Source organism: Triticum urartu, chromosome 4 (assembly GCF_003073215.2).
Source record: "Triticum urartu cultivar G1812 chromosome 4, Tu2.1, whole genome shotgun sequence".
In the NCBI taxonomy this organism is placed as follows: Eukaryota; Viridiplantae; Streptophyta; class Magnoliopsida; order Poales; family Poaceae; genus Triticum; species Triticum urartu.
This window is the reverse complement of record NC_053025.1, coordinates 419278421-419350509: the sequence shown is the minus strand read 5'-3', so window position 1 is coordinate 419350509 and position 72089 is coordinate 419278421.

Below are 72089 nucleotides of genomic sequence, written 5' to 3'. Positions count from 1 at the left end.
AACCTTTTCGATGTCCGAATATAGCCTTCCAATATATCGGTCTTTACGTCTCAACCATTTCGAGACTCCTCGTCATGTCCCCGATCTCATCCGGGACTCCAAACAAACTTCGGTCATCAAATCACATAACTCATAATACAAATCGTCACAGAACATTAAGCGTGCGGACCCTACGGGTTCGAGAACTATGTTGACATGACCGAGACTTGTCTCCGGTCAATCAGCAATAGTGGAACCTGGATGCTCATATTGGCACCTACATATTCTAAGAAGATCTTTATCGGTCAAACCGCATAACAACATACGTTGTTTCCTTTGTCATTGGTATGTTACTTGCCCGAGATTCGATCGTCGGTATCATCATACCTAGTTCAATCTCGTTACCGGCAAGTCTCTTTACTCGTTCCATAATGCATCATCCCGTAACTAACTCATTAGTTACATTTCTTGCAAGGCTTATAGAGATGTGTATTACCGAGTGGGCCCAGAGATACCTATCTGATACACGGAATGACAAATCCTAATCTCGATCTATGAGAACTCAACAAACACCATCGGAGACACCTGTAGAGAATCTCTATAATCACCCAGTTATGTTGTGATGTTTGATAGCACAGAAGGTGTCCCTCTGGTATTCGGGAGTTGCATAATCTCATGGTCTGAGGAACATGCATAAGTCATGAAGAAAGCAGTAGCAATGAAACTGTAATGATCATAATGCTAAGCTAACGAATGGGTCTTGTCCATCACATCATTCTCCTAATGATGTGATCCCGTTCATCAAATGACAACACATGTCTATGGTTAGGAAACATAACCATCTTTGATAAACGAACTAGTCAAATAGAGGAATACTAGGGACACTTTGTTTTGTCTATGTATTCACACATGTACTAAGTTTCCGGTTAATACAATTCTAGCATGAATAATAAACATTTATCATGAAATAAGGAAATAAATAATAACTTTATTATTGCCTCTAGGGCATATTTCCTTTAGTCTCCCACTTGCACTAGAATCAATAATCTAGTTCACATTGCATTGTGATTTAACACCAATAGTTCACATCACCATGTGATTAACCCCCATAGTTCACATCGTCATGTGACCAACACCAAAGGGTTTACTAGAGTCAATAATCTAGTTCACATCACTATGTGATTAACACCCAAAGAGTACTAAGGTGTGATCATGTTTTGCTTGTGAGAGAAGTTTAGTCAACGAGTCTGCCACATTCAGAGCCGCATGTATTTTGCAAATATTCTATGTCAATAATACTCTGCATGGAGCTACTCTAGCTAATTGCTCTCACTTTCAATATGTATCCGGATTGAGACTCAGAGTCATCCATATCGGTGTAAAAGCTTGCATCGACGTAACTCTTTACGACGAACTCTTTATCACCTCCATAACCGAGAAATATTTCCTTAGTCCTCTAAGGATAATTTTGACCGCCGTCCAGTGATCTACTCCTAGATCAAAATTGTACTCCCTTGCCAAACTTAGGGCAGGGTATACAGTAGGTCTGGTACATAACATGGCATACTTTATAGAACCTATGGCTGAGGCATAGGGAATGAATTTCATTTTCTCTCTATCTTATGTCGTGGTCGGGTTTTGAGTCTTACTCAACTTCACACCTTGCAACACAGGCAAGAACTCTTTCTTTGGCTGTTCCATTTCGAACTACATCAAAAACTTGTCAAGGTATGTACTCATTGAAAAAACTTATCAAGCGTCTTGATCTATCTCTATAGATCTTGATGCTCAATATGTAAGCAGCTTCACCAAGGTATTTCTTTGAAAAAAACTCCTTTCAAACACTCATTTATGCTTTCCAGAAAATTCTACATCATTTCCAATCGACAATATGTCATTCACATATACTTATCAGAAAGGCTGTAGTGGTCCCACTCACTTTGTTGTAAATACAGGCTTCATCGCAAGTCTATATAGAACTGTATGCTTTGATCACACTATCAAAGCGTATCTTCCAACTCCGAGATGCTTGCACCAGTCCATAAATGGATCACTGGTGCTCACACACTTTGTTAGCATCTTTTGGATTGACTAAACCTTCTGGTTGCATCATATACAACTCTTCTTTAAGAAATCCATTAAGGAATGCAGGTTTGACATCCATTTGCCAAATTTCATAAAATGCGGCAATTGCTAACATGATTCAAACAGACTTTTAAGCATCGATACAAGTGAGAAAATCTCATTGTAGTCAACACCTTGAACTTGTCGAAAACATTTTTGCGACAATTCGAGATTTGTAGATAGTAACACTACTATTAGTGTCCGCCTTCCTCTTGAAGATCCATTTATTATCTATGGCTTGCCGGTCATCGGGCAAGTCAACCAAAGTCCACACTTTGTTCTCATACATGGATCCTATCACAGATTTCATGGCCTCAAGCCATTTCACGGAATCTGGGCTCATCATCACTTCCTCATAGTTCGTAGGTTTGTCATGGTCAAGTAACATGACCTCCAGAACAGGATTACTGTACCACACTAGTGCGGAACGTGCTCCGGTTGACCTACGAGGTTTGGTAGTAACTTGATCTGAAGTTTCATGATCATCATCATTAACTTCCTCACTAATTGGTGTAGGAATCACTAGAACTGATTTCCGTGATGAACTACTTCCCAATTTGGGAGAAGGTACAATTACCTTATCAAGTTCTACTTTCCTCCCACTCACTTCTTTTGAGAGAAACTCCTTCTCTAGAAAGGATCCATTCTTAGCAACGAATATCTTGCCTTCGGATCTATGATAGAAGGTGTACCCAACAGTTACTTTTGGGTATCCTATGAAGACTCACTTCTCCTACTTGGGTTTGAGCTTATCAAGATGAAACCTTTTCACATAAGCATCGCAACCCCAAACTTTAAGAAACGACAGCTTAGGTTTCTTGCTAAACCACAGTTCATACGGTGTTGTCTCAACGGATTTAGATGGTGCCCTTTTTAACGTGAATGCAGCTGTCTCTAATGCATAGCCCCAAAACAATAGTGGTAAATCGGTAAGAGACATCATAGATTGCACTATATCCAATAAAGTATGGTTATGACGTTCGGACACACAATTATGCTGTGGTTTCCAGGTGGCGTGAGTTGCGAAGCTATTCCACATTGTTTCAAATGAAGACCAAACTCGTAACTCAAATATTCGACTCCACGATCAGATCGTAGAAACTTTATTTTCTTGTTACAATGATTTTCCACTTCACTCTAAAATTCTTTTTCAAATGTTTCAGATTTATGTTTCATCAAGTAGATCTACCAATATCTGCTCAAATCATCTGTGAAGGTCAGAAAATAAGGATACCCGCTGCGAGCCTTAACACTTATCGGGTCGCATACATCAGTATGTATTATTTCCAATAAGTCAGCTGCTCGCTCCATTGTTCTAGAGAACGGAGTCTTAGTCATCTTACCCATGAGGCATGGTTCGCAAGCATCAAGTGATTCCAAAAGGCCATCAACATGGAGTTTATTCATGCGCTTTACACCAATATGACTAAATGGCAGTGCCACAAATAAGTTGCACTATCATTATTAACTTTGCATTTTTTGGCTTCAATATTATGAATATGTATATCACTACAATCGAGATTCAATAAACCTTTCACATTGGGTGTATGACCATTGAAGGTTTTATTCATGTAAATAGATCAACAATTATTCTCTGACTTTAAACGAATAACCGTATTGCAATAAACATGATCAAATCATATTCATGCTTAACGCAAACACCAAATAACTTTTATTTAGGTTCAACACTAATCCCGAAAGTATAGGGAGTGTGCGATGATGATCATATCCATCTTGGAACCACTTCCAACACACATCGTCACTTCATCCATAACTAGTTTCTATTCATTCTGCAACTCCTGTTTCAAGTTACTACTCTTAGCAACTGAACGAGTATCAAATACCGAGAGGTTGCTATCAACACTAGTAAAGTACGCATCAATAAAATGTATATCAAATATACCTTTCTTCACTTTGCCATCCTTCTTATCCGCCAAGTATCTAGGGCAGTTCCACCTCCAGTGAACATTTCATTTGCAGTAGAAGCACTCAGTTTGAGGCTTAAGTCTAGCTTTGGGTTTCTTCACGGGAGTGGCAATTTGCTTGCCATTCTTCTTGAAGTTCCCTTTCTTTCCCTTGCCCTTTTTCTTGATACTATTTGTCTTGTCAACCATCAACACTTGACGCTTTTTCTTGATTTCTACCTTCGCCGATTTCAGCATCGCGAAGATCTTTGGGAATCATTTCCGTTATCCCTTGCATATTATAACTCATCACAAAGTTCTAGTAACTTGGTGATAGTGACTAGAGAACTCTGTCAATCACTATCTTATCGGGAAGATTAACTCCCACTTGATTCAAGTGATTGTAGTACTCACACATTCTGAGCACATGCTCACTTGTTGAGCTATTCTCCTCCATCTTGTAGGCAAAGTACTGTCAGAGGTCTCATACCTCTTGACACGGGCATGAGTATGAAATACCAATTTCAACTCTTGGAACATCTTATATGTTCCATGGAGTTCAAAACATTTTTGAAGTCCCGGTTCTAAGACGTAAAGCATGGTGCACTAAACTATCAAGTAGTCATCATACCGAGCTTGTCAAACGTTCATAACGTCTGCATCTGCTCCTGCAATAGGTCTGTCACCTAGCGGTGCATTAAGGACATAATTCTTCTATGCAGCAATGAGGATAATCCTCAGATCACGGACCTAGTTTGCATCATTGCTACTATCATTTTTCAACATAGTTTTTCTCTAGGAACATATCAAAAATAAACGGGGAGCTACATCGCGAGCTATTGATCTAAAACATAGTTATGCAAATACTATCAGGACTAAGTTTATGATAAATTAAAGTTCAATTGATCATATTACTTAAGAACTCCCACTTAGATAGGCATCCCTCTAATCATCTAAGTGATCACGTGATCCATATCAACTAAACCATGTCCGATCATCACGTGAGATGGAGTAGTTTTCAAGGGTGAACATCACTATGTTGATCATATCTACTAGATGATTCACGCTCGACCTTTTGGTCTCAAGTGTTCCGAGGCCATATCTGCATATGCTAGGCTCGTCAAGTTTAACTCGAGTATTCCGCGTGTGCAAAACTGGCTTGCACCCATTGTATGTGAACATAGATCTTATCACACCCGATCATCACGTGGTGTCTCAGCAGGAAGAACTTTCGCAACAGTGCATACTTAGGGAGAACACTTATACCTTGAAATTTTAGTAGGGGATCATCTTATAAAGCTATCGCCGAACTAAGCAAAATAAGATGTATAAAAGATAAACATCACATGCAATCAAAATATGTGACATGATATGGCCATGATCATCTTGCGCCTTTGATCTCCATCTCCAAAGTACCGTCATGATCTCTATCGTCACCGGCATGACACCATGATCTCCATCATCCTGATCTTTATCAATGTGTTGTCACATGGTCGTCTCGCCAACTATTGCTTTTGCAACTATTTCTATCGCATAGCGATAAAGTAAAGCAATTATTTGGCGCTTGCATCTTATACAATAAAGAGACAACCATAAGGCTTCTGCCAGTTGCCGATAACTTCAACAAAACATGATCATCCCATACAACAATTTATATCTCATAACGTCTTGACCATATCACATCACAACAAGCCTTGCAAAAACAAGTTACACGTCCTCTACTTTGTTGTTGCAAGTTTTACGTGGCTGCTACGGGCTGTGCAAGAACTGTTCTTACCTACGCATCAAAACCACAATGATTTTTCGTCAAGTATGTGTTGTTTTAACCTTCAACAAGGACCGGGCATAGCCACACTTGATTCAACTAAAGTTGGAGAAACTGAAACCCGCCAGCCACCTGCGTGCGAAGCACGTCGGTAGAACCAGTCTCGCGTAAGCGTACGCGTAATGTCGGTCCGGGCCACTTCATCCAACAATACCGGCGAATCAAAGTATAACATGCTGGTAAGAAGTATGACTATTATCGCCCACAACTCACTTGTGTTCTATTCATGCATATAACATCTATGCATAGACCTGGCTCGGATGACACTGTTGGGGAATGTAGTAATTTCAAAAAAAATCCTATGCACACGCAAGATCATGGTGATGCATAGCAATGAGAGGGGAGACTGTTTTCCACGTACCCTCGTAGACCGAAAGCGGAAGCATTATGACAACGCAGTTGATGTAGTCGTACGTCTTCACGATTGACCGATCCTAGTACCGAACGTACGACACCTCCGCGATCTGCACATGTTCAGCTCGGTGATGTCCCACGAACTCACAATCCAGCAGAGTGTCAAGGGAGAGCTTCATCAGCACGATGGTGTGATGACGATGATGATGAAGCTAACGGTGCAGGGCTGCGCCTAAGCACTACGACGATATGACCGAGGTGCATTATGGTGGAGGGGGCACCGCACCCGGCTAAGAGATCAACAATCAAATTGTGTGTTTATAGGGTGCCCCTGGCCACGTATATAAAGGATGGAGGGAGGAGGAGGCTGGCCCTCATAGGGCGCGCCCAAAGTGCGGAGTCCTACTAGGACTCCCTAGTCCTAGGAGGATTCCACCTCCCACATGGAATAGGAAAAAACGAATGGAGAAGGAGAAGGAAGGAAGGGGGTGCCCCCTTTCCCTAGTCCAATTCGGACCAATCAATGGGGAAGGGGCGCAGCCACCCTTGAGGCCTTTCTCTTCTTTCCCGTATGGCCCATTAAGGCCCAATACGAATTCCCGTAACTCTCCGGTACTCCGTATAATATCCGAATCACTCGGAACCTTTCCGATGTCCGAATATAGCCTTCCAATATATCGATCTTTACGTCTCAACCATTTTGAGACTCCTCGTCATGTCCCCGATCTCATCCGGGACACCGAACAAACTTCGGTCATCAAATCACATAACTCATAATACAAATCGTCATAGAACGTTAAGCGTGCGGACCCTACGGGTTTGAGAACTATGTTGACATGACCGAGACTCGTCTCCGGTCAATAACCAATAGCGGAACCTGGATGCTCATGTTGGCACCTACATATTCTACGAAGATCTTTATCGGTCAAACTGCATAACAACATACATTGTTCCCTTTGTCATCGGTATGTTACTTGGCCGAGATTCGATCGTCGGTATCGTCATACCTAGTTCAATATCGTTACCGGCAAGTCTCTTTACTCGTTCCGTAATGTATCATCCCGCAACTAACTCATTAGTCACATTGCTTGCAAGGCTTATAGTGATGTGCATTACCGATAGGGCCCAGAGATACCTATCCGATACACGGAGTGACAAATTCTAATCTCGATCCATGCCAACTCAACAAACACCATCGAAGACACTTGTAGAGCATCTTTATAATCACCCAGTTATGTTGTGATGTTTGATAGCACACAAGGTGTTCCTCCGGTATTCGGGAGTTGCATAATCTCATAGTCTGAGGAACATGTATAAGTCATGAAGAAAGCAGTAGCAATGAAACTGTAACGATCATAATGCTAAGCTAACGAATGGGTCTTGTCCATCACATCATTATCCTAATGATGTGACCCCATTCATGAAATGACAACACATGTCTATGGTTAGGAAACATAACCATCTTTGATAAACGAACTAGTCAAGTAGAGGCATACTAGGGACACTTTGTTTTGTCTATGTATTCACACATGTACTAAGTTTATGGTTAATACAATTCTAGCATGAATAATAAACATTTATCATGAAATAAGGAAATAAATAATAACTTTATTATTGCCTCTAGGGCATATTTCCTTCACAGTAGCCCGTGGAGGCTGGAGCGAGGCAGTAGAGGATGGATGAATCATAGCCCGTGGAGTCTCGTTTTCCGGTACGCCACACCCCTCCCGATGAACAGGACCAAATTTCGACTGTGGGCGGTTGGGAGGAGTCTGTTTCCTCCATTTTTGCAGTACGCCAGATGATACGTCTCCAACGTATCTATAATTATTGATTGCTCCATGCTATATTATCTACAGTTTTGCACATTATTGGGCTTTATTATCCACTTTTATATTATTTTTGGGACTAACCTATTAACCAGAGGTCCAGCCCAGAATTGTTGTTTTTTTTCCTATTTTAGGGTTCCGAAGAAAAGGAATATCAAATGGAGTCCAAACGGAATGAAACCTTTGGGAACATGATTTTGGAACAAACAAGATCTAGGAGACTTGGACCCTACGTCAAGCAACCAACAGGGAGGCCATGAGGTAGGGGGCGCGCCTCCCCCCCCAGGCATGCCCTCTACCCTCGTGGGCCTCCTGTTGCTCCACCGACGTACTTCTTCCTCCTGTATATACCTACGTACCCCCAAACGATCAGATACGGAGCCAAAACCCTAATTCCACCGCAGTAACTTTCTGTATCCACGAGATCCCATCTTGGGGCCTGTTCCAGAGCTCCGCCGGAGGGGGCATCGATCACGGAGGGCTTCTACATCAACACCATAGCCCTTCCGATGAATTGTGAGTAGTTTACCTCAGACCTTCTGGTCCATAGTTAGTAGCTAGATGGCTTCTTCTCTCCTTTTGGATCTCAATACAAAGTTCTCCCCCTCTCTTGTGGAGATCTATTCGATGTAATCTTATTTTGCGGTGTGTTTGTTGAGACTGATGAATTGTGGGTTTATGGTCAATGGTTATCATTGCAAGTCTCTTCGAATTATCGGTTTGGTTTGGCCTGCTATATTGATCTTTCTTGCAATGGGAGAATTGCTTAGCTTTGGGTTCAATCTTGCGGTGTCCTTTCCCAGTGACAGTAGGGGCAGCAAGGCACGTATTGTATTGTTGCCACCGAGGATAACAAGATGGGGTTTTTATCATATTGCATGAATTTATCCCTCTACATCATGTCATCTTGCTTAAGGCGTTACTCTGTTGTTATGAACTTAATACTCTAGATGCATGCTGGATAGCGGTTGATGTGTGGAGTAATAGTAGTAGATGCAGGCAGGAGTCGGTCTACTTGTCTCGGATGTGATGCCTATATACATGACCATACCTAGATATTCTCATAACTATGCTCAATTCTGTCAATTTTCTCAATAGTAATTTGTTCACCCACCGTAAAATACTTATGCTCCTGAGAGAAGCCACTAGTGAAACCTATGGCCCCCGGGTCTATCTTCCATCATATTAATCTTCCAACACTTAGTTATTTTCATTGCCTTTTATTTTAGTTTGCATCTTTATCATAAAAATGCCAAAAAATATTATCTTATCATATCTATCAGATCTCACTCTCGTAAGTGACCGTGTAGGGATTGACAACCCCTTATCGCGTTCGTTGTGAGGATTTATTTGTTTTGTGTAGGTTCAAGCGACTCGCGCGTAGCCTCCTACTGGATTGATACCTTGGTTCTCAAAAACCGAGGGAAATACTTTGTAACATCCCAAATTTTCAATTTCGAATGTTATACACTAGATCATCATTGCATATCATATTTATTGCATTTTGGTTGATCCTAGAAATTTCACGCAACTCACGGACCCTCAGAGAGAGTTGGGGATTTCGTTATTTTCATATTTGAGTTGTCTCGAATTTTGAAAATATGATCATTTGATTTTATTTATTTTATCTTCAATTATTTCTATTACGAAAATATGAGAGAGGGAATAAAATGACTTTCCCAAAATAAAGAAATATTGAGGATTTAATAAAAAATCAAATAAGAATTTATTTTGGTTTTATTTGCTATTTTATTTGAATTTAGGAAAAATGCGCGTTTTTCAAAATTGCATTTAGGCCCAAATAAATGTTCATCCTGTGCGGCTTGATTTTAGAAGCCGGGGAAAATTTATTTCGGGATTTTTGGAGTCCGCTTAGTATTTCTTTTGTTTTTTTCCGAGCGTAATTATATAAAAAAAAGTCCGAACCGACCTTGGGCCGTAAACGGCCAGGACTCCTCCTGGCCGGGCCTTTTTATACCGCCCCGAGGCCCCCGGCCGAAGCCCAGCCGCACCCCCGCCCTAACCCTAACCCTAGCCGCCGCCGCCGCCGCGCCCGCGCCGCTACCTACCCGCGCCGCCCCGCCGCCGCCTGCCCGCGCAGTCGTCGCCGCCCGCCGCGCCGTCGCCCGCCGGACCGCCGGAGGTAGTTTTTTTTCTGTCGCATCCGGTTTTTCTCGAAAAACTGTTCGGTTTTTCCGACAGTTTTGCTCGTTTTTTTAGTTTCGGTTTTTTTAAATAGATCGCTTTTTCTGATTTATTTAAATAGCGAGCGTTCGCCAGTTCGTTCGTTATAACGAACGTTCGTCGTTTTTCTTTTTCTCGGATTAAATCCGCGATTTTTCTGGTCGTGATTTCTGACCCGATTCTCGTTTTAGTCTAACTTTTCGCTCGTTTATTAGAATCAGGCGATTCAAGCGCCTGGAGTTTCGTCCTCAAACCCTCTTTCCATTTAACCAACTTAAACAAGTTTTTGCCACTGTAAAATTTTCCCTAGATCCAGAATAGTAAACGAAGCCTATTTCTTTTGTTGTTTGTCTTTCGTTGCTTCGTTCGTTTTGATTCTTTTGCCAACCGGAGTTCTTAAGTTGAACTTTATGGTTAGATCTCTTATTTGAGTTTTACCTATGCATTAGTTGAGTACTTATTGTATGCTTGTTTGTTTGCGATAGAGTACTCGGAGTGCGCCGCTTGCTACTTCGAATCGCTAGGTTTCCTAGATCATCAGCAAGGCAAGTAACACTTTGATCATGCTTTCCAACTACCCAGTTTTATTGCATTAGATCAATCCTCACACATTGCATGATTAGGATCTAATTAAATTGTGGGTTTGGGAAGTAGATGAGGTAGTACCTATTACCTGTTATTAACAAACCTTTGGGAGCTACTTCTATGTTTGCTTATTATGCCATGCTATGCTACTAGACGTGGATTGGGTGAGTGTATCCATGACAGATGTGAGATTGTTAATTAATGGTTTATCTTAAGGTGGCAACTTAAATACACATCTGGGTGGATTGAGGCACCTGGGTATTCCAGCGATTGCCTGTTTTTCTTTATGGACCACCACCCAGGCTCAAAGGGATCATGAGATTATTCATGCTAGAAACTTCCGTGTGCAGCCACAAGCTATTATGGGCTCTAGCATAGTTGACTAAGTTGTGTGAACTCTTACAGTGGTAGACTAGCAGATGTAGGGAATGTAGGTTGGTACGGTCTACCCGTTCGTAAGGTGCTAGCGCTTCTGAAAGACTATGTCTCGGTCATCCATTTCTCAAACACCATGTAGTGCGAGAAATCCAACGGAGGAGATCGAGTCTTGTGGGGAAAAGTGCGCAAACCTCTGCAGAGTGTATAAACTAATCATGGTTAGCCGTGTCCCCGGTTATGGACATCTTGAGTATCTAGTACCTGGATTATCATGTGAATCTCAACATGTTACTCTAAAATTAATTTTGTTGGGTTTTGTTTAATGACGATGCTTAATTGGGATTGAGAATGTTGTCAACCATTCTCAATGTTTAACAACCACCATGATAGTTAAATAAAATTTATTCCTTTGCAGTAGGGAAAATTTTGCTTTCCGCAAAACTGTAACCATAGAGCTTTCCACCAGCCAAATATGCATATAGAATAGCCTGATTATTCCATTACTCTCTATGTGTTACTTTGCCAGCATATTCCATGTGTTGACCCGTTTCAGGCTGCAACGTTAATGTTGCAGACTTTTCAGACGATGATTAAGGAGTTTTAGGTTGTGGTTCTATACTCAGTGATGTTGTTGGAGTTGATGGACTCACTTATATTCCAAAACTTCTGCTGTTATCATCATTAGATGGCCTTAAGCCATATTTATTGTAATAAGTTCTCTTTTGAGACACTCGATGTAATAAGTGTGTAATTGCTACTCTGTTACAAATCCTTCAAGTACTGTGTGGTGTCAGCATTACTGATCCAGGGATGACACCTGAGCACAGAGATTAGACCGTTTGAGGTCTGGTCGCTACAAGATGGTATTAGAGCACACGCTAAATGTAGGACACGACCACTAAGCTAAATACCTAGATCACTACTCACTCTCCTCTCTTTTTTGACTTCTCATCTTTTCTACTCTTTTAGGATGGCGGATGCAAGGAACAAGTTCACTCAACCGGATGAAGATACACCCTTTGGACGTCACTTGAAGGAAGTCACTAGATACCTGAACATAGGAGTACCAAGCTTCACCGGAACCTACAACGCCACTTTACCTGAAGAGGAGCGCTGGATGATTCAAGTTCAAGTTCTAGGAAGGACGTTCATGCCAGTCACTGAGCCCATAGAGTTTTCTTTTGATGCACCAACTTGGAGTCTAGGGAAGAGCATGGCAGCTCACATTGCCATGGGATGTATTGGAGAAGTTTACCGCAATGATCTCAAGGATACTATCTACCAGATTTGTGGGTGCCGGGATGAGCACTGGGAGATGATCAACACCAGAAAGGATAGATCAGTTGCAGCTTTTATCCAGGAGCTAAACCAGCACATTCGACGTCAGGAGAATCAGATGTGCGCAGACATGATAGATCTGAAGAAGGCGAGGACAAGAATCAAGGAACTGGAGGAAGAACTCAAGGCTACACGTGAAGATTATGAAGAGGAAATAGAAGTATTAGTGGAGAAGAATGACGATCTGATCAAGACGACCGGAATATTTATGGGAGGCCCTACATCAGTAGAAGAAGACGAAGAACCCAAGGAGATTCGCCCGGAAGACTACATCATCGACGACACCGACTTGGATCCAGATGGTAGCGATGATGACTATGTTGATGAAGCTAGAGCAGATATCATGGAGTCTGCCACCGAAGAATATTTCTAGGAGACCACCTCATCAGTAGTAGTAGTCCACCATGTAAATATAGTAGTCCGAGCACTTTTGTGATAGTTAGATCGATTGTATGCCCTTGTTTGATTGATTGAATGAAGTGAATTGTTTGCTTTTGCCTCATGAGCATATGGGTAGTGTTTTCTCTATAGACCCCTCTCTATTCTTAAATCTCATCTTTTCTAAACCCTCAGATGCCTCCGAGACATGACCCCGGATTCACCTTTCCACCGAAGCTCACTCAGTTGATCCAGCAGCAGAACACATTGATGCAGTTGCTAGTCCAGAATCAGAACCAGGGGAACAACAACAACAACAACCCACCACCACCACCACCCGTTTATCACTTAGCCCGTTTTCTTAGGCTGAATCCGCCGGTGTTTTCCAGTAGCACCGAGCCGATAGTGGCAGATGATTGGCTCCGCAAGACAGCTAGAGAGTTGACCACAACAGGATGCACGGATGCGGAGAAGGTGAAGTTTGCCGCACATCAGCTTGAAGGACCCGCAGCATCATGGTGGGAGAATTTCATAGCCACTTTCCCTGTCGACACTGTCACATGGGACCAATTTCAGCAGGCTTTTCGAACTGCCCATGTTTCAGCAGGAGCTATGCCCATGAAGAAGCGAGAGTTTCGCAACTTGCCCAAGGAGGATGGACGGTTGGCCAGTATGTGGAGGACTTTAGTAAATCAGCATGTTATGCCCCAGATGACGTTGCTACGGATGCCGCAAAGCAGGAGAAGTTTCTGGAAGGACTGAATGATGAGTTGAGCATGCAGTTGATGGTAGCAACCTTCAAAAACTACCAGGAGTTGGTAGATCGTGCTCTTATGATTGATGGGAAGCAACAGCAGATTGAGAATCGCAAGAGGAAGTATGGACATGGGAAGTACACTTCAGGAGCTCAGCAGAAGCCACGTTTTACCCCTAGACTGGTTGGACATTTTCAGCATACCCATGGAGGAGGTAGCTCGCACAATCACAATGGCACCAAGAATGGTAATGGGAATGGAGGAAGTAACGGCCAGAACCGCACCAACACATCGACCCCAGCCAAGTCACTTGCTTTAAGTGCCAGAAGACCGGACATTATGCCAATGAATGTCCTAAATCACAGAATGGTAATGGCAATTGAAGCTCTGGGAAGAAGCTGAACCCTTTCAACAGGGGACAGGTGAACCACGTTAACGTGGAGGAGGTTGAAGAGCATCCGGATGCAGTAATCGGTAAGTTTTTGGTTAAGTCATTTACTGCACTTGTTCTTTTCGATACTGGTGCATCACATTCATACATATCAAGGGGATTTGTGGATAAGTATAAACTGCCAACCCAAGCCCTTAGGTCACCCATGTTAGTAACCTCGCTTGGAGCAGAATATATGGCTAGCCTATGGTGTGATCGGTTGCCATTAAGGATTGGTAACTATGTATTTCCCTCAGACCTAATAGTGTTGGAATCTCAAGGATTGGATGTGATATTAGGCATGGATTGGTTGTCGATGTATGGTGGAAACATCGATTGCACCAGTAAGTCGATCTTGCTTACCACCCCAGAAGGGAGAAGGATCAAGTATGTATCCCGACATATGCCAAAGAGGACTCAAGCAAATTCTTTAATAGGAGTTGTGCAGGAGGAAGTACCAGTGGTGAAGGATTTCCCGGATGTATTTCCAGAAGAGTTGCCAGGCATGCCATCGGATAGAGATATTGAGTTTTTGATTGAGCTTTTGCCAGGCACAGGGCCAATATCAAAGAGACCATATAGGATGCCTGCAAAGGATTTGGTGGAAATTGAGAAGCAAATTAAGGACTTACTGGATAAAGGATATATTCGCCCAAGTTCTTCACCTTGGGGATCGCCAGTACTTCTAGTGGAAAAGAAGGATGGATCGTTAAGGATGGTTGTTGATTATCGAGGTTTGAATGAAGTAACCATCAAGAACGAGTACCCACTACCGATGATCAATGATCTGTTTGATCGATTGCAAGGAGCTAAGGTATTTTCCAAGATCGATCTGCAATCAGGATACCACCAGTTGAAGATTCGAGAACAGGATATACCCAAGAAGGCTTTTACCACCAGGTATGGGTTGTACGAGTATACCGTTATGTCATTTGGTCTGACTAACGCACCTGCATATTTTATGAACATGATGAACAAATTGTTTATGGAGTTCTTGGATAAGTTCGTCGTAGTGTTCATTGATGATATCCTGGTTTACTCGAAGAATGAAGAGGAGCATAAGGAGCATTTGCGTTTGGTGCTTGGTAAACTCAGAGAACATCAACTATATGCCAAGTTCAGCAAATGTGAGTTTTGGTTGAAGGAAGTTGGATTTCTCGGACACGTCATATCCGGAGAAGGTATACCAGTAGATCCCACTAAAGTTGATACCGTGACCAAGTGGGAAGCGCCAACCACAGTTGGAGAGATCCGGAGTTTTCTTGGACTCGCAGGATACTACCGGAGGTTTACTGAGAATTTCTCAAAGATTGCGAAGCCTATGATGGAATTGTTGAAGAAGGATACCAAGTTCATATGGACTGAGGAATGTGAGGCTAATTTTCAGGAGTTGAAGAAACATTTGGTTACCTCACCAGTGTTGATTTTACCGGATCAGACCAAGGATTATGAGGTGTATTGCGACGCTTCACGTCGAGGACTTGGACCAGTGCTTATGCAGGAAGGAAGAGTTGTTTCATATGCCTCATGACAGCTTAAGCCTCATGAGTTGAATGATGCTACGCATGATTTGGAGTTAGCAGCCGTAGTGCATGCATTGAAGACTTGGAGACATTTTCTGATTGGAAACCATTGCGAGGTGTACACGGATCACAAGAGTTTGAAGTATATTTTCACACAGAAGGAGTTGAACCTCAGACAAAGGAGATGGTTGGATCTCATCAAGGACTATGATATGAAATTGCATTATCACCCCGGAAAGGCTAACGTAGTAGCTGACACCCTAATGATGGGAGATTTACCAAGGGAGTTACCCGAAAATCTTCGAGAGCTATGTTTGGAAATAGTCCCGAAAGGCTATGTAGCAGCACTCGAGATTCAGTCTACCTTGATGGATAAGATCAGAGAAGCTCAAAGTACCGACAAGGAGATTGCTTCTATTAAGGAGAAAATGAGCAAAGGAAAAGCTAAGGGATTTCGTGAGGATGAGCACGATACCTTATGGTTTGAAGACCGTGTCTATGTACCAAATGATTCAGAGATCAGGAAGTTAATCTTACAAGAGGCCCATGATTCACCATATTCGATTCACCTAGGAAATACCAAGATGTATTTGGATTTGAAGGATATATTCTGGTGGACCGGAATGAAGAAGGATATTGCGAAATATGTAGCAATTTGTGATGTATGTCAGAGAGTAAAGGTAGAGCATCAGAAGCCAGCAGGATTGCTACAACCATTGTCGATACCCGAATGGAAGTGGGATAAGCTAGGCATGGATTTTATTATAGGATTGCCCAGAACACGTTTAGGCTATGACTCGATATGGGTTGTAGTCGATCGTTTGACAAAGGTAGCTCATTTCATTCCCGTGAAGACTACCTATACCAGTGCAAAGTTGGCAAAGATATATATGACCAGAATCGTTTGTCTGCATGGAGTTCCAAGGAGCATAGTATCAGATAGAGGAACCCAATTTACCTCAAAGTTCTGGAATCAGTTGCATGAAACTTTGGGAACCAGACTGGAGTTTAGCACAGCTTTCCACCCGCAGACAGATGGACAGACTGAGAGAGTCAATCAGATTTTGGAGGATATTCTAAGAGCTTGTGCGCTAGATTATGAATCTAGTTGGGACGAGAATTTGCCGTATGCAGAGTTCTCTTACAACAACAACTATCAATCCAGTTTGAAGATGGCCCCTTTCGAAGCCTTGTATGGAAGGAGGCGCAGGACCCCATTGTCTTGGGATGAAGTTGGAGACCGCCAGTTGTTTGGACCGGATCTGATAAAGGAGTCTGAACAGAAAGTGAAATTGATTCACGATAGGCTCAAGGTAGCTCAGTCCAGGCAGAAGAGTTATGCAGATTCTAAACGCAAGGAGACAGTTTATGAAGTCGGAGACCGAGTTTATCTTCGAGTATCACCACTTCGAGGACTTAAGTGCTTTGGAGTTAAGGGAAAGTTAGCACCACGTTTTGTTGGCCCATACAAAGTTTTGGAGCGTATGGGAGAGGTAGCCTATAAGCTGGAATTGCCCGAAGGATTGTCGGGATTTCATGACGTGTTCCACGTATCCCAATTGAAGAAGCGCCACGCAGAGATGGCTGATATACCGCTGAGAGATATAGTACCACTGGAAGCGATTCAGTTGGACAGTGATTTGACTTATGAGGAGAAACCGGTTAAGATTCTAGAGTATGGCAGTCGAGTCACCCGCAGTAAGGTTTTTTTATATATAATTATGCTCGAAAAAAAATAAATACTAAACGGACTCCAAAAATCCCGAAATAAATTTTCCCCGACTTCTAAAATCAAGCCGCACAGGATAAACATTTATTTGGGGGCCTAAGTGCAATTAAAAATGCGCATTTTTCCTAAATTCAAATAAAATAGCAAATAAAACCAAAATAAATTCTTATTTGATTTTTTATTAAATCCTCAATATTTCTTTATTTTGGGAAAGTCATTTTATTCCCTCTCTCATATTTTCGTAATAGAAATAACTGAAGATAAAATAAATAAAATCAAATGATACTATTTTCAAAATTCGAGACAACTCAAATATGAAAATAACGAAATCCCCAACTCTCTCCGAGGGTCCTTGAGTTGCGTGAAATTTCTAGGATCAACCAAAATGCAATAAATATGATAAGCAATGATGATCTAATGTATAACATTCCAAATTGAAAATTTCGGATGTCACATACTTACGCTACTTTGCTGCATCACCCTTTCCTCTTCAAGGGAAAACCAATGCAGTGCTCAAGAGGTAGCAAGAAGGATTTCTGGCGCCGTTGTCGGGGAGGTCTACGCAAAAGTCAACATACCAAGTACCCATCACAAACCCTTATCTCCCGCATTACTTTATTTGCCATTTACCTCTCGTTTTCCTCTCCCCCACTTCACCCTTGCCGTTTTATTCGCCCTCTCTCTCTATCCTCCCTCTCTTTCTCTATTTTGCCTCTTTTTTCCCGTTTCTTGTTTGCTTGTGTGTCGGATTGCTTGCTTGTCATGATGGCTCTTCCCCGATTTGGTGATCTTCACCTTAAAAGGTTAGAAGAAATTGAAAGCAACGTTAGAAGTTTTGTGGTCTTGCAGTTTGAGCATAATAGTTTCTTTAGAAACGAGCTTAAGGAACAAAAAAGCTTTTTGAGTTATATGAATAAAGATCTCGATGATATGTCTAAAGAATTTGATGATTTGAGATCCCAAATTGCCTGTCTTGACAAGTTAATAGCTGAAGTTTCGGATAAGCAGGCTACCTTAGTTAATAAGATGGCCGCTAAGCCGGAAGACCATGATAATAAAGATGAAGATCTAAAAGTTATTGATGTGTCCCCTATTAAATCTTTGTTTTTCAATATGAATCTTGATAATCATGGGACTGAATATGATCCACCTTTACCTAGAAGGCGTTCCAAAAATTCGGAGTTTTTAGATCTTGATGCTAAATTTGATAAAAGTAGGATTGAAGAGTTCGAAACTCTAGATGTTAATGAACCTACTACTTTGGATTTCAAGGAATTGAATTATAACAATTGCTCTTTGATAGATTGTATTTCGTTGTTGCAATCCGTGCTAAATTCTCCTCATGCTTATAGCCAAAATAAAGCTTTTACCGAACATATCATTGATGCTTTGATGCAATCTTATGAAGAAAACCTTGAGTTGGAAGTTTCTATCCCTAGAAAACTTTATGATGAGTGGGACCCAACTATTAAAATTAAAATTAAAGATCATGAATTCTATGCTTTGTGTGATTTGGGTGCTAGTGTTTCCACGATTCCAAAGACTTTGTGTGATTTGTTAGGTTTCCGTGATTTTGATGATTGCTCTTTAAACTTGCACCTTGCGGATTCCACTATTAAGAAACCTATGGGAAGAATTAATGATGTTCTTATTGTTGCAAATAGGAATTATGTGCCCATAGATTTTATCGTTCTTGACATAGATTGCAATCCTTCATGTCCTATTATTCTTGGTAGACCTTTCCTTAGAACGATTGGTGCAATTATTGATATGAAGGAAGGAAATATTAGATTCCAATTTCCGTTAAGGAAAGGCATGGAACACTTTGCTAGAAAGAAAATTAAATTACCTTATGAATCAATTATGAGAGCCATTTATGGATTGCCTACCAAAGATGGCAATACCTAGATCTATCCTTGCTTTGTATGCCTAGCTAGGGCCATTAAACGATAGCGCTTGTTGGGAGGCAACCCAATTTTATTTTTATTCCTTGCTTTTTTCTCCTGTTTAGTAATAAATAATTTATCTAGCCTCTGTTTTGGTTGTGTTTTTTGTGTTTAATTAGTGTTTGTGCCAAGTAGAACCATTGGGAAGACTTGGGGAAAGTCTTGTTAATCTTGCTATAAAAAACAGAAACTTTAGCGCTCACGAGAACTGCTGCCATTTTTATTTGGAAAGTGCTATTTAGTTAATTCTTTTTGCCAATGATTAATAGATAAATTCCTCACGTCCAGAAATTTATTTTAGAACTTTTTAGGTTCATATCTTGCGCTAGCTACATATTACTACAGACTGTTCTGTTTTTGACAGATTCTGTTTTTCATGTGTTGTTTGCTTATTTTGATGAATCTATGTCTAGTAAAATAGTTTATAAACCATAGAGAAGTTGGAATACAGTAGGTTTAACACCAATAAAAATAAAGAATGAGTTCATTACAGTAACTTGAAGTGGTCTTTTGTTTTCTTTCGCTAACGGAGCTCGCGAGATTTTCTACTTTAAGTTTTGTGTTGTGAAGTTTTCAAGTTTTGGGTAAAGATTTGATGGTTTATGGAAAAAGGAGTGGAAAGCGCCTAAGCTTGGGGATGCCCATGGTGCCCCCAAGATAATCTAATTACACCTAAAAGCCAAAGCTTGGGGATGCCCTGGAAGGCATCCCCTCTTTCGTCTACTTCTATCGGTAACTTTACTTGGAGCTATATTTTTATTCACCACATGATATGTGTTTTGCTTGGAGCGTCTTGTATGATTTGAGTCTTTTCTTTTTAGTTTACCACAATCATATTTGCTGTACACACCTTTTGAGAGAGACACACATGATTCGGAAATTATTAGAATACTCTATGTGCTTCACTTATATCTTTTGAGTTATATAGTTTTGCTCTAGTACTTCACTTATATGTTTTAGAGCACGGTTGTGGATTTGTTTTATAGAAACTATTGATATATCATGCTTCACTTAGATTATTTTTAGAGTCTTAAATAGCATGGTAATTCACTTAAATAATCCTAATATGCTAGGTATTCAAGATTAGTAAAAACTTTCTTATGAGTGTTTTGAATACTAAGAGAAGTTTGATGCTTGATGATTGTTTTGAGATATGGAGGTAGTGATATTAAAGTTGTGCTAGTTGAGTAGTTGTGAAATTAAGAAATACTTGTGTTGAAGTTTGCAAGTCCCGTGGCATGCACGTATGGTAAACGTTATGTAACAAATTTGAAACATGAGGTGTTCTTTGATTGTCTTCCTTATGAGTGCCGGTCGGGGACGAGCGATGGTCCTTTCCTACCAATCTACCCTCCTAGGAGCATGCATGTAGTGCTTGGTTTTTGATGACTTGTAGATTTTTGCAATAAGTATGTGAGTTCTTTATGACTAATGTTGAGTCCATGGATTATACGCACTCTCACATTTCCATCATTGCTAGCCTCTTCGGTACCGTGCATTGCCCTTTCTCACATTGAGAGTTGGTGCAAACTTCGCCGGTGCATCCATATCCCGTGATATGACATGCTCTTTCACACATAAACCTCCTTATATCTTCCTCAAAACAGCCACCATACCTACCTATCATGGCATTTCCATAGCCATTCCGAGATATATTGCCATGCAACTTCCCACCATCCTGTTTATCATGACACGCTCATCATTACCATATTGCTTTGCATGATCATGTAGTTGACATCGTATTTGTGGCAATGCCACCATTCATAATTCTTTCATACATGTCACACTTGATTCATTGCATATCCCGGTACACCGCCGGAGGCATTCAAATAAAGTCATACCTTGTTCTAGTATCGAGTTGTAATCATTGGGTTGTAAATAAATAGAAGTGTGATGATCATCATTTAATAAAGCATTGTCCCAATAAAAAAGGGCCAAATAAAAAAAGAAGGCCCAAAAAAGAGAAATGAAAAGGGACAATGCTACTTTTTTTCCACACTTGTGCTTCAAAGTAGCACCATGATCTTCATGATAGAGAGTCTCTTGTCTTGTCACTTTCATATACTAGTGGGAATTTTTCATTATAGAACTTGGCTTGTATATTCCAACAATGGGCCTCCTCAAGTGCCCTGGGTCTTCATGAGCAAGCAAGTTGGATGCACACCCACTAGTTTCTTTGTTGAGCTTTCATACATTTATAGCTCTAGTGCATCCGTTGCATGGCAATGCCTACTCCTTGTATTAACATGAATTGATGAGCATCTCCATAGCTTATCGATTAGCCTAGTTGATGTGAGACTTTCTCTTTTTTTGTCTTCTCCACATAACTCCCATCATTATACTCTATTCCACCCATAGTGCTATATCCATGGCTCACGCTCATGTATTGCGTGAAGGTTTATAAAGTTTGAGATTACTAAAGTATGAAACAATTGATTGGCTTGTCATCGGGGTTGTGCATGATGAGAGCATTCTTGTGTGACCGAAATGGATCATGACTAAACTATATGATTTTGTAGGGATGAACTTTCTTTGGCCATGTTATTTTGAGAAGACATAATTGCTTAGTTAGTATGCTTGAAGTGTTATTATTTCTATGTCAATATTAGACTTTTATCTTGAATCTTTCGGATCTGAATATTCATGCCGCAATTAAGAAGAATTACATTGAAATTATGCCTAGTAGCATTCCACATCAAAAATTATGCCTATGTTAGTCCCCTCCCTTTGTCCATTTTCTGCATATGCATCATCTGTCTTGTTTCCCTTTCTTTCTTTTATTTCTCTAGGCCTTCAAGGGTCACCTTGTGCCTCACTCGTAAATTACAAATGCGCTAGCCGCACTCTTCATACCTGGGGGCCTATTTCACAGAAGCTTAAATTATTTACCTGGGCCTCACGCCCAACACATGTGTTATACTTCCACATGTACCTTTTTTCACCATTATATGCATCGATATGACTTAAGTTTTGGCCAAGCTGGGTTGCCTGGCTCTTGTATTTATGCCCTACGTTCCCATTAATTCGGCTAGGGCATAAGGGGAGCACCTCTGCGATTGTTACCGCCGGGTCAGCCGGACGTGTACCTCAGACTGGGTGAAGCCGAAAGCTAGCGTTCTTAAGGGAATATTCGATCGGTGAACAAAAGATGACTTTTATTTATTATCCATATCTGCCCCCAGATGCTTTTTCTGCGCTTCTTATCGCAGTTCGGACATGCACTTTAGGGCATGCTTACCCAAGGAAAGGAACCCTTAACGGAACTATTCTCCCTGCAAGATGTTTCTTACTACCCATGTAATATAACATAACTAGTTGGGCACTTGTCTGATAAAGCACTAATGACCCCTACGCCTGGTCTCCACGCATGCCCCGGTTCTTACATAACCAAGAGGGTATTTGGATACACTCCGGACCGTCGGGTCCCGAGGTTGAAGCGAAAAGGTCCGCCACGACAAATGATCTACAATCCGGCTAGAAGGCATTATACATGTCACTTTAAAATTACACAGTCAATTTGACTGGTTGAATTCCTCTTCAATACCATCCAATAGGCTGTCTAGTCTACAGTCCTGTTGCGAATACTTTGCGGCCAATTCTACTTGGCCGTACACTAAGCTCACAGGGATCTCCTTCCCATCGGGCCCCACAGGTCCGACTTCGGCCATGTGGTTCGGGTCAGCCTTCGTGTACCATGTCTTCACCATTGCCCAGGCTTCCCTGGCGCCCTGACAGCAGGCCGATATCTTCCATAATCGGAAGCGCCGCCGCGCTCCCTTCAGCTTTTCTGCAAGCTCTCCAAGGCCTTCGGGTATGGAGACGGATGGCCACAAGGCCTGGGCGACGCCTTGCATCACCTGCCGAACTCGTTCGTGTAGCTGTGAGAGCTCGGGAAGAAGGTCACTCGTTGAACCGGGCATTTCCTCGGCAGGACGACCTGTTAGCATACCTACAGACATAACTCTGTCAGCCAGCTTCCTCGCCGAACTCTTTTTCAAAGTTCGTTCAAGCACTTACTAAATATGCCGCGTCGAAGCCGCCGATTCTCATTAACAGAGTTTGACAGTTGGGCACGAACATCTTTTAGTTCCACGCCCAGCTTGGTGTTGGCATCTAGGAGATCATTCTTCTCCTGCCTCACCCTCGTAAGCACGCTCTCACCGGCCTTCAGCTGGCGTAGGAGTTGTTGCTTATCCGGATTTATTCCAGCGTCATCTGCAATTTTATGGTCAGATCTGCATATACGCCGCATTCTATATGATACTTATCATTCGAAGGATATGTTACCAGAGGGGGTCTCTTTGGGCTCCCCTGCTGCGGCCAGTGCAGCCTGAAGTTGGGCTTTGCACTCTTCCAGCTCCTGGGACAGTTGAGTATTCTTTTCTATAGAACCTGCATAACAAATGATCCTTAAATCAGTTATCCTAACTGTTTCAAGTCTCAGGGGCTACTGATATATATAATCACCAAATTTTCTCACCCGTATGTCTTTTACACACTGCTCCGTGGCTCTGGCTAGACCATTTTGAGCGGCACGGAGGTACGCATCTCCTGAGTTGAAGGCATCCAATGCGTCTTGGGAGAAACAAGCGTCAGGAAGAACAGTCCGGCAATGCCTGTGGTTCATCGCACTTTCCACCTCGGAATTGGTGGCAGACATTTTATCCGCATCCTCTGTCGGAGGAGCACCTGGCGCACGCCTCATATTCATTCCCGCCTCCGAATCCGGCCTTGGAGCCTGGCTGGTGGAGGCGCGATTGGTAGCCTCTCCGGGTACAGTCCGGCGAGTGCTCTTTTTCCTGAAAAGAAGGCATGGGCGTTAATATGCCTCTGAGAATAATGTCTTGCAATAAAGACGGCGCGCCGTACCGCTGCGCCGGTGTCTCAATCCGGACTGCGGGTCTTTTCAGCCCGGATTTCCGGATAACACAATTATAGCATGAATAAAGACAATTATCATGAACAAGGAAATATAATAATAATGCTTTTATTATTGCCTCTAGGGCATATTTCCAACAGTCTCCCACTTGCACTAGAGTCAATAATCTAGTTACATTGTGATGAATCGAACACCCATGGAATTCTGGTGTTGATCATGTTTTGCTCTAGGGAGAGGTTTAGTCAACGGATCTGCTATATTCAGGTCCGTATGTACTTTACAAATATCTATGTCTCCATCTTGAACATTTTCACGAATGGAGTTGAAGCGACGCTTGATGTGCCTTGTCTTCTTGTGAAACCTGGGCTCCTTGGCAAGTGCAATAGCTCCAGTGTTGTCACAGAAGAGCTTGATCAGCCCCGACGCATTGGGTATGACTCCTAGGTCGGTGATGAACTCCTTCACCCAAATTGCTTCATGCGCTGCCTCCGAGGCTGCCATGTACTCCGCTTCATATGTAGATCCCGCCACGACGCTCTGCTTGCAACTGCACCAGCTTATTGCCCCACCATTCAAAATATACACGTATCCGGTTTGTAACTTTGAGTCATCCAGATCTGTGTCGAAGCTAGTGTCGACGTAACCCTTTACGACGAGCTCTTCGTCACCTCCATAAACGAGAAACATTTCCTTAGTCCTTTTCAGGTACTTCAGGATATTCTTGACCGCTGTCCAGTGTTCCTTGCCGGGATTACTTTGGTACCTACCTACCAAACTTACGGCAAGGTTTACATCAGGTCTGGTACACAGCATGGCATACATAATAGAACCTATGGCTGAGGCATAGGGGATGACACTCATCTCTTCTATATCTTCTGCCGTGGTCGGACATTGAGCTGAGCTCAATTTCACACCTTGCAACACAGGCAAGAACCCCTTCTTAGACTGATCCATATTGAACTTCTTCAATATCTTATCAAGGTATGTGCTTTGTGAAAGACCTATGAGGCGTCTTGATCTATCTCTATAGATCTTGATGCCTAATATATATGTAGCTTCTCCAAGGTCCTTCATTGAAAAACTCTTATTCAAGTAGGCCTCAATGCTGTCCAAGAGTTCTATATCATTTCCCATCAAAAGTATGTCATCTACATATAATATGAGAAATGCTACAGAGCTCCCACTCACTTTCTTGTAAACACAGGCTTCTCCATAAGTCTGCGTAAACCCAAACGCTTTGATCATCTCATCAAAGCGAATGTTCCAACTCCGAGATGCTTGCACCAGCCCATAAATCGAGCGTTGGAGCTTGCATACCCTGTCAGCATATTTAGGATCGACAAAACCTTCCGGCTGCATCATATACAATTCTTCCTTAAGGAAACCATTAAGGAATGCCGTTTTGACGTCCATTTGCCATATTTCATAATCATAGAATGCGGCAATTGCTAACATGATTCGGACGGACTTCAGCTTCACTACCGGTGAGAAAGTCTCATCGTAGTCAACCCCTTGAACTTGTCGATAACCCTTAGCGACAAGGCGAGCTTTATAGATGGTCACATTACCATCCGCGTTTGTCTTCTTCTTAAAGATCCATTTATTTTCTATGGCTCGCCGCTCAACGGGCAAGTCAGTCAAAGTCCATACTTCGTTTTCATACATGGATCCTATCTCGGATTTCATGGCTTCTAGCCATTTGTCGGAATCCGGGCCCGCCATCGCTTCTTCATAGTTCGAAGGTTCACCGTTGTCTAACAACATGATTTCCAAGACAGGGTTGCCGTACCACTCTGGTGCGGAACGTGTCCTTGTGGACCTACGAATTTCAGTAGGAGCTTGATCAGAAGTATCTTGATCATCATCATTAACTTCCTCTCTAGTCGGTGCAGGAACCTCAGGAACATTTTCTTGAGTTGCGCCCTTTTCCGGATCAAGAGGTAATACTTCATCAAGTTCTACTTTCCTCCCACTTACTTCTTTCGAGAGAAACTCTTTCTCTAGAAAGGATCCATTCTTGGCAACAAAGATCTTGCCTTCGGATCTGAGGTAGAAGGTATACTCAATAGTTTCTTTAGGGTATCCTATGAAGACGCATTTTTCCGATTTGGGTTCGAGCTTTTCAGGTTGAAGTTTCTTGACATAAGCATCGCATCCCCAAACTTTTAGAAACGATAGCTTAGGTTTCTTCCCAAACCATAATTCATATGGTGTCGTCTCAACGGATTTCGACGGAGCCCTGTTTAAAGTGAATGCGGCAGTCTCTAAAGCATACCCCCAAAAAGATAGCGGTAAATTGGTAAGAGACATCATAGATCGCACCATATCTAATAGAGTGCGATTACGACGTTCGGACACACCATTACGCTGAGGTGTTCCAGGCGGCGTCAGTTGTGAAACTATTCCACATTTTCTTAAGTGTGTGCCAAACTCATGACTCAAGTATTCTCCTCCACGATCTGATCGCAGGAACTTGATTTTCCTATCACGTTGATTCTCAACCTCACTCTGAAATTCCTTGAACTTTTCAAAGGTCTCAGACTTGTGTTTCATTAAGTAGACATACCCATATCTACTCAAGTCATCAGTGAGCGTGAGAACATAACGATAGCCACTGCGAGCCTCAACACTCATTGGACCGCACACATCAGTATGTATGATTTCCAATAAGTTGGTTGCTCGCTCCATTGTTCCTGAGAACGAAGTCTTGGTCATTTTACCCATGAGGCATGGTTCGCACGTGTCAAATGATTCGTAATCAAGAGGCTCTAAAAGTCCATCAGCATGGAGCTTCTTCATGCGTTTGACACCTATGTGACCAGGGCGGCAGTGCCACAAGTATGTGGGACTATCATTATCAATCTTACATCTTTTGGTACTCACACTATGAACATGTGTAGCATTACGCTCGAGATTCATTAAGAATAAACCATTCACCATCGGAGCATGACCATAAAACATATCTCTCATATAAATAGAACAACCATTATTCTCAGATTTAAATGGGTAGCCATCTCGAATTAAACGAGATCCTGATACAATGTTCATGCTCAAACTTGGCACTAAATAACAATTATTAAGGTTCAAAACTAATCCCGTAGGTAAATGTAGAGGTAGCATGCCGACGGCGATCACATCGACCTTGGAACCATTCCCGACGCGCATCGTCACCTCGTCCTTCGCCAGTCTCCGCTTATTCCACAGCTCCTGCTTTGAGTTACATATGTGAGCAACTGCACCGGTATCAAATACCTAGGAGCTACTACGAGTACTGGTAAGGTACACATCAATTACATGTATATCACATATACCTTTTGTTTTACCGGCCTTCTTGTCCGCTAAGTATTTGGGGCAGTTCCGCTTCCAGTGACCACTTTCCTTGCAATAAAAGCACTCAGTCTCGGGCTTGGGTCCATTCTTTGGTTTCTTCCCGGCAGCTTGCTTGCCGGGCGCGGCAACTCCCTTGCCATCCTTCTTGAAGGCTTTCTTACCCTTGCCCTTCTTGAACTTAGTGGTTTCATTCACCATCAACACTTGATGTTCCTTTTTGACTTCTACCTCTGCTGCTTTCAGCGTTGCAAATACTTCAGGAATGGTCCTTTCCATCCCCTGCATATTGAAGTTAAGCGGTTATGCAACCCAGACATAGTGAGTATGTGCTCACTGACAGAACTGTTTTCCTCCATCTTTCAGCTGAAGAATTTGTCGGAGACTTCATATCTCTCGACCCGGGCATGAGCTTGAAAAAACCATTTTCAGCTCTTCGAACATCTCATATGCTCCGTGTCTCTCAAAAAGTTTTTGGAGCCCCGGCTCTAAGCTGTAAAGCATGCTGCACTGAACGAGGGAGTAGTCATCGGTACGTGCCTGCCAAGCGTTCATAACGTCTTGTTCTGCAGGGAGAACAGGTGCGTCACCCAGCGGTGCTTGTAGGACATAATCTTTCTTGGCAGCTATGAGGATGATCCTTAGGTTCCGGACCCAGTCCGTGTAGTTGCTGCCATCGTCTTTCAGCTTGGTTTTCTCTAGGAACGCGTTGAAGTTGAGGACTACGTTGGCCATTTGATCTACAAGACATATTGTAAAAAATTTAGACTAAGTTCATGATAATTAAGTTCATCTAATCAAATTATTCAATGAACTCCCACTTAGATAGACATCCCTCCTGTAATCTAAGTATAACATGATCCGAGTTAACTAGGCCGTGTCCGATCATCACGTGAGACGGACTAGTCAACATCGGTGAACATATTCATGTTGATCGTATTTTCTATACGACTCATGCTCGACCTTTCGGTCTTCTGTGTTCCGAGGTCATGTCTGTACATGCTAGGCTCGTCAAGTCAACCTAAGTGTTTGCATGTGTAAATCTGTCTTACACCCGTTGTATGTGAACGTTGGAATCTAACACCCGATCATCACGTGGTGCTTCGAAACAACGAACTGTCGCAACGGTGCACAGTTAGGGGGAACACTTTCTTGAAATTATTATGAGGGATCATCTTATTTACTACCGTCGTTCTAAGTAAACAAGATGCAGAAACATGATAAACATCACATGTAATCAAATAATAATAGTGACATGATATGGCCAATATCACATAGCTCCTTTGATCTCCATCTTGGGGCTCCATGATCATCTTGTCACCGGCATGACACCATGATCTCCATCATCATGATCTCCATCATCGTGTCTCCATGAAGTTGCTCGCCAACTATTACTTCTACTACTACGGCTAACGCGTTTAGCAATAAAGTAAAGTAATTTACATGGCGTTTCTCAATTACACGCAGGTCATACAAAAAATAAAGACAACTCCTATGGCTCCTGCCGGTTGTCATACTCATCGACATGCAAGTCATGATTCCTATTACAATAGCATGAACATCTCATACATCACATATATATCATTCATCACAACTTTGGCCATATCATATCACAAAGCACTTGCTGCAAAAAACAAGTTAGACGTCCTCTAATTGTTGTTGCAAGTTTTACGTGGCTGAAATAGGGTTCTAGCAAGAACGTTTTCTTACCTACGTGAAAGCCACAACGTGATTTGTCAACTTCTATTTACCCTTCATAAGGACCCTTTTCATCGAATCCGCTCCAACTAAAGTGGGAGAGACAGACACCCGCCAGCCACCTTATGCAACTTGTGCATGTTAGTCGGTGGAACCGGTCTCACGTAAGCGTACGTGTAAGGTTGGTCCGGGCCGCTTCATCCCACAATACCGTTGAAGCTAGATAAGACTAGTAGCGGCAAGAAAGTTGACAACATCAACGCCCACAACAAATTGTGTTCTACTTGTGCAAGAGAACTACGCATAGACCTAGCTCATTGTGACGCCCCCGATTTGACCGTACACCAATCATACACGCAAACGTGTACGATCACGATCAGGGACTCACGGGAAGATATCACAACACAACTCTACAAATAAAAATAAGTCATACAAGCATCATATTACAAGCCAGGGGCCTCGAGGGCTCGAATACAAGAGCTCGATCATAGACGAGTCAGCGGAAGCAACAATATTCGAGTACAGACATAAGTTAAACAAGTTTGCCTTAAGAAGGCTAGCACAAACTGGGATACAGATCGGAAGAGGCGCAGGCCTCCTGCCTGGGATCCTCCTAAACTACTCCTGGTCGTCGTCAGCGGCCAGCACGTAGTACTAGGCACCTCCAGTGTAGTAGGAGTCGTCGTCGACGGTGGCGTCTGGATCCTGGGCTCCAACATCTGGTTGCGACAACCAGGTAGAAGGGATAGAAGGAAAAGAAGGAGAAGCAACCGTGAGTACTCATCCAAAGTACTCGCAAGCAAGGAGCTACACTACATATGCATGGGTATATGTGTAAAGGCCATATCGGTGGACTGAACTGCAGAATGCCAGAATAAGAGGGGGATAACTAATCCTGTCGAAGACTACGCTTCTGGCAGCCTCCATCTTGCAGCAAGAAGAAGAGAGTAGACTGAAGTCCTCCAAGTATCATCGTATAGCATAATCCTAACCGATGATCCTCCCCTCGTCGCCCTGTGAGAGAGCGACCACCGGTTGTATCTGGCACTTGGAAGGGTGTGTTTTATTAAGTATCTAGTTCTAGTTGTCATAAGGTCAAGGTACAACTCCAAGTCGTCCTGTTATCGAAGATCACGGCTATTCTAATAGATTAACTTCCCTGCAGGGGTGCGCCACATAACCCAACACGCTCGATCCCATTTGGCCGGACACACTTTTCTGGGTCATGCCCGGCCTCGGAAGATCAACACGTCGCAGCCCTACCTAGGCACAACAGAGAGGTCAGCACGCCGGTCTAAATCCTATGGCGCAGGGGTCTGGGCCCATCGCCCTTTGCACACCTGCACGTTGCGAACGCGGCCGGAAGCAGAACTAGCCCCCTTAATACAAGAGCAGGCTTACGGTCCAATCCGGCGGGCGCCACTCAGTCGCTGATGTCAGGAAGGCTTCGGGTGATACCACGACGTCGAGTGCCCATAACTGTCCCCGCGTAGATGGTTAGTGCGTATAGGCCAGTAGCCAGACTCAGATCAAATACCAAGATCTCGTTAAACGTGTTATGTATCCGTGAACACCGACCAAGGCCAGGCCCACCTCTCTCCTAGGTGGTCTCAACCCACCCTGTCGCTCTGCCACAAAGTAACAGTCGGGGGCCGTCGGGAACCCAGGCCCACCTCTACCGGGATGGAGCCACCTGCCCCTTCAGCCCCCAACTCCGAACAGTACCACAGGTAATGTAACTGTGTAAAGTATATAGTATATGCCCGTGATCACCTCCCGAAGTGATCACGGCCCAGTAGTATAGCATGGCAGACGGACAAGAGTGTAGAGCCACTGATGGAACACTAGCATCCTATACTAAGCAGTAGGATAGCAGGTAATGGTAACAACAGTAGTAGCAAGGACAGGCTATGCATCAGGATAGGAATAACGGAAAGCAGTAACATGCTACACTACTCTAATGCAAGCAGTATAGAGAATAGTAGGCGATATCTGGTGATCAAAGGGGGGGCTTGCCTGGTTGCTCTGGCAAGAGAGAGGGGTCGTCAACACCGTAGTCGTACTGGGTAGCAGCGGCGTCGGTCTCGATGTCTAGCGAGAGAAGAGGGGGAAGAAACAATAATTATAATGCAAACAAAAGCATGACGATGCATGACATGACAAAGCGTGATGCTAGGTGTGCCCTAACGCGGTACGAGGTCATACCGGTGAAGGGGAGGAACATCCAGGAAATTATCCCCGGTGTTTCACGTTTTCGGGCAGAGGAGTCGGAGGGGAAAAGTTGCGTGTTCGCTATGCTAGGGATGCGTGGCGGACGAACGGGTTGCGTATCCGGGTTCGTCTCGATGTTCTGAGCAACTTTCATGTACAAAATATTTCCATCCGAGATACGGTTTATTTTATATGATTTTTCAAAGTTTATAGTATTTTTTTTATTATTTTCTGGAATATTTTTATTTAATCTAATCCAAATTTGACCAAGTCAATTTGACTAGTCAAAAGGGAGGATGTGGCCCACATGTCATTGACACATAATTTAATTGATGGATAAACTAAAATGGAGGGGTTAAATTAACACAGAGGGCCACATGTCATAGGCTAGCAATTATCCAAAGTACTAATTAGTCTAACTACTCATTAGCTACTAACCTAAATAGGGCCGGTCACATCAGAGACGCAGCCGGCCACACACACGCTGCACACACACACACACACACACACACATCACACAAGCACACAGGGTCGGCCAGAGGCACACAGCCGGCCACACACGGCGCACACACATAATGCTAGGGAGTAACTCTATTCCTTTTAATACAAGATAGCATTTTGTGATTTTTGTAGGATTTAATCCACGCGTCAAAAGTAGTTGGTCCAGTGGGATAAAATGGAGTTTGTCATGTATACTTCCTACTTATATTATTTTCACTCATGTTTACAACTGTTTAACCACAGTTTAGGGGCTGCCCAGGGGGTTACTCGATGTAATATTCGCAAAGCTAGCTAGCAGCTACAGTAGCTATCATCAGTTAGCAGTAGACGAGTAGCAAGCGGCAGCAGCATTGGGCAACCAGAAGCAGTAGTCGCCGGTAGTATCAGGCACGCACGACGGCGCGTGCGCAAGCACAAGGCACGGCCAGCACGGGGAGCAGCGAGCAGCGCCGGGCGGCAAGCAAGGCAGCAACGCAGCGGCCTAAACAACAGCAACTAGCAGCCATACGCAGCGCCAGCAGCAGAACGCAACAGCCGCGGCGACAGAGCAAAATAGCAGCGGCAGAAGACGCGACGCGCGGCAAAGTAGGATGCAGCTCGGGCGTAGGCGCGGGCGTGGGCGCGAGCATGTGCGGGTGAGCGCGTGTAGGATGGCCAAGGTCGCGGCCGGACGCGGCCAGAGGCTAGGGAGCGCGAGGCTGAGCGGTGGCGCCGGCTCGAACTCGACAGGGTCGAAGCCACGGGCGCACACACGACGAGCATGAGGCTAGGGGAGCACCTATGCAATCCAGCAAAGATGATGGGCACACGCGTGTGACCAATAGGCCACTGGAGTGACGCCGACGACCAGCCGTGTGGCCTCAAGCTTCGGCCATGACGGTCCTATGGCCTAGAGGACGAGCTCGTGCAAGAGAGGTGAGGGGGAAGGAAGAGGAGCTCACAGTGAGCCTGTAGGTGTGCATAGCGGGTTCGGGGGAGGCTCGGAGGCGACGAATCCCGGCAACGGCGTTGGCGGTGCAGAGAAGGGGAACGACTCGATTCGGTCGAAGCAGAGGCACCCGGCTTGCGTTCTTCAGCGTAGAGGAAGAAGTGGAGGCGGGAGGAGCTCCTGGCGCAGTCCTAGGCGAAGGGAAGGGCAGTAGCCATGGGATCGAAGAGTGTCATGGCGATGATGGCGTCCGGGTGTGTGCGGGGGAGGAGGATCTGGGGCGAGAGGGGGAGAGTTGGGTTGCTAGGGTTTGCCACTGGGTCGGGAGCACCTTATAGGATGTCGAGGAGTCGCGGGATGGCCGCCACGCACGGATGGTGCTACCATGGCCGGTCGGATGCCCTCCACGATCCCCTGTCTCCTGTAGAGAGGTGGGAGGAGAGGTGGAGGTGGGCTGGGCTGGCCATTTGGCTAGATGGGCCAAGGTGCCTAGTAGATTAGGTCCTCTTACCTTTTATTTATGTTCTGCTTTCACAATTCTTCTCTGTTTTGCAATTTCTACATAAAAGATATGGAGTTTTGGTTCAACAAGGTACTTGACACATAAATACTATGCAATGCTACGAGCTAGCACATCAAGTCCCAACTTATTTTGAAACGTGCAAATATTTATTTAAATTGAAAAGGATCAATTAAAAGTTGTTGGTCCAATTCAAAATAGGTTAAGGGTATTTTAATAATTCCAATAATATTGGTTTATTCATGACAATTGGTTAGTGAACTTTTGCAACCCAACGAACATTTTTGTTTTACCGTTGGAAGAAATAATAATTTGACTTTATTTTAAATTTTGAATTAAATTCGGTTTGGATCAAAGTGAGGTTTAGAAAATTAATTGCGATGACATGGCACCATTAGTGTGTGGTTACTGTAGCTTAACTACCCGGGTGTTACACTCATGATGCCACTGTTGGGGAACGTTGCAGAAAACAAAAAATTTCCTACGGTTTCACCAAGATCCATCTAGGAGTTCATCTAGCAACGAGTGATCGGATTGCATCTACATACCTTTGTAGATCACGCGCGGAAGCGTTCAAAGAACGGGGATGAGGAAGGCGTACTCGACGTGATCCAAATCACCGGAGATCCTAGCGCCGAACGGACGGCACCTCCGCGTTCAACACACGTACGGTCAGCGTAACGTCTCCTCCTTCTTGATCCAGCAAGGGGAAAGGAGAGGTTGAGGAAGATGGCTCCAGCAGCAGCACGACGGCGTGGTGGTGATGGAGCTGCAGTACTCCGGCAGGGCTTCGCCAAGCACTATGGAGGAGGAGGATGTGTTGGAGAGGGAGAGGGAGGCACCAAAGGCGTGGATTGAGAGGCCCTCCTTCCCCACTATATATAGGGAGCCAAGGGGGGGCGGCCCTAGGAGATCCAATCTCCTAGGGGGCGGCGGCCAAGGGAGGAGTCCCTCCTCCCCAAGGCACCTCGGAGGTGCCTTCCCCCTTTGGGACTCTTCCCTTCCTTAACCCTAGGTGCATGGGCCTCTTGGGGCTGGTGCCCTTGGCCCATGCAGGCCAAGACGCACACCCCTACAGCCCATGTGCCCCCCCGGGATAGGTGACCCCACCCGGTGGACCCCCGGGACCCATCCGGTGGTCCCGGTACAATACCGGTGACCCCGAAACTTGTCCCGATGCCCGAAATAGCACTTCCTATATATAATTCTTTACCTCCGGACCATTCCGGAACTCCTCGTGACGTCCGGGATCTCATCCAAGACTCCGAACAACATTCGGGTTACTGCATATACATATCCCTACAACCCTAGCGTCACCGAACCTTTAGTGTGTAGACCCTACGGGTTCGGGAGACATGTAGACATGACCGAGATCGCTCTCCGGTCAATAACCAACAGCATGATCTGGATACCCATGTTGGCTCCCACATGCTCCTCGATGATCTCATCGGATGAACCACGATGTCAAGGATTCACGTAACCCCATATACAATTCCCTTTGTCAATCGGTATGTTACTTGCCCGAGATTCGATCGTCGGTATCCCAATACCTTGTTCAATCTCGTTACCGGCAAGTCACTTTACTCGTACCGTAATGCATGATCCCGTGACCAGACACTTGGTCACTTTGAGCTCATTATGATGATGCATTACCGAGTGGGCCGAGTGATACCTCTCCGTCATATGGAGTGACAAATCCCAGTCTTGATCCGTGTCAACCCAACGGTCACTTTCGGAGATACCCGTAGTATACCTTTATAGTCACCCAGTTATCTTGTGACGTTTGGTACACCCAAAGCACTCCTACGGTATCCGGGATTTACACGATCTCATGGTCTAAGGAAAAGACACTTGACATTGGAAAACTCTAGCAAACGAACTATACGATCTTATGCTATGTTTAGGATTGGGTCTTGTCCATCACATCATTCTCCTAATGATGTGATCCCATTATCAATGATATCCAATGTCCATAGTCAGGAAACCATGACTATCTGTTGATCAACGAGCTAGTCAACTAGAGGCTTATTAGGGACATGTTGGTGTCTATTATTCACACATGTATTACGATTTCCGGATAACACAATTATAGCATGAATAAAGACAATTATCATGAACAAGGAAATATAATAATAATGCTTTTATTATTGCCTCTAGGGCATATTTCCAACAGTAATGGCCATCAAAGCGTTGTCATTACTCGATTGGTAAAATACCCCATCGATCAGCTCCACAGATATGTCCGGATCCTCCTGGAAGGCCGGGTCAAGGGACCGTCCAGGGTCCTCGGGTTGTGGAGGAGGGCTGTTTATCTCCTTTACAGCCTGGCGCAGCTCCTGCGATGAAATCCCTAGACTGAATACTTAACTACGGGAATACGAAACGGATGGGTGAGAAAAAGTCTCCGCTTACCCAGCTCGGAGGATTGTACATAGAAAAACCGCCCTGCGGGTTGACACGAAGGAATTCCTCCTCTTCTTCCTTGTACAAAGTGGATAAGATCTTTATTAGATCACCAGTCGATCCCGGCCCTTTGCGGCCGTGGCGGGTGGTGTCATCCTCCCCGTTGAAATCCCACATGGGGTGGCCTCTATATTGAAGCGGCTGCACCCCCCGCATAATACATATGGCCATTACCTCGATCATGGTCAATCCGGATCGAGCTAAAAAACTTATCCGGCTCATCAGGTAAAGAACGTCCCTGTCATCTTCCTCCAGGGAGCTCCATGGACGCCAGCTCCGGCGCTTCTTCAAAGGGGCATTGTCGAACTCAGGAAGGCCGATTCTAATAGGATCCGGGAGGGGGACATCTTCTATATAAAACCATTCTGAAGGCCAGTCTTCGGACGTCTTCTTTGGGCTTCCGGACAGGTATCCGGTCCTGGCAATACGCCACACTTCGGCTCCGCCCACTTGATATATTGACCCCTTCTGAGAACGGGGCACACGGCAGAACAACTTCCTCCACAAAGCGAAATGAGCCTCACAGCCCAAAAACAACTCGCAAAGGGCTACGAATCCCGCGATATGCAGCATGGAGGCAGGCATAAGGTTATGCAACTGGAGGCCGTAGAACTCCAGGAGCCCCCAGAGAAACGGATGAATTGGAAATCCAAGACCTCTTACCAAATAAGGGACAAGGCATACCCGCTCTCCCTTGGAGGGATTGGGAAGGCTCTCCGCTTGCTCTCCGCCATTATAGGTGGCAAGCCCGGCTCGAACTGGGACCAGGTACGCTGGGGGAAGAAATCCCTTGGTCTGAAGCATCACTAATTTGTTGTGCGGGACGGAACATCTCTCCCAATCTCCAGGCTTGGGGCTAGGGGAGTGAGAGGAGGAGCTGCGTCGACCGGCCACGATGGAATGGATCTCTGTCGAATGCGCTTCGATGAAGGCTCGCCAAGGGAGGATGGTGTGATTTGGATCTGAATCCTCATCTTTTTAATAGGCAGCTCATTCACACGGCTAGGGGGGTAAATGTAAAAACACCCTGGCTCTTCACATTCGCTCGACACGTGGAAAGTGGCCATTATTGGGCGTGGAAGCCAAAGAGTGCAACATTCACAAGAGTCTGGACACTATTTCAACAGGTACATGGAATTTGGAGAGGAACCCGCCTTGCAATGCCGAAGACAATACTGCACGCCGGACTCATCGTCATTGAAGCCTGGTTCAGGGGCTACTGAGGGAGTCCTGGATTAGGGGGTCTCCGGACAGCCGGACTATCTCCATTGGCCGGACTGTTAGACTATGAAGATACAAGATTGAAGACTTCGTCTCATGTCCGGATGGGACTCTACTTGGCGTGGAAGGCAAGCTAGGCAATACGGATATGGATATCTCCTCCTTTGTAACCGACCTTATGTAACTCTAACCCTCTCCGGTGTCTATATAAACCGAAGGGTTTTAGTCCGTAGGACAACAACCACAACATACAATCATACCATAGGCTAGCTTCTAGGGTTTAGCATCTCCGATCTCGTGGTAGATCTACTCTTGTACTACCCATATCATCAATATTAATCAAGCAGGACGTAGGGTTTTACCTCCATCAAGAGGGCCCGAAACTTGGTAAAACATTGTGTCCCCTGCCTCCTGTTACCATCCAGCCTAGACGCATAGTTCGGGACCCCCTACCCGAGATCCGCCGGTTTTGACACCGACATACCTACTCGAGGACGAGCATGAATTAAGCTTGGGGATGCTTGATACGTCTCCAACGTATCTATAATTTTTGGTTGCTCCATGCTATATTATCTACTGTTTTGGACATTATTGGGCTTTATTATCCACTTTTATATTATTTTTGGGACTAACCTATTAACCGGAGGCCCAACCCAGAATTGATGTTTTTTGACTATTTTAGGGTTTCGAAGAAAAGGAATATCAAACAGAGTCCAAACGGAATGAAACCTTCGGGAACGTGATTTTTGGAACGAACAAGATCCAGGAGACTTGGACCCTACGTCAAGCAACCAACAGGGAGGCCACCAGGTAGGGGGCGCCTACCCCCCCCCCCCCCCCCCCCCACCCCCCCCCAGGTGCGCCCTCCACCCTCGTGGGCCCCCTGTTGCTCCACTGACGTACTTCTTCCTCCTATATATACCTACGTACCCCCAAATGATCAGATACGGAGCCAAAACCCTAATTTCGCCGAGGTAACTTTATGTATCCACGAGATCCCTCTACATCATGTCATCTTGCTTAAAACTGTTCCTCTGTTCTCTTGAACTTAATACACTAGATGCATGCTGGATAGCGGTCGATGTGTGGAGTAATAGTAGTAGATGCAGGTAGGAGTCGGACTACTTGTCTAGGACGTGATGCCTATATACATGATCATACCTAGATATTCTCATAACTATGCTCAATTCTGTCAATTTCTCAACAATAATTTGTTCACCCACCATAAAATACTTGCTCTTGAGAGAAGCCACTAGTGAAACCTATGGCCCCGGGTCTATCTTCCATCATATTAATCTTCCAACACTTAGTTATTTTCATTGCCTTTTATTTTACTTTGCATCTTTATCATAAAAATGCCAAAAATATTATCTTATCATATCTATCAGATCTCACGCTCGTAAGTGACCGTGTAGGGATTGACAACCCCTTATCGCGTTGGTTGCGGGATTTTATTTGTTTTGTGTAGGTGCGAGGGACTCGCGCGTAGCCTCCTACTGGATTGATACCTTGGTTCTCAAAAACTGAGGGAAATACTTACGCTACTTTGCTGCATCACCCTTTCCTCTTCAAGGGAAATCCAACGCAGTGCTCAAGAGGTAGCACCAGACCCCTCCCAATGAATAGGATCCCGTTTCGACCGTAGGCAGTCAAAAACAAGGTTGTTTCCTCCGTTTTGGCTGTTTCATCCAAGCCGGTTGGCTCCCGTTGAACAGGACGCATTCTGACCCAGTCGGTTGCCTCCTGATGAACACAATGATGTTTCTCCGTTTTGACCCAGCCGGTTGGCTGTCGATGAACAGGACGCCGCCGTTGTATGCGTTCGAGACCATGCACATATGTACGTACATGGACGTGTTTTTTGCAGCGTGGTTGTCGTATGTGTATATGATTTAGACGGGACTGGCTAAACTGATACCCGCTCCTTACTCGGCCATGTTTCATCATGGCAGATAGATCGATCGATCGTTATGTACGTACATGTCTGTGACTAGACAGAACAAAGGTACGTAGGCTTCGACCGGGTGGGTCCCAGCTGTCAGGGAGGATAAGGATGCACTTTCTTGCATGTGAAGATATAGCTGGAGGGTCCCAGCTATCAAGGGGAGGAATCTTTTTTAATGTAATAATGACACACTTTCTTGCGTCTGAAGATGTAGCTGGTGGATCCAGCTGTCAGCCTCACCACATACAGTCCTCTTTTGGTGGCTGTTGTCTGTTGGCCATGTTAACCACACTGCACCAAGAGCACCAATGTGGTGGACGACGGGGAGGCCTAGGAAGGGATCGACTCGGAGCCGAGGAAGACACGAAAGTGGTTTCCCATGCGGAAGGGAGTAAGAGGGTTGACTGGTTCGGAGGCGGTTTGAGGCTCTCCTCATTGGAAAATAATAGGGGTGTGGGTGAGTAAAGGTAAGGCCTAGACGACGGTGGGAGTAGGGTCGGGCGGTGAGGCCTACGCAACAGCACAGCCGACCACTGGAGGCAGGAGCAGGCAGTACGACCGACACTAGTTTGGGTGGCTAGAGCAACAAGATCAGAGGTTGAAGAAGCAGCACGGCGGTTGGATTAACATCAATTGGTCACTACTGCTAGAATCATTTGTTGACTAAGTTGACAAAGCCCTATGTACACGTCAACTTGGTAGGCCCTTGAGTCAGCCTCCAAATCTAGTGGGTCCCAGCTAGCAGCAGGAGGAACCATTTTTCTTGTGCGTAATAAGGAGGCAGTTCCTTGCAAGTGAAGATGTAGCTGATGGGTCTCAGCTGTCAGGGGGAGGAAACCTTTTTCTGCATAATAAGGAGGCACTTGCTTGCGTGCGGAGATGTAGCTGGTGGGTCCAGCTTGTCAGTGTGAGGAATCAATTTTTTCGCATAATAAGGAGGCACTTGCTTGCGTGCGGCCATGGACCATGTGGGTATCTACGGCCAGCCGCTCCACGTACATCCCTCTTCCAATGGTTGTCGTTTGTTGACTACGTTGACCACGCCACACCGGGATCACCAACGCGGTGGACGATGGCAAGGCCTAGGAATGGAACGACCCAGAGCCAGCAAAGATTTGGCGGTGGTTGCCCACGCGGAGGGGAGTATGTGGGTTTACTGGTTCTACTACTGTCGCCGGAGAATAACAGGAGGTGTGGGTGAGTAGAGGAATGGCCTGGCCAGTGATGGGAGTAGGGTGGGCTGTGAGGCCTGCACGACAGCACAGCCGGCCACGGAAGGTGGGAGCAGGCGGTCCCGCCGGTGCTGGTTTGGGCGGCTGGAGCAAGAAGATCAGAGATTGAAGAAGCAGCACAATTGTTGGATTAATATCCCACGGTCACCGCTGCTAGAATCGTTTGTGGACTATGTTGACAATACCTTGTGTACACATCAATCTAATAGGCCCATAAGTCAGCCTCCAAATCTGTCGCAAACAGCCCGAAATTTCTAGCCAGATTCAAATTAATTTAAAAATTAAGCATACCTTAATTTAAAATCCAATGAAATTTTACCCGCACAAAAAGCAATGAAATTTAAAATATCAAAATCCAAAAGAAAAAAGTAATTTGAAACTAATTTCCTGTTTGATGTATTTTTTTGAATTTACATCCCATTTTCTTTTTTGAATATATAGCCCATTTTTTGGGCAAGCCGAATGCACCCCTCCTCGTCTTGAAAGATTTTCGGCCAAGCAGGGAGGAGAAAAGCAAGTAGGCCTCCGTTGGGTATTCTACAAAAAACAAAAAAGTTGGGCTAGCCATTTTCAGAAAGAAAAAAACAACTAGGTTGGTCACGTGGTAAACATATGAAATAAAAGCATGGGCTAGATGTGCCACATCCCCCGCACAACCCAGTTGATACCCTGCTCCATCCCAAAAACAAAAAAATACTACACGAGCTGCTGAGTCCCTGATGTCAACCGCTCCTTGTGCAGCTATCTCACTTATATATTGACTATGGTGTGCGACAAAGATGTCAGGAAACCATCAGGAGGAAGCATTTTTTCTTGAAATAAAGGAGGCACTTGCTTGTGTACTGCCATGACCCTGGCGGATCCCTACTATCATCCTCTCCACGTATAGTCATCTCCTAATTCCTCTCGGTTCATGTTGACAATGCCAGAGGGCGGCGTCACAGTGAGCTGTCCCCCACAAGTATAGGGAATCAACTGTAGCTTCTACAATAAATAAGAGTGTCAAACCTAACGCGGAGCTAAAGGTAGGATGTCGGCATTCTGGGAACGGGGGTCCCCAGACTTGCCTGCCTGCGGCCTGCGGCGTGGCTCAAAGGGGGGCCCAGCGCGGCCCATCTTCACCAACACAAACCCAAGACCCTCGCGAGGGGCCAAGCCTCGCGGGGTGGATGACGCGGAGCTTCCTCAGGCACGGCCTCGTCAGGCTGGCTCACGAGGAGGCGGAGAGATCAAGGCGGGGTACCTCACGAGGTGCCCATGACGCAAGCCATGACGACCGAGGGCGCCAGGCGAGTGCCAGCCCGCGCAGTGTCCTCCTTCCCTCTTTGGTGCAAGGGGGGCAAGCGCAGCCGCAGAGTACCGAGGCATCAGGCAAATGTTGACATTTCGGTGCAACGAGACCAAGACCAGGAGGACTATGAGATGGAGGTCACCGTGGAGCCCAAGACGGCATCATCACCAGAGCTTTACGCAGGCGAAGACTACTTTTGTCAGGGTAGCTTGTACTAGCTGTCCCCCTTCAAATTAGCCCGCCATTGTTGGCTCCCTTCCCGCTCGATATTTGGGAAGAGGACCAGGGCCTCTATAAATAGGATCAGCCACCCGCAAGACACACGGACGACGGAGGAAGAACGAAGGGGAGAGTTTTTGGAAGGATAGAGAAGATCAGAGAGAGAGAGAGAAAGGTGACTGAGCTCCTCCCAGTAGTTCATCGTCCCAGCCAAGAACAGACCCTCGCGAGGCTGTTCTTCCTTGTATTGTTCATCATCATCAGCTCAAGAGGCAATCCACCACACCACACACTGGAGTAGGGTATTACACCACAACGGTGGCCCGAACCGGTATAAACCCTGAGTCTCTTGTGTCGTTCTTTCCTTAGTTTAGATCCTAGCAAGGCGGAGGGGTGCAAGAAGGTAGGAGGCGAAATCTCCGCGCGCACCCCAGTGTTCGAACCTCAAGGGTCTGCCGGAACCCGAAATCCGACATAGGATTTATATTCCCTTCAAGTTCTATCGACCACCAATACAACTCTATGCACACTTTATGTTCGCTTTACCTAGAACAAGTATAAAACTATTTTGTAGGTGATAGGATAGGTTTGCAAGAATAAAACTAGATATACTTAGCGAGAAGAAAACTGCGAGTAATTTGCAAGATAATAATAGTTAGTTGTTTAGTAGAAAGATTTCCATAACACAAGAGAAGTATTTTGTCCCTAGGCAATCGATAACTAGACCGGTAATCATCATTGCAATTTTATGTGAGGGGGAGGCATGAGCTAACATAATTTCTGTACTTGGATCATATGCTCTCACTACAAAAAAATGACACATCCGTGACATTTTGGGCCGAATGAAAATTTTTCTGTCATACTTATGACACTTCTACGACAATAATTGTGACAAACCACGGTATCATCATAGATGTGGTGGGGTCCTACTTCTATGACAAAAAATCATGATAGAAAACGGGCTTTTTGTCCTGGGCGGGACGGAGACGCAGCTGCATGACATGCTTTGGGCCATCCATGACGGAAAAACCCGTGGTAGAAGCGAGGGCGAGGAAAATATCGGGGTGTTCCCGGTTATGGTGGGTGGTCGGGGCCGAGCGACGCGCGTTACTCTCGTACACGCACGCGCGTGGGTGCGAGGCGTTGGGATCTAACTGAACCCGAGTGAGGCATTGGGATCTAACTGAACTTGAGCGATTGCACTGCAAGCTACGCGTTACTGAACCCGAGCGATCGATCGATGGCTGTTAACTGAACCCGATCGAGCAATTCCTTCGCTACTGCTGCTAACTGAAGCCGATCGATGCTGCCTCTGGATGAAGAGTGAGCGTTGTTGGGGGGTTTGGATGAACAGTACCCGGTGGGGGTGGATGAACAAGACCCCGTGGTGTTGCCTCTAGCTGAACAGGACCCCGATCGATCGAGCCGGTTGGGGCTAGATGAACACGACCCCGTGGAGGGTTGGATGAACAGGACCACCCCGTGGAGGGCAGGACGAACAGTAGACGGTGGAGGGCTGGATGAACAGCAGCCCATGGAGGGGTGGTTGAATAGGAGCCCGTGGAGAGGGCTGGTTGAACAGTAGCCGGTGGAGTAGCGCGCGGTGGAGGCTGGATGAACAGGAGCCCGTGGATGAACAGTCGTAGGTGGAGGCTGGAGGAGGTCGACGGTGGATGAACAGTAGCCCGTGGAGGCTGGAGGGGGTCGACAGTGGAGATGAACAGTATCCCGTGGAGTCCTGTTTTGCGGTACGCCACACCCCTCCCATGAACAGGACCCCCGTTTCGACCGTAGCACTCCAACACAAGTCCGTTTCCTCCGTTTTGCGGTACGCCGCACCCCTCCCGATCAACAGGACCGCCGTTTCGACCGTAGGAGGTCCATTTCCTCCGTTTTGCGGTATGCCAGACCCCTCCCGATGAACAGGACCCCGTTTTGACCGTGGCCGGTCGAACACAAGGTCGTTTTCTCCGTTCTGCGATACGTCAGCCCTCGTTTCCATCGGCTGTTCCGTCCAAGCCCTCCCGATGAACACGATGACGCATTTCATTTCGCCCAGCCGGTTGGCTCCCCATGAACACGACGACGACGTTGTTTCTCTGTTCTGACCCAGCCATGTACACGAGCCCTGGCCGTATGTATGCGCGAGTAGGCATTCGAGACCCTGCCTGTATGTACGTACGTGGCCGTATTTTCTTTCTTGCATACTGGCCATTGTACGTACGTGTACATGCTACGTGCGCGCCTCTACTACGACACGTGCGCGCCTCTACATCGACCATTATGTACGTACACGTTTGCGACCAGAATGACAACGCTACGTACGCTTCGACCAGGTGGGTCCCGACTGGCAGGCACTTCCTTGCGTGCGAAGATGTAGCTGGTGGGTCCCAGTAGTCAGGGGCGAATCATTTTTTTTGCCCAGACGCACTTCCTTGCATGCAAAGATGTAGCTGGTGGGTCCCAGCAGTCAGGGGGAAACCTTTTTTCGCGAAATACGGTGGCCCATTTGGTGGGTCCCCGCTGTCAGGTGGAGGAATAATTATTTTGCGCATAATAAGGACGCACTTCCTTACTGCAGCCATGGACCTAGCTGTCAGCCTCTCCACGTACAATCCACGTCCAATGGAAGTCATTCCTTGACCACGTTGACCACGCCGCACCAAGAGCACCAGGGCGGTGGACGACAGCGAGGCCTAGGAAGGGGACGACGCGGAGTCGGGGAAGACGCGGCAATGGAAGCCCGCGCGGAGAGGAGTATGAGGGTTCACTGGTTCGGCTGCGGTGTGAGGCTGCCATCGCCGCAAGGCCTGGCCAACGGTGGGAATAGTAGGGGGCGATGAGGCCTCCGCGGCAGCATAGCCGGCCACGGGAGGCAGGAGCATGCGGCACGACCGGTGCTGCTTTGGGCGGCTGGAGCTCGAAGACCAGAGGTTGAAGAAGCACTACGGCCGTTGGATGGATATCGTACGGTCACTGGAGCTAGAATCATTCATATTGACTATGTTGACAAAGCACTCTGTCCCCGTCAACTTAGTAGGCCCACAAGTTAGCCTCCCACCAAGGTGGGTCCCGACCAGCAGGGGGAGTATTCATTTTTTTGTGTGTAACAAGGAGGCACTTCCGGTGGGTCCGAGCTGACAGCGGGGGGAACATTTTTTCGCGCAATACGGTGGCCCGTCCGGTGGGTCCCTGCTGTCAGGTGGAGGAATCATTATTTTCCGTGTAATAAGGAGGCACTTCCTTGCTGCCGTCGTGGACCCAGCTATCAGCCTGTCCATGTACAGTCCATGTGTAATGGAAGTCGTTCCTTGACCACATTGACCACGCCACGCCGAGAGCACCAGGGTGGTGGACAACGGCGAGGCCTATGAAGGGGACGACACGGAGCCGGGGAAGACGCGGCAGTGGAAGCCCATGCGGAGAGGAGTATGAGGGTTCACTGGTTCGGCTGCGGTATGAGGCTGTCGTCGCCGCAGAATAACAGGGGGTGTGGGTGAGTAGAGGGATGGCCTGACCAACGGTGGGAGTAGTAGGGGCGGTGAGGCCTCCGCGGCATCACAGCCGGCCACGGGAAGCAGGAGCACGCGACACGACCGGCGCTGCTTTGGGCGGCTGGAGCAAGAAGACCAGAGGTTGAAGAAGCACTACAGCCGTTGGATGGACATTGTATGGTCACTGCAGCTAGAATCATTTATATTGACTAATTTGACAAAGCCCTTGGTACGCGTCAACTTAGTAGGCCCATTGGTCAGCCTCCGAAATGGTGCACCAGATGTCAGGGGGAGGAATCATTTTTTGGGCGGCGGAAGCAAGAATATCCGAGATTGAAGAAGAAGCACGACATCCATTGGATGGACATCCAACGGCCACAGCTGCCAAAACCGTGTGTTGTTGACAAAGCCTTGCATATGCGTCAACTTAGTTTTTTTAGGGGACTTTAGGCGTCAACTTAGAAGGCCCACAAGTCTGTGGCAGAGACATATAGCCCATTTGCGATTTGTAAGAATGTACAAGCCATTTTCTAGCTAGGACAACGATTAATAATTTCAACCAACCACTCAAAATAGAATTCAAAAAATTTCTCGCATTTTTATGGGATCCGAAATATTTTTATCCGAAATTTCTAGTAAGGTTAAATATAATTTCAAAATAAAGTTGTATTACGTTAAAATCCAACAAATATTGCGCGCGCAGCAAGTAATGAAATTAAAACTTTCAAATTCCAAAAATAATATATATTTTAAACTAATTACGCGTTTGGTGCATTTTTTTATAGTTACTGCCTAGTTATTATAATTACATCCCATTTATAATTTCTTAAAGTCCATTTTCTTGTTAAGCCTAATGCATACCTCCTAGGAAAGTTTGCAGCCCAGCGGGGCGGAGAATAACAAGTTGACCCGCATATTGTGTACAATTGTCGGCCCAGTTGCATTGCTGATGCTGAAAAAAGGCCTATCTAGTACAGTACAACCTAACATGGCTACTCAGCCCACATTCAGCGACGCCGGAAAGGCCCAAACAAGGCTTTTGTACAACTTTTTGAAGTCACTGAGCTCAATTAATAACTTAAGAAAAAATTTATATTACAATGGAACCTAATTAAAAGCTGTCACGAGCAAAGAAATAATTCAACGGGTCCCACTTGTGCATGTGTGTGTGTGAGAGAGAGAGAGAGATCTATCGGTCGATGCTCGTAAATACATCTTTCGGCCATATGCATTGCTGATGCTAAGTAAAAACTTATATAGTTGACACAATCATATAAAACATCATAGCACACTGAACTTGCATACAAAAATTTCACGCAGGCGGCACAATCAGGATGGAAGCAGTGGATCGCTACGGGTAGGGCTATGTTGAAACCAACGAACTCGTACATAACGGTTCATCCGTTGAATGTTGTGCAAAGAAAACAGACAGACAACACAATAAGTTCTGCTAGCACATTAAGTTGACGTACAGCCCTTTCCAAAAAAAGTTCAGTTACAAAATTAGAACAGGTCACAATCAAATGTACTGGCACATCAGTGCTTCACACCCATAGCTCGGATTTAACAAGTATCTGACAAGATTCAGTTGTTACCTCAAATTGGAGCACATCCAGGCAGCCAGCCCTGCCTCTTCTCCCAAAGAAGCAGTGGCCTCCCCCTCGCGATGGAGTAGGCCATGTGCCATCCATCGTTCCGAGCAACACGGGGAAAGTCTAATGTTGACTCCTGTAATGGACATCGTCAACGGACCCTGGCACCAGCGGGGGTGGCAGGACTTCGATTGATGGATTGACCACTTCTTTGACATGCATGAACACTCGATACAGGTACATCCCTAACGTGGTCCGCGGCGGCCTTGGTGGTGACGAATAGTACAACCCCGGTTCCTGCATCGGTATCTCAACACCAATCACCTTCGGTATGGTGGATGGCTTCTTCATCCATGCCATAACTGTCAGAGCCCAGCTGTCTGGAGGAACAAACATACTTACGAGCTCACCTCCAAGGTCGTTGATAAGCTCATTCATGGACTCGCTATTCCAAGCACGTCGAGGCATGCCATGGAAGGTAAGCTTTGTTAAAAACTCAAGCTCAGAGGGCACCGAGCCCCATCCTGGGTGCCACCAATCAAAGCTCACCAGCACGCCATCGCAGAACAAACTCCGGGAAGATTCAAACACACGACTGCAGTCAAAAGTTGTCCGGAACCTGACGAAGAAATCAGTCGGTGGCAGACAGACTTCGACGAGCAAGTCACTTATTTGGATGTCGTGTGCAATGCCAAGAGCTTTGACAAGGTCGTCCAGCAAGATGGGAGGCTAGTCACCGTTGATGGTTACCATCAGCACTTTGCCGGCAAACTGGTCGTCAAGTGCCGCCATGCCACTGTTGAGCGACAGCACGCAGTGACCGAAGGCAGGACGGACCTCGGGATCTCCGGCTCAGAGATCCGTGTTGACCGGCGACATGATACTGAGCTTGAGTACAGGGAGTACATGAGGGGAATTTTTGGGAACTGGAGTAGGAATCGAGATTCCAGAGGTGGGGGAGGGGCGGGAGATTGGGGATTAAAAGGTAGCTTGAATTTCGAACACGCGCCAATATGCTCTCAGCGCGCAAGTGCACGAAAACACCGGTGGCGCCCACATGTCGGCCTAAGAATCCTTATTCTTTATTTTTTGGAGAGCCTGGCCTTTTTTTGAGGATCTTTTGAGAGCCCAGCCTGAGAGTCATAATTGACATGTTTGGCATTGCGTTACTACTCGGCCCATATTCAACGACACCTCACTGGCCCAAACAAGTGTACATCATCGAAAAGACACTGAGCTCAAATTATATAACTTGAAAAAAGGAGATACACTCTGAACACTGGAGAATGGTGATGCCCTCATTTAGCCCACCAGTAGTTCGAGACAATAAACAGTTCTAAACAATGATATATACAACATTCAAACACTGACTAGTGACTACTACTGACATAAACAGCAAGACATGATAGTTCATAAGAAGTCTTGCTACACCACCAAAATGCACCCATCTGTAGCGCTCGGACTCTCGTGATCCAGACGAGAATGACATTCTAAACAGAGGAAACTATTACATAGTAAGAGTGACATAGACGAGGATCACCAAATGACAAGGAATATGCATAACAAAAGAAAGAACTACCCATCCAGAACAAGCAGCAAAGACAACACAGTCATTCAAAGAGATGATCCAACACCATCATAATTTGCAGCCCCGCTTCAGCGACCAATGATCCAGAGACACCAGTACTCCACCCTTTCGACGCCACAACCCAATTACCTATCAACCTGAAGGGTTGAACCACATCACTGCCTATCGTAATTGAGACATCCAAGGATCAAAGTTAATCCGGATGCCTTTGTCATTCTCACCTTCTTTTGGCTACAGGCTGTATCATTGACAATCAGGGGAGTTTGCTCCCGAACTCCTAGGGCTCACCGTGTAGACATAGTTTTCCATAGCAAACAGAGCCTCTCTGCCATCAAGGTCCTTGCCAACGGTGATCTCCTGGTTAATCGGATAATTGAGTCTGAGAAACAGAGAGTGTGAACCAAGGTTGTTTACCCGCCTCCAACTAAAAAATCATGAAGGCCCTAACAAGCTGGTATCTTGCTCATAGACGTAACAACCACTGTCCGGATACTCACGTATTTCACGGTGCTTGTATACAGTGGGGTTTTTGCAATATAACTTTTCTGGCTCATGCGTCCGAATGATCATCAGTCTTCTGTCGTCGTCTGATCGAGCGAGGAACCAGTTGTGCTTCCATGTTTTTGGCAAAGGCGGTGTGATTACAAAGGGCGGTAACTATAGGGACACTGCATCATATCAAAAAGGACAGACATTGTTAATGTAAGATCAGCATTGTTCAGAGTATGAGTAGGATAATGCAAGAAACAGCATTGATATGTCCATGTTGGAACTGGGAGGAAAATACAGGGAAATGTATACTAGGTTCGAAAATATAGAAGTGCCATGCATGGTTATACTCATGTTATCTCGCAATCGATTCTTCACAGGAAACTACCATGTCATGCATGTTATGGAATCATGTTATGTCCTCACAAACAAATTCTTCAAGGTAACTAACAGACCATGCATTGTTATATACTCGTGTTCTATGGGCAAAAAAATTTGTGAGGATATTATTCTAGCCATTGATTGCTGAAGGGCGAATATAGGTATGTACACATGGTAAGCATTACATGATTTCACTACTTCCAAATATAGAGTTCTCCATATGCACATTTACTTCCCTAATTTATGGTTAGATGAAACCAACAGTGTGTTGCATGTTTCTACATCATGGAAATGAGGAAACCAACATGGCCATTGATACACACTCATATTCAGTAGTAGTATATAGATTGCTGTAAAATAAGGAGAATATCCATATATTCCTAACCATTTGATTATTCGGGGGTACAAATTGGCTGTAATGACATGATCACAATCGCATGAATTAACTCATTGCAAATATAGATGACTTCTGGCATCTCTAATACATTGCCATAGTTCTACTCAAATTCTGCTCAAACAGGGATATGCCAATCATCACAAAAAGTTCAAACAGTGTCATGGCGTCATCATTAACATGAGAAGGAAACAACTTACACGCGTCGTCCCAGCAATACGTGGTGCCATCTGCTTTGTCGATCGCGTAGATGATGCCATTTTGTTCAATAGGATCACAGAAGTGTGTACCCGCTTTGACGATGATCCACTGTGAGTTGAGTTGTCTCTAGCTAAAGACGGAACTGGCGTAAAGATAGGCGAGTCCGCGGTCGAACCAGGAAATTAGCTTGAAGTCTGCGTAATTCGCATGTCGTGTGGGCACTTGGCAGATTACAATCTTCTGCAAAACAAGGTCCGTCCAACTGACCTGGTAATCTAGATGACTAGGACCGCGATGGTAAAACTCTATATAATCCAACGGAGGAAGGATAATCTCATGGGAGGTCTGGAAGTTCATGAGCACCAACTTTTTACCGTGTTCTCTGAAGGCAGTCATCCAGTGGTTGTTCATGCCGACCCAGTACATACCTCCCAAGAAGTTTTGGGCGATGGTGATCGGATCGAAGTCAAGGGAAATGATGTACGGCGACCCACTACATACCTGCAAAGAAGTTTCGGCTAATGGAGATTGGATTGAAGTCGAGGGGCATCATGTACGCCTCTGTATCATGGTGAGCCAATCTCGCAAGACTAGATAGCAGCAAGCAGGGTGTCTTCAAAAGAAGAAGAAGAAGAAGAAGAAGAAGGAGAAGTCTTTGGTTATCTTTGGTTATCTATAATTTTTTATTGCTCCATGCTATATTATCTACTGTTTTAGACATTATTGGGCTTTATTATCCACTTTTATATTATTTTTGGGACTAACCTATTAACCGGAGGCCCAGCCCAGAATTGCTGGGTTTTTTTTCCTGTTTTAGGGTTTCGAAGAAAAGGAATATCAAACGGAGTCCAAACGGAATGAAACCTTCGGAAACGTGATTTTCTCATCAGATAAGATCCAGGAGACTTGGACCCACCGTCAAGAAAGTCACGAGGTGGTCACGAGGGTAGGGCACCCCCCTAGGGTGCGCCCCCTGCCTCGTGGGCCCCTCGAAGCTCCACCGACGTACTTCTTCCTCCTATATATATCCACGTACCCCCAAACGATCGGGGACGGAGCCAAAAACCTAATTCCACTGCCGCAACTTTCTGTATCCACGACATCCCATCTTGGGGCCTGTTCCGGAGCTCCGCCGGAGGAGGCATCGATCACGAAGGGGTTCTACATCATCATCCAAGCCCCTCCAATGAAGTGTGAGTAGTTTACTTCAGACCTACGGGTCCATAGCTAGTAGCTAGATGGCTTCTTCTCTCTTTTTGGATCTCAATACAATGTTCTCCCCCTCTCGTGGAGATCTATTCGATGTAATCTTCTTTTTGCGGTGTGTTTGTTGAGACCGATGAATTGTGGGTTTATGATCAAGTCTATCTATGAATAATATTTGAATCTTCTCTGAATTCTTTTATGTATGATTGGTTATCTTTGCAAGTCTCTTCGAATTATCAGTTTGGTTTAGCCTACTAGATTGGTTGTTCTTGCCATGGGAGAAGTGCTTAGCTTTGGGTTCGATCTTGCGGTGTCCTTTCCCAGTGACAGAAGGGGCAGCAAGGCACGTATTGTATCATTGCCATCGAGGATAACGAGATGGTTTTTTTATCATATTACATGAAACTATCCCTCTACATCATGTCATCTTGCTTAAGGCGTTACTCTGTTTTTAACTTGATACTCTAGATGCATGCTGGATAGCGGTCGATGAGTGGAGTAATAGTAGTAGATGCAGAATCGTTTCGGTCTACTTGTCTCGGACGTGATGCCTATATACATGATCATACCTAGATATTCTCATAACTATGCTAAATTCTATCAATTGCTCAACAGTAATTAGTTCACCCACCATAGAATACTTATGCTCTTGAGAGAAGCCACTAGTGAAACCTATGGCCCCCGGGTATCTTTCTCATCATATCAATCTCCATCACTTTATTATTGCTTTCTTTTACTTTGCTTTTACTTTATTTAGTTTGCATCTCTATACCAAAAATACCAAAAAAAATTATTTATCATCTCTATCAGATCTCACTTTCGTAAGTAACCATGAAGGGATTGACAACCCCTAAGCGTGTTGGTTGCGTTGAGCTATTGTTTTTGTGTAGGTACGAGGGACTCGAGCGTAGCCTCCTACTGGATTGATACCTTGGTTCTCAAAAACTGAGGGAAATACTTACGCTACTTTGATGCATCATCCCTTCCTCTTCGGGGAAATCCAACGCAGTGCTCAAGAGGTAGCAAGAAGAATTTCTGGCGCCGTTGCCGGGGAGTCTGCGCAAAAGTCAACATACCAAGTACCCATCACAATCCCTATCTCCCGCATTACATTATTTTCCATTTGCCTCTCGTTTTCCTCTCCCCCACTTCACCCTTGCTGTTTTATTCGCCATCTCTCTATCTACCCTCCCTCTCTATTTGCCTCTTTTGCCTGTTTGCTCGTGTGTTGGATTGATTGTTTGTCGCGATGGCTCAAGATAATACTAAATTGTGTGACTTCACCAATACCAATAATAATGATTTCCTTAGCACTTCGATTGCTCCTTTACCGATGTTGAATCTTGCGAAATTAATACTGCTTTGTTGAATCTTTTCATGAAAGATCCGTTCTCCAGCCTTCCTAGTGAAGATGCCGCTACACATCTTAATAGCTTCGTTGATTTGTGTGACATGCAAAAGAAAAAAGATGTCAATAATGATATTGTTAAATTGAAGCTATTTCCTTTTTCGCTTAGAGATCGTGCTAAAGCTTGGTTTTCGTCTTTGCCTAAAAATAGTATTGATTCATGAAACAAGTGCAAAGATGCTTTTATCGCTAAGTATTTTCCTCCCGCTAAGATCATCTCTCTTAGAAACGATATTATGAATTTTAAACAACTTGATCATGAACATGTTGCACAAGTTTGGGAGAGAATGAAATTAATGATACGTAATTGCCCTACTCATGGTTTGAATTTGTGGATGATTATACAAAAAAATTATGCCGGATTGAATTTTGCTTCTAGAAATCTTTTAGATTTGGCCGCGGGAGGCACTTTTATGGAAATCACTTTAGGAGAAGCTACTAAACTCCTAGATAATATTATGGTTAACTATTCTCAATGGCATACTGAAAGATCTAATAAAAAGGTGCATGCGACAGAAGAAATTAATGTTTTGAGTGGAAAGATGTGTCGGATTTCGGGTTCCGGCAGACCCTTAAGGTTCGAACTCTGGGGTGCGCACGGAGATCTTTCCCCTACCGACTCGCGCTTCTATGGCTCGCAAGAAATCTAGGCTGGAAAGAAGAACACACAAAGGACACGAGGTTTATACTGGTTCGGGCCACCGATGTGGTGTAATACCCTACTCCAGTGTGTGGTGTGGTGGATTGCCTCAGGGGCTGATGATGAACAATACAGGGGGAAGAACGGACTCGCGAGAGGTGTTCTTGAGCTAGTGCATTGTGTTGTACTTGGTCCGGATCTCTCTTTCTCTTCTCTCTTTCTTTCTCTCTCTTTTCCCTCTTCTTTTTTCCCCTCCCCTCTTCTCTCTTCGGGGGCTAGTCCTATTTATAGAGGCCCTGGTCCTCTTCCCAAATAATGAGCGGGAAGGGTGCCAACAATTGGCCATTTTGAAGGGGAACATCTAGTACAAGTTATCCTGACCAAAGGTGGTCTTCGGCTACCAAAAGCACTGGTGATGACGCCGTCTTGGGCTCCACAGTGACCTCCATCCTGCCGCTCTGCTGGTCTTGGTCTCGTTGCACCGGAATGGTAACCTTTGCCCGATGCCTTGGCTTGTGCTTGCTCCCTTTACACCGAAGGGGAAACAAGGACACTGCACAGGCCGGCGCCCGCCTAATCTCGATCGTCATGGCTTGCGTCACGGGCTCCTCGCAAGGCACCCCTGCCTTGATCTCTCCGCCTCCTCGCGAGCCTGCCTGATGAGGCTGCTCCTGAGGAAGCCTCCTGTCGTCCGCCCCGCAAGGCTTGGCCCCTTGCAAGGGTCTTGAGCTTGAGCTGATGAAGCTGGGCCACAGTGGGCCCCCACTCGAGCCACGCCGCAGGCCGCAGGCAGGCAAGTCTGGGGACCCCCGTTCCCAGAACGCCGACAGTAGCCCCCGAGCCCAAGGTGCGCCCGGGCTTGGCTTAGCAGAGAAGCGAAGGGGCAAGCGCGAAGGGCCGCGGGCCCCAATAGCCTGCGGCCTTGGGCGCCGCGTGGCGATTGATTGGACGTGGGCGTCTGTGCTTCCCCATGATGCATCGGCAACCGTCCATCTGACAAAGAGGTGCCCGGGCCAGGCTTACTTGCTTTGTTCTTGTTCGCCTTGCCCCAGATCCCCTTTCTCGCTCTTCTCCTTCTTGCTCCCGAAATCCTCCAGATCTGTCTCAATCCTTCCCATCCAGCACGCCATGGCGCCTTGCAAGTCCCCAACCGAGGCCTGGTACTCACCGGCTCTGGATCCCCCGAACTTGTTGGAGAAGAACCTTGCCCTCACGCGCCTGATGACGGTCGCGCAGGGCAGCAAGGGGGCCGACTGTGCTCAAGACCGGCTCCGACCAGCCTGAGGGCAAGGGGAGCACCTTCTATCCGTTCTTTGTGAGCGCCATCATCGCCGGTGTGGTGCCTCCTTTCTCCGAGTTCTTCTTTGCTGTTCTCCGCCAATACAACTTGCAAGCTGTGCATCTCCACCCCAACTCTGTTCTTCTCCTGGCGATTTTCGCTTACTATTGCGAGGCTCACTTTGGGGTGAAGCCCTCGGTGGCCTTGTTGCGCCAATATTTTTCCCTCCGGGTTTCTCGTGCCCATGTCTCCGCATGCGCGAGCTTTATCGCATACTCCAACTCCAATGCTATCTCGAAGCCTGGGAAGAGAATCGAAGGCTTCCGGAGCAAGTGGGTCATGGTGGACGTCGGGCGCCTCCACCCCCGACTGGTGTTGCCTACGGGGCAGCCCAAGGCCGTTGACGCGTGGTCCCGCACGGAGCTCGTCGACCCCCGTGGGAAGGCGGTGCTAAAGAGGATGAACGCGGACCTGAGGCCAGGAAACTTGGGGCGGCGAAGCTGACCGGGGCTACACTCCTGAGGGAGTTCTTGGAGCACCGGGTGGCTCCACTCCAGGAGCACTCGCTCCCATTGTGGAGGCTTGGGGAAGCGGACGCTGCCCTGCGCCTAAGCTCAGAGGCCCTGACCGACGAGGATCTGGTCACGGCCCTCCACTCCTTGGTTGGGGGAGACGTGGCGAGCCCAGTGGGCGCCCCCGTCCCCCTGTTCCTTCGTGACGATTGGGAGCAGGTGGTGAACTCCATGCCCACCTTCAATGGTGAGGGGCTGGTGCCCGCGGAAGCTCCCGAGGATCTGGCAGCGCTGGCGATGGTGGACGTGTCCTCCGGCAGCTCCAGCGGGAGTGAGAGGGAAGAAGAGGCGGAGGAGGAAGAGTCTGACTCTGAGGCGACTGGCGAGGAGTCAGGGGAGTCCTTCCCTCGGCGCAGGTCCCGGGCCCTTCGCTCCATGCCGGACGATGACGAGGCTGGCGCCAGGCGAGGAGGGGAAGACTCTCCCTTGGTCACAAGGAAGGGCAGGTCGGGGCCGGTTCTCCCAGGGTCTGCTCTAGTCCCCGGGCGGTCTGAGGCCAGCTCCAGCCCTCCTGACATGCCTTCTGCTTTCGGGCCTCCCAAGGCTGATCCCAGCTGCAGGCTCTCGGGCTTCAAGTTTGGCCGGAAGCTGCTTGAGTCCGTGAATGACGACAAGTAAATGCTCGATCCGTGCTTCGCTTGGTTTCTGCCACCGAGGCTTGACGCCTGCATTCTTTTGCCAGGCCGGCACCTGCAGCGAAGAGGTTGAGAGGGGCTTCTACGGCCCTGCTTCGGGCGAGTCCATCTGTCGGGGTGGCGCCTTCATCTGCTGGGGAAGGAGACGGCGAGGCTCGCGCCTCCCCTGCCCCATCGTCTTCGCGAGGCCAACTGGGACACTTCGGCGAGGAGTCAGCCCCCGTGGCCCCGCTGACCCTGGAGGCGGCTGCGCTCGATGCTACAGCCGGGGTAGCCAAGGCCCAGGGGGTTCCTTCCTGCCAAGCTGTGATCACGCTGCCGTCCTCTCCGCCCACTCCACTGGTTCCCGTCTCTTCTGATCCCTCTGCCGTCGTCCTGGACCGGGTCACCAACGAACTGAGCCAGCTGCGGGAGGATCTTCTAAGCGCGGACCCTCGCCTAGTGGCCGGGCGCCTGGAGCTAGCTTCTGGCTGGGCCCGTTCTGCCGCCTCCGTCCGAGCAGCGCTGAGCCAGGCCATGTCGGCCTCCGATGGGGAGAAGCAGGCCGCCAGCCAATCCAAGGCCACTCGCAACGCTGCCCTGGGCGATGCCGTAGCTGCCCAGGGCCGCTGCAAGCCGCTGGAGGTCGAGCTACAAGGCCTATGCGACGAGCTCACCAAGGAGGTCCGCGGCCGCCAGGAGAAGGAGAAGGAGATGAAGGCTCAGGAGGCTGCCATCACGGACCGGGGCGCCAAGCTTGATGACCGCTGCGGCTGGTTTGAGACGCTGGAGTGGTCGCTGAAGGCGGAGAGGACCAAGCTAGATGCCAAGGCAAAGGTGCTGGCCGAGGATCGGGTGGCCTTTGCGCAGCTGGAGAAGAAAGCTCGTGCCGCGCTGAAGATGCTTTACGAGGGCGGCTTGGAGGAGCCATTGGCTGGTGCGGAGGACGGCCCCGCCGAGCTGCTTCCCTTCCTGGTCCGTGCGCTTGAAGATGTGGCAGACGGCCTCGGCCCCACGGCCGAGGCCGAGGCGCGTGCCCTGTCTTCTGCAGCGCTGACGCATGTCCTCAGCCACGTCTACCTGCGCGACCCCAACGTTGACTTCGACAGCCTGATGGAACCCGTGAGCGGTGACCTTGCCGCCGCTGCCGCTGAGGCCATGAAAGGCCGAGCCAAGGCTTTGCTGGGGAGGTTCCGCGCCTTCAGTACCTTGCCCGGGCGCGGTGCTGCCAGCTCCGCAGCCTCAGGAGGCGGAGTCGCCCTGCGTGACTCCACGACAGGCGGCGGTGCCACTGGAGAGTGATCCCTTCGCGGCTTTTGTCATGTTTTTACTCCTACAACATGCACCATGCCTCGCGGAGGCGTTTAAACTTGTGTTTGGCGTCGTGAAACAATCTATGGCTTGTAATATTTGCTTTAAATTCCCTGGAATTTGCATTTTTTTCCCTCCTATTTGCTTGTGCTCTACGTCGGCAGGGCCCGGCCCCGCGCATACCTCAACCGCCGTTAGCCCCGACCAGAAACAAGGACGGGGCTAAGGAGTGAGGGGCTACGTGGCAAGTTAGGCTCCTGAGTCGCGATGCTCAGGAGTCCCCCTTGATGCGCGAGCAACAAGAGGGAAGGGGGGAGCAAAGGAGTGGATTGGTCATTCTGCGTCGGCAGGGCCCGGCCCCGTGCATATCTCAACCGCCGTTAGCCTCGACCAGAAACCAGGACGGGACTAAGGAGTGAGGGGCTACGTGGCAAGTTAGGCTCCTGAGTCGCGATGCTCAGGAGTCCCCCTTGACGTTCAAACGGGTTTTCATACCTTGGCTCTGCTCGGGGAGGGGCGCACGACGACCAGGTCCAAGGGACCTGGCTGGGTGGCGTGCGCTCGGGCATGGCCTGGGCGTAGCCCCCGTGTCCAGCCCCCTCGCGCGGCACTCCCAAGGGGAGGCGTTGCGATGGTTCCAGACACTGAGCTCCGGGCTCCCTGAGGTTAGTACGGCCGTGGGCCGCCCTCGGTTGTTTATCACCAGCGCGGAGCATAGCGCTTCCTTATGTGTACGGGCATAGCTGCTCCTCAGCAGTGTCGTCAGCCAGCGCGGAGCATGGTGCTTCCACTGGTACGTGGGAGGGGGGCTTCCCTCCGGGAGGAGCCCCCGGGGCGTGTACAGCCCCGCCCTGACACGTGGCCGGCACGGTAGGGCTAGGAGAGGTGTATTTGGGCACTCGTGAGCCAGCGCGGGACTCACAAGGCCCTACCTCGAGGCGGGTTGCGCCTGGCTCTGAGCCTTTATCAATGGTGTGTTCCTGCAGGGTGGTTAGAATGCAAATGCTCTATGTCCTCAGGTCCCGGCCCTTGAGCGAGCTCAGCCGCCGCTGGTATGATAGGTCACGATGCCGTGGGTCAAGGATAGGGGGTGAGGGCTGGAGAGCCAGTAGGAGCCCATGAGTCGCGATGCTCAGGTACCCCCCCTTTTAAAGTGCAAGCGCTTTGCATGAGAGCGGTGAAGTCCGCAATAAGCAGTAGATGATGATCATGGGAACCAGATTAAGCGCGGAGGAGCAAATTCATTTCAAGTAGATGCGGGAAAAGCAAACGCTGCTGGGCCAGGCCCGAGCAGCTTGGGGATGATGCAGCCCGAGGGGCGCCCCCAACAAGGTAGGTAAAGAGCGTAAGCAAAATAGATACATGCCGCAGGGACGGACCCACGCGACCTGGGAATGACGCGGCCCTGTGGGCTCTCCCAGCTAAAAATGGAACTTGAAAGATGTCACCTGATGCCGTTGAAGATGAGGTGATGCCGAAGAGGTGGGCGACGCGCGGTGAAGACGTCGACCCTCACGAGCCCCCAGGCCCAGGAGCCTCGGGAGGCTCCGGGGGCACGGTAGGTCTTCGAGGGCCATCTCCACCTCCGCCAGGACCGCATAATGCCTGACCTCCTGAGCCTCCAGAATGCTCCTCAGCAGGCGCTGATGAGCGGTGACCGCGTTCGGCAAGCCGAAAGGCATGCGAACGTAGCTATGAGGTGGACCCACGCAACGCCCCACACGCGAAGGCCAGAGGCGCTCCTGAGACGCGGCTCGGTTGAGCCCTGGCACGTCGATGCAGACACGCAGCCCACCATCCTCACCTGGATGTGGGGCCACAGCGGGCAAGCGGCGACTGCCACGCATGACTCTCCACTCCTGTAGCTCCTGGGTGTTTCCTGCGATGAACTCCTGAGGGTTTGGTCTTCCTTGCCTCGTACCTTCCTGAGGGAAATGTGCCTAGAAGCACCCCTCCAAGTGGTGCCCAAGCGCCTCCCTCGTGACCTTGGCAAAGTTGGTGGCTCTCCAAAAAAGAGCCCCCGAGCCCTGCCTGAGGAGGGCACCGGGCGCGCTTTCCTATGCGACAGAGGGTGGCGCTCCCTGAATAGGCGCGAATCCTGACGCAACGCCTCCGGAGGCGCCTGCCTCCTTATGGCTTGGGCCAGGCGAAGCCTTCTTCTTCTTAAGGGTCGCCTCGGGAAGTCTTCCGCTCCTGTGATCTGGGTCTTCGATTGCTACGGCTTGGAACGCACGCTCAAGTGAACACACCGCGTCCCTTTCCTCACAGGGTATGGTGATGACTCCCCCGCTTCCTGACATCTCGAGGACATTGTAGCCATGGTGAGTCACTGTCGTGAACTTGGCTAGGGCTGGGTACCCGAGGATGGTGTTGTATGGCAGGCGAATGTGGGCGACGTCGAAGTCAATGAGCTCGGTGTGGTAGTTGTTGCGCTGCCCAAAGGTGACTGGCAGGCGAACTTGCCCTATCGGAACAGTGGAACCATCAGTGACTCCTGAGAAAGGCTTGGTCGGCTGGAGCTGATCATACGGCACATGGAGATTGTCGAACGTCTCGACGGACAGGACGTTGAGTCCTGCTCCGCCATCAACGAGGGTCCTGGTGACCTGCACATTGTTGATGACAGGGGATAAAAGCATCGGGAGAACTCCGGCCGTTGCCGCGCACTTGAGTTGATCCACTGAGTTGAACGTGATGGCGCACGCAGACCACCTGAGAGGGCGCATGGCCTCAAGCTTGGGGAGGACTGCATTCACCTCACGAGCAAACTGCTTGAAGATGCACTGTGATGCTGGGGCCTGGGCACCACCCAAGATGCAAGCGATTGCACGCGGCTCCTGAAAGCCCCCCGCCCCCCCCCCCCCGTCTTGATGTTGGTCTTCGTTCCTTCTTGGTTGTGGCGGTAGAGGAGGGAGGCCTACTTTGCCGTGCGGGCGATCCTCACGAGGCTGATCCCTCCAGCCTCCCTCGCGAAGCTGGTCCTGCCAGCGATCCTCGCGAGGTCGGTCACGCCACCCTTGGCGAGGGCCACGGTCTTCCCATCGTCCTCCACCTCTTCCTCCTCCTCGGCCATAGCCCCTGTCGTTGCGCTCGAGGCGTCGGCCGATACGCCCATCTCGCACGGCCCTGAGCTCTCTGCATTCGTTGGTGTTGTGGGTGTAGAGGTCGTGGTACACGCAGTATCGGCTGCCCTTGGATGACTTAGGCTGATCCCTGCCTCGCTTGGTGTCTGGTTCCGCTGCGAGCATGGCACCTCCCTTACGCTTCATGTCCTTGGCCTTGGGCTTTTTCTCTTCTGGGTCGGCAGCCAGGAGCTCGAAGAGGGAGAGGCGCCCTTCCTCAGCCCTGGCGCACTTGGTCGCCAAGTTGAACAGCTCCAGGGATGTGCACAGGTCTTCATGGATTGCCAGCTCCTCCTTCATCTTGATGTCGCGCACGCCATCGGAGAAGGCTGAGATAATGGCTTCCTCAGTCACACTGGGGATCTTGAGGCGAGCGTTGTTGAAGCGCTGGATGTATTCCTGCAGGGTTTCCCCTGGCTGTTGCTTGATGCGGCGCAGGTCGCTTATGGCCAGGGGCCGGTCGCGAGTGCCCTGGAAGTTGGCGATGAAGCGAGTGTGCATCTCGTCCCAGGAGGAGATCGTGCTGGGAGCCAGGTGCGGGCGCCGTCCTTGAGCGCCATGGGAAACCAGTTCTCCATGACCTTTTCGTCTCCGTTGGCGGCTTTGATGTCCAGCTCGTAGAGCTACAGGAATTCCGCAGGGTCCGCCGTGCCATCGTAGCGAGGGGGTAGATCAGGCTTGAACTTTCCTGGCCATGTGACGCCGCGTAGCTCAGGGGTGAAGGCGCGACAGCCTGTTGTGGCCACCGGTGCCCTTTGCTGGTGCTGGGCCTGCTCCTGGTGATTACCACGCGCCGCCACTTGGAGCAGCGCGGGGTCTTGACGTGGAGGCGCAGGGACGCGATCGTGGCGCGCCGGTGCTAGGAGCGCGCGAGCACCTTCTTGGGGACGAGGGATCTCTTGGCAGCTCCCTTCTTGCCGCGCAGGCGCCGGACGTGGAGGGTCTCGCCCTGGGGCTGCGCGCCTTGGAGCCAGGGCGCCTTCTTGGGGGGGAGGTGGCGGAGGCGCCTCCTGGTCCTCGCCCCCTGCGCAGAATGGAGGGCGAGGCAGCGAGAGGGACAGCAAGGGAGAGCCCCCTGCGGCGCTGACGAGCTCGGTGATGCGGGCGAGCCAGTCCTCGTAGAGGTCGTCGACGGGGCGGTAGTGCAGGAGCTCTCTTGCCAAGAGCAGCGCGGCGTGCGCGTCCATGGGGGCGCGACGGGCGTGGGACGACGAACCGGCTGGAGTCAGTGACGGGGTTGCGGTGCGGCCCTCCCGCCGCACCGAAGGATGCTGGGACGAGGCCTGCTGCTTGTTCCCCACCGGGCCAGTGGCGGCGTTGGCGGCAGACGACGGGGAACGACGAGGGCATCCACCGACGAGCGCCGTCTGGGCAACCCGGGTGGCGAGAGCAGCCCGGCGCTCGGCGCGAGCCCGACGAGCGTCAGCCATGGACAGGACGGAAGATCACACACGAACAGCGGAAGAAAGATTCCGTCGCACCCCTACCTGGCGCGCCAAATGTCGGATTTCGGGTTTCGGCGGACCCTTAAGGTTCGAACTCTGGGGTGCGCATAGAGATCTTTCCCCTACCGACTCGCGCTTCTATGGCTCGCAAGAAATCTAGGCTGGAAAGAAGAACACACAAAGGACACGAGGTTTATACTGGTTCAGGCCACCGATGTGGTGTAATACCCTACTCCAGTGTGTGGTGTGGTGGATTGCCTCAGGGGCTGATGATGAACAATACAGGGGGAAGAACGGCCTCGTGAGAGGTGTTCTTGAGCTGGTGCAGTGTGTTCTACTTGGTCCGGATCTCTTTCTCTCTTTCTCTTCTCTCTTTCTTTCTCTCTCTTTTCCCTCTTCTTTTTTCCACTCCCGTCTTCTCTCTTCGGGGGCTAGTCCTATTTATAGAGGCCCTGGTCCTCTTCCCAAATAATGAGCGGGAAGGGCGCCAACAATTGGCCATTTTGAAGGGGAACATCTAGTACAAGTTATCCTGACCAAAGGTGGTCTTCGGCTGCCAAAAGCACTGGTGATGATGCCGTCTTCGGCTCCACAATGACCTCCGTCCTGCCGCTCTGCTGGTCTTGGTCTCGTTGCACTGGAATGGTAACCTTTGCCCGATGCCTTGGCCTGTGCTTGCTCCCTTTGCACCCAAGGGGAAACAAGGACACTGCGCACGCCGGCGCCCGCCTGGCGCCCGCCTAATCTCGATCGTCATGGCTTGCGTCACGGGCTCCTCGCGAGGCACCCCTGCCTTGATCTCTCCGCCTCCTCGCGAGCCTGCCTGATGAGGCTGCTCCCTAGGAAGCCTCCTGTCGTCCACCCCGCAAGGCTTGGCCCGTTGCGAGGGTCTTGAGCTTGAGCTGATGAAGCTGGGCCGCACTGGGCCCCCACTCGAGCCACGCCGCAGGCCGCAGGCAGGCAAGTCTGGGGACCCCCGTTCCCAGAACGCCGACAAGATAGATGAACTTATGAAATTATTTGCTAATAAGAGTGTTTCTTCTGATCCTAATGATATTCCCTTGTCTACTTTGATTGAGAATAATAATGAATCTATGGATGTGAATTTTGTTGGTAGGAACAATTTTGGTAACAACGCGTATGGAGGAAATTTCAATCCTAGGCCTTCTCCTAGTAATCCCTCTAATAATTATGGTAATTCCTACAACAATTCTTATGGAAATTATATTAAGATGCCCTCTGATTTTGAATCTAATATTAAAGAATTTATTTCTTCGCAAAAGAATTTTAATGCTATGATTGAAGAAAAATTGCTTAAGATTAATGATTTGGCTAGGAACGTTGGTAGAATTGCTCTTGATGTGGATTCTTTGAAACTTAGATCTATTCCACCTAAGCATGATATCAATGAGTCTCTCAAAGCCATGAGAATTTCCATTGACGAGTGCAAAGAAAAAACCGCTAGGATGCGTGCTAAGAAAGATGCCCTTATAAAAGCGTGTTCTTCCAGTTCCTATGAAAATAATGATGAAGATCTAAAAGTTATTGATGTGTCCCCTATTAAATCTTTGTTTTGCAATATGAATCTTGATAATGATGGGACTGAATATGATCCACCTTTACCTAGAAGGCGTTCTAGTAATTCGGAATTTGTTGATCTTGATGCTAAATTTGATAAAAGTGGGATTGAAGAAATTAAACCCTAGATGCTGCTAAACCCACTATTATGGATTTCAAGGAATTTAACTATGAAAATTGCTCTTTGATTGATTGTATTTCTTTGTTGCAATCCGTGCTAAAATCTCCTCACGCTTATAGTCAAAATAAAGCGTTTACTAAACATATCGTTGATGCCTTGATGCAATCTTATGAAGAAAAACTTGAATCGGAAGTTTCTATCCCTAGAAAACTTTATGATGAGTGGGAACCAACTATTAAAATTAAAATTAAAATTATGAGTTTTATGCTTTGTGTGATTTGGGTGCTAGTGTCTCTATTATTTCCAAAACTTTGTGTGATTTACTACATTTGCGTGATTTTGATGATTGCTCTCTAAACTTGCATCTTGCGGATTCCACTATTAAGAAACCTATGGGAAGAATTAGTGATGTTCTTATTGTTGATAATAGGAATTATGTGCCCGTAGATTTTATCGTTCTTGATATAGATTGCAATCCTTCTTGCCCTATTATTCTCGGTAGACCTTTCCTTAGAACGGTTGGTGCAATTATTGATATGAAGGAGGGGAATATTAGATTTAAATTTCCATTAAAAAAGGGCATGGAACACTTCCCTAGAAAGAAAATAAAATTACCATATGAATCTATCATGAGAGCCACTTATGGATTGCCTACCAAAGATGGCAATACCTAGATCTATTCTTGCTTGTTATGCCTAGCTAGGGGCGTTAAACGATAGCGCTTGTTGGGAGGCAACCCAATTTTATTTTTATTCCTTGCTTTTTTGTAGCGACCCGACCCAAAATGGATCAAAGTCTCTGTGCTTAAGTGTCATCCCTGGATCGGTATGCTGACACACACAATACTCGAGGAATTATAACAGAGTTCAATCACACTTTATTACATCAGGTTCTCAAAAGAGTATTTATTACAATAATATGGCCAAAGGCCATCTCAATAAAAATAACTGCGGAAGCATTGAAGGTAAATGAGTCCATCCAACTCCACGGCAAACTGAGTGCAGAACAATGACCTATCGCACCTTTAATCCTCGTCGGAAAAGTCTGCAACATGAGACGTTGCAGCCGTGTAGGTCAGCACATGGAATATGCTAGCAATTTCACACCATAGAATAATAATAAATGAAAAGACTATCTCTATATGAAAATTTAGCTGGTGGAGGATCTAAGTTTTATTTTGCATAAAGCTAATTTTACCCTACAACGAAGGAATAACTTTTTATTACTGGTAATTTAAAATGCCATTATTGAGAAGGTTCCTCCAACTCAATCCCAAAATTCACAAGTTATTAGTAACCCAATAATTTCATTAAAAAGAGTGATGAGATCAACTAATAATTCACTTCTAGATACTCAAATTGTCCATAACCGAGGACACGGCTAATCATGATTAGTTTGTACACTCTGCAGAGGTTTGCGCACTTTTCCCCACAAGACTCGACCACCTCCATGATCGGAAGATCGAGACATAGACTTTCAGAAGCGTTTCCCCTTAACCCTGGATAGACCGATTCACCTACTTTCCCCTACATCAGCTAGTCTACCACGGAAAGAGGTCACACAACTTACTCAACTATGCCAGATCCCATAATGGCATGTGGCTGCACACGGAAGTTTCTAGGCATGAAATATCTTATGATCCCTTTGAGCCTGGGTGGCGGACCTAGGGTAATCACACGGGTACTCCGGGATTCCCCTTTGGCAAGCACTGGTTTCTCCAGGTGCCCCAAACAATCCACCCAGATGTGTATTAAAGTTGCCACCTTAGGTTATCCCAAAATTATTAACTCTCGCAACTTGCATGGATCACACATACCAATTCCTGTCTACGAGCATGGCTAAGCAATATATGACATAACGAATATTCCCGGGGTGATCAAAGTCATAGGTTCCTACCACATGAACTACAAAGCATAACCACATGTTCCCAATCCTACTCATGCAATCTTTGAGGGTGAAACTAATGCATAGTAAAAACTGGGTATTGGAAAAATATGATCAAAGTGTGAACTTGCCTTGATGATGATCGTTGAACTCTAAGGATTCGTGGTAGTAAGCTTCGCACTCCAGATGATCTAACGTAAGAAAGCAATAACATACATAAGCATACAAGCAAAAATCCAAAAAGAAAACAAATGAAAGACTTCGAAAAACTCCAAAACAACCAAATAAAGTTTCTATACATAACATAATTTTTACAGTAACATAAAGTTTCTGTAAAAGTGTGTTTGTAACCATCTATTCTCTCCGCGCCTGAGCACCGCCGCGCGTCACTCCGACGCCGGCGTCCACCTCTCCCGGCGCTCGCCACTCTGGCCGCGTCGGCCACCCTCCCCGCTCCTCTTCGCCATGGACGCCAGCCCGCACTCGCACTCCGCGACCTCGCGCCCCGCGGGGGAACGCCCTATCGTATCTGGCCTTGGTCTGTCGTCCTGCTAGGCGTCGTCGGCCGCCCCAGAGGGGGTGGAGGCCTCGTCGCGGCCTCGGGCTGCTGAGGTCGAGGGCCTGCCGCTGGTGCCATGGGAACGCCCGCCCCCCTCTGGGCGTGCCAAGTGGAGGCGCCGCCATGACCCGGCTGCGCAGCTGCCGCACGCTCAGTCGCGGTCTTCCCCCCTCCCCGCGAGGTGTCGCCAGAGATGGTCGGCTTGTGCTTCCGCTGCTTCCAAGACGGGCACTACAGAAAGGATTGCACCAACGACATCGTCTGCTTCAGGTGTGGGCTGTCGGGTCATGGATCTCGGGACTGGAGCACAGGAACAGGCTCTGCGCTATGCCGGTGGTGGATCATCGTGGGGTCAGATTGTTCTTTCGTCAGTGGAATCGGCAAGCCCAAGTTGTGCATTCGGTGTTCAGATCCAAGGTGTGGATTGAGTTGGAGGGCATCCCACCGCACGCGTGGGAGCTGGAGGTGGTGGAGCGGATCCTAGGATCGTCCTGCCTGGTGGATGCGATGGCGCCGGAGACGAGCTCTCGCGCGGACCTTTCCTCCTTCAAGGTCATGGCATGGACGGCCGACCCGGAGGCGATCCCGACGCTCCGGTGGCTGGGGGTGCCCGAACCTGGCCTTGGGGTGCGGCCCTCCCAGCCGGCGCTGCTGCAGTACAAAGTCCTCATTCATCTCCTGCAAGTTCAGGATTTCGCGGAGGCGGAGGAGCCATGGTTTCTTGGGGGCGGGTCTTCTAGCAGTGGCCAGAGCGGTTTGCCGGATTCTGAGGGCAGCATGGATGGGGGTGGTGGAGCCGTCGCTCGCCGCAGGTCTTGGCAGTTCGGTGTTCGGGACTCATGAGGTGGTCCGAGCTCGGGGCGTGGCGGCTCCGGAGCGAGCGCTGCCGGCAACGGCCGTGGTCCGACAATGGCGGCCACGGAGTGGAAGCTGCCTGCCATGGAGGATTCGCCGGTGGTGGCCCCGGTGCGCCAGCTGGGCCACGTAAGCGACAGGATTGCGGTCAGGACCTCAGCTTTTGACCGTTTGACTGTGCGGTCTCCCTCTGGGCAGGCTCAGGATCAGGTTCAGGATCAGACAGGCGCAGCTCGCTCGGGGCCCAGAGAACTTTCGCCAAACGCTTTGGCAGTGGATCGTGGCCCTGCGCATGTGGGCGTTTCGGCTGTGGAGGAGGTAGGGGGCCAACGGCAACAGCTGGCTTCAATTGTGGTGGTACCCGAGGTGACCCAGAACTTGGGCCCCGCCTCGGATCCCAAAGACGCGATGGTGGGAGCTGGCATGATTCAAATCCCTGTCCAGGCTGATGCGACCGTCACTGGGGTCGAGGAGCAGGAGCCAATCCAGTGCACTCCACAGTCGCAGGAGGGCCCGACCGCAGTGCTGGCAGATTCGGTTGGGGACAAGACGGAGGTGGGGCATAGCAGTTCGAGTGGACGGGCCTCCGACCCTACGCCGCTGGGGACAGGTTTCGAGACAGTGCGATGCCAGGAGTTGCGTGCCGACAAGCACATGTTGCTTGATGCCGCCACGGATAAGGGCAAGGAGGAGGAAAGGGACCCTTTGGTGCATGCCCCCTCTGCATACACCGGTCCGCATCCATGCATGGTGGGACAGGACGCATTCGGCAATGATTGCCAGCATACATCTGCGGGAGGCGCAGACCCACCTGCTGGCTCATCGGGATGCGAAGTGGAGACGGATTCACTCCCATTGGCGCATGCCCATGCACGCGTGGAGATGCGGGACGTGGCTGTCGTATCACCCATGCATGGCGATGGTTCCCACCATGCAAACGCACAGGGAGGGCAAGTTGAAGCTCAGGTCGCTACGAATGTGGTTCTGCAGTCCGCGGTGCATTTGGAGCAGGACTCCTCGGCTGCCAAGGGAGTGTTGTAGCAGGAGGAGGTTGTGTACGGACGGATGAAGACATTCTGCTCTAACATTATCAAGAGGTTAGCACCACCCATCCTTAAGGAAGTTCATGCATCATCCCTTCGACTGGAGGCGGAGCCCTTCCCCCCCCCCCCCGTCCCACGACCAGAGCTGCCAAGAGGGCCGGGATGCATGCTACATCAAAGGCGACGCCGGCGGAGAATGTACTGTTAAGGGCACTTGGCTTGGTTCCGGAGGACCTGGAGCCAGATGAGGCGGTTGTGGAGGAGCTCAAGGAGTTGTTTGACTCACCACTCCATGAGCAACATGTACGTGTGATTGCTGCAATCTTCGGCAAGATGTTACCACCATGGCCCGAGCTTGAGGGAGGCAACACGCTGGCATTGGCCGCGTAGTCTTGTCTAGTAGGGCAGCTGGAGTCTCCACATGTTGCTGAATGGATCCAAGCCCTTCGATTACATGTTGGAACGTGCGAGGCCTAAATAACCCGGCGAAGAAGAAGGCGGTCAGGGAGTTCATCTCATCGGTCAAGTGTAATATGGTGCGTCTCCAGGAGACGAAACTGGTTGTCGTAGACCAATTTACTATCATGCAATGTATCGGACCATCATATGATGGCTTTGCTTACCTTCCGGCGACTGACACCCGTGGGGGTGTGGTCTTGGCGTGGGATTCGACCGTGGTGTAGGTTGATCATGTTGTGTTGGATACACACGCTCTAACCGGTCAGGTGCATAACCTTGACAGAAGCTTATGGTGGATCGTAGTAGTATATGCTCTGCAAGAAGACGATCAGAAGCTAGAGTTTTTGCAGGAACTGCGGCATCGAAGGACGGCATGCCCCGGTCCCTGGATGCTTCTGGGAGACTTTAACATGATTCTCAGGGCCTCGAAGAAGAATAACTCTAACATTAACCAGCGCACCATGAACTACTTCAGAGCTTTCGTGGATGATTTAGAACTGAAAGAACTGTACATGCATGGGAGGCGCTTCACGTGGTCTAATGAGAGGGACAACCCTACTCTTACCAAAATCGATCGTGTCCTAGTCTCTGTGGATTGGGACCTTGCGAACCCGGACTGCTTTCTCCAGGCGCTGGGGACAAACGTCTCGGACCACGCCCCACTTCACTTATGTATGCAGGCCATGTGCACCCCCAAGCGGAGGTTTAGATTCGAAATGTACTGGACTAAGCTGGAAGGGTTTGAGGATGTTGTCCGAGAGGCCTGGGTGTGTGATGAGGCCATCGTGGATCCTTTCAAAAGATTTGATGCCCTATTTCGGAACGCGGCCATGTCTCTGCAATCGTGGGGGCAGAGGAAGATGGGTAACATCAAAGTCAGGTTGGCAGTAGCAAACTGGGTGATCTTAAGGCTAGAGCAAGCGCAGGAGTCACGCACCCTCACCGCGGAAGAGCTATGGTTGCGGAGAACCTTGAAGATGATTGTGCTTGGGCTGGCATCGCTTGAGAGGACGATTTCCAGGCAACGCTCGAGGATTAGATGGCTGGGTGCTGGCGATGCCAACACCAGACTCTTCCAGGCGGTGGCTAACGGTAGGCGCACCAAGAACTACATTGCGCATGTCAAGGAGGGTGATAATATTATCACTGAGCAGCACCAAAAGGAAGAGGTGTTCACCTCTGAATTCAGGAATAGAATGGGAAAGTACCAAGCCAGGGATTTCACCCTTGACCTTGATTACCTTGAGATGGAAGCTGTGGGCCTCCATGAACTAGACGCCATATTTACGGAGGAGGAGATTTGGAATGTAATTAAAGACCTTCCTGCTGATCGCGCGCCGGGGCCGGACGGATTTATTGGCATGTTCTACCAGAAGGCATGGCCTATTATCAAGCATGACATTATGGCTGCTATTATGAAGCTTTATGTCGGAGACAGCCGCAGATTTGGCAAGTTAAACAAAGCGTTGATCACTCTCATTCCTAAGAGCGCGGATGCTGATTCAGTGGGAGATTTTCGCCCGATTAGCCTAACGCATAGCTTTGCGAAACTCTTCGCCAAAGGGCTGGCTCTCAGGGCGAGGAGACGTATGAAGGAAATTGTCTAGGCACATCAGTCAGCTTTCATCGCCGGAAGATGCTTACACGACAACTATCTACTGGTCAGACAGATTGCGAGGAAACTTCACGCAAGAAAAACGCCCGGAGTGTTCCTAAAGCTCGATATTACGCGGGCGTTCACTCCTTATCCTGGCCGTTTTTGTTCCAAGTGTTGAGGAAGAAAGGGTTTAGGGAGGCGTGGATCAGGTGGGTGGCCATTCCGCTTCAGACAGCTAGCACTAAGGTGGTGGTGAACGGATGTCCGGGGCAGATCTTTGTTCACGCTTGCGGGCTTCGCCAAGGGGACCCAGTTTCACCACTACTGTTTGTCATCACGATGGAAGCCCTAACGGTGATATTCAGGAAAGGCGCCGATGAAGGCGTGGTCAGCAACCTCACTGGGATCTCCCCGACTCAAAGGTTATCAATCTATGCGGATGACGTTGCGCTGTTCATCAAGCCAACGGAGATGGACTTGATCTTTGTCAAACAGGCGCTAGCAAGCTTTGGACATGCATCAGGCTTGGAGGTGAACTATAGGAAATCTAAGGCAATTTTGATTCGGGGCACGGAGGATGACCAGCGCAGAGTTGCCGCGCATCTGCAATGTGATATTGGGCAGTTCCCTTGCAAGTACTTGGGCATTTCCCTGGCGATCCATCAACTGACCAGAGCGGATTGGCAGCCTCTCGTAGATCAAGTGATGAGTTTCTTCCCATCCTGGCAACGAGGTCTTATTCAACGGCCAGGGCGTCTTGTCCTCATCAAATCAGTGGTGGCGGCGAGACCCATCCATCAACTAATGGTGCTTAATGCTCCTGATTGGGTGTTTGATGAGATTAACGCCTTGATGCGGTCGTTCTTTTGGGCTGGGAAGGACAAGGTTAACGGCGGGCAATGCCTTGTGGCGTGGAACACCATATGTCGCCCAACAAGGTTTGGAGGCCTCGGAGTTAAGAATCTGAAGCTGCAAGCTATGGCTCTCCGGGTGAGATGGGAATGGTTGAGGCGAACGGACTTGGAAAGGCCTTGGCAAGGCATACCGTTCTTGGTCGATGAAGGAGCGAGGCAGCTCTACAACCAACTCATGCGAATCACAGTGGGTGCCGGCAACAGAGTGCTATTTTGGAAGGATCGATGGATGAACGGCTTGGCGGTTGAAGACATTGCGCTGGCCATCTTGCCTTTGGTTCCCACCAGAGTGCAAAACAAGTGGACAGTCGGTCAGGTCATGGTGGATAGCACGTGGGAGATGGATATTAATGGAGAACCACCTTTCATGGCCCTTATACATCTCATGCATCTCAGAGCGGCTACTAGGGATGCTTATAATGACCCTCAAGCTCCGGATACGTTTACCTGGCCGTGGGACGCTTCGGGGCAGTACACAGCTCGGTCCGTGTATCGGGCTCTGCACCTAGGGCTAGCGACCTCTCCAACATATGAGTGTATTTGGAGGAGTGGGGCAATCCTCAAATGAAAAATCTTTGCATGGCTTGCGGTGCAATATAGACTTTGGACGTCGGATCGGAGAGCTAGGCACGGCCTGCAGGATAGTACGGCTGCTTGCTTCACATGCTTACAAGAGGAATACACGGTCGATCACATACTTCTTCATTGCCCCTACGCCCGGGAGGTGTGGCATCTATGCTTCACACAAATCAGTGTCACCGTGAGGCAACCGCAACCTGGTGACTCACTTGAGGCATGGTGGCTTCAAGTGAGGAGTGCAATTGTGACAAGGGATAGAAGAGGTTTTGACACTATTATCATATTCGTCGCTTGGTCACTATGGAAACAAAGAAATGCCAGAGTCTTTGGGCGTCTGGAGCAACAGAGGAGGCCAACACAATTGGTGCGACAAATCTTTGACGAGCTTAGACAATGGGACAACGCCGGAGTAGGAAGAATACACCGTTTTGTGAGAAGTTAGATCTTTTCTCCTTTAGGTGTTGAGTGGGTTCTGCTAGCATGATGTTCGCATGTACGCCTAGCCTCTTGTAATTATGTTTGCTCTCTTCTATAAAAATATGGTACGCTATTGGCGTACTCTCGAAAAAAATATGTGTGTTTGGGTCTAACAGAAAGTACACGTTACGAGCTTCGATTTGCAAAAAAGAACCACCTAAAACGGAGTTACGAAACTCAAGTTACGGCCTAACGAAGTTTGAATTCAGATCTGTTTGAATTCAACTTTTAAAATTTTCAAAAATATTTTTCGTTTGGTTCTCTGGATAGAGCATATTTCTATGAAACCGTAGAAAAAAGAATCAACTAAAACTGATCTATAGATTAAAAGATATACTAGAAATAAGAATTGGTATAGAATCTGAGATTGGAAAAAAATACTGGAAAAAGAGAGAAAAAATCAGTCAGATGCCAAGTGGCGCCCTCTGATTGGCTGGCTGGGTGCTCACTGGACTTGTCGCCGGCGACGACGAAGACGGAGGCTACGGCGAAGTATGAGTGTCGAACGGTGGAGAGGGGGTCTCTATGAAGACGATGGAGTAGGACACAGAGACGAACTCGTTCTGTACGTGCACCACAGGCTCGCTGGAA